General features: G+C 39.7%; 3 protein-coding genes across 3 annotated transcripts; all 3 read right to left on the bottom strand.

The window, feature by feature from the left end:
- Nucleotides 1–1,675: 1,675 nt before the first annotated feature.
- CYYR1 (cysteine and tyrosine rich 1) lies at nt 1,676–36,377 on the bottom strand. The gene is made up of 4 exons (XM_053457311.1): nt 36,037–36,377; nt 20,835–20,937; nt 3,244–3,401; nt 1,676–2,244 (listed from the first exon to the last, which is right to left on the bottom strand). Exons 1-4 carry the CDS (start codon nt 36,101–36,103, stop codon nt 2,114–2,116), a joined length of 459 nt encoding a protein of 152 aa, XP_053313286.1. The 5' UTR covers nt 36,104–36,377; the 3' UTR covers nt 1,676–2,113.
- An 18,051-nt stretch (nt 36,378–54,428) lies between these two features.
- On the bottom strand, nt 54,429–56,679 carry LOC128472669 (proprotein convertase subtilisin/kexin type 4-like). The gene has a single exon (XM_053454581.1). The coding sequence runs from the start codon at nt 56,677–56,679 to the stop codon at nt 54,493–54,495; it is 2,187 nt and encodes a 728-aa protein (XP_053310556.1). The 3' UTR covers nt 54,429–54,492.
- A 1,856-nt stretch (nt 56,680–58,535) lies between these two features.
- On the bottom strand, nt 58,536–60,427 carry LOC128474114 (small integral membrane protein 19-like). Its single transcript, XM_053456379.1, has 4 exons — nt 60,311–60,427; nt 59,625–59,761; nt 59,309–59,433; nt 58,536–58,634 (listed from the first exon to the last, which is right to left on the bottom strand). The coding sequence occupies exons 2-4, from the start codon at nt 59,756–59,758 to the stop codon at nt 58,579–58,581; spliced, it is 315 nt and encodes a 104-aa protein (XP_053312354.1). The 5' UTR covers nt 59,759–59,761; nt 60,311–60,427; the 3' UTR covers nt 58,536–58,578.
- Between the last annotated feature and the right edge of the window lie 521 nt (nt 60,428–60,948).

Below are 60,948 nucleotides of genomic sequence, written 5' to 3'. Positions count from 1 at the left end.
CTTCTAGGAGCGGAGATATATATATATATATATATATATATGGCAAAGCTGAGCTGGTAAGGGGTCCCGCCATGTCGTTCTCTCAAGCAAGTGTATGCAGCAAGGGGCAGCAGGGGGCAATGGACACAAGTTCTAGGTCTGATCCTGTCCATCTTTTCTTAAACCACCTCTGGTGGATCTTCTTATTGACTTCTTCCCATACTATTAAACGGCACAAGCAAACATCGTTGCTTCAATGAAACGTCTTCAAGGATATTACTCATGACATTAAAGCCTGTTTGATATTCTTCAGCAATATGAAGTTCCCAGGGAGAATTATCCGCAAATAGGCTATTAGCTACCTATTAGCGTGCATATAAATAAAACCCCATGGTAATAACGGGATCACTTTCCGATTCATACTTCATATATTTCAAAAAGAAGCCAACAGCATTTTATCATTTTCTGATTAATTAACCCCAGACATGAGTTCTAAGGCCATTATAATAAAAAACAACAACTTGAGGGTTATTGAGTCCCAAATGTGGAAGGGGGATTGACGAAGAGACCCTAGCTAAACATCACATATGTCTTTTCAGGTAAACTGATGTCACGTGAGACAGAGGAACATCATTCAGGATACAATATGTTCCCGTCTAGCACCTTCCGCTCTGTGAAGCATCGCAGCACAGCCTGTAAAACTGAAATCTTCACAAACTGCGTGACACTGAGAGATTCTGTTAACAGGCAGAATTCCCAAAACACTGACATCCTGATAAAACATAGCAAACATCAATCAAATAGAAATATATTCACTTTATAGCTTAGTTAACATTTGGGCATGAGTTTTGTAATCAGTGTGTCCCGTCTATACCTATAGATAGTGATGAAAGTATTGTGATTAAAGTTAAGATAGCTTTTAGATATTTTTGCACTTACATTTCGGTGCAGCAAGCATTTTAATACAGACTGAGACTCATTAAGATAAGGAATTGTTGGCTTAACCCACCGAGGTTATATGGAATATATATATTCTTCTCTGCCAGGTTATCAAAGCTAGAGATCTCTTGCTTATAGTGTAAGGAACATTCTGCTCCTCAGAACGTATAACTTGGAAACAACAGGTCATGGATTTTCTATAGAAAGAAATATATATATGTATGTGTGTGTCTGTTAGACTTGTGCATTCGTTAACTTGTACGAAAGTCTGAACGAGAGGGGACCTCAAACGAAACAAACGAAAGCAGAGAATTTTAATTTGCATTTTGTTGCTTTTTCACTCTCTCACTCTTACTCTTGCTCTCTCACATTCTCGCTCACTCCCTCACTCTTACTCATGCTCTCTCACATTCTCGCTCACTCTCTCACATTCTTACTCATGCTCTCTCACATTCTCTCTCACATTCTTACTCATGCTCTCTCACATTCTCTCTCACATTCTTACTCATGCTCTCACATTCTCCCTCATTCTCTCACTCTTACTCATGCTCTCACACTCTCTCCCAATGTCTCTGCCGACCACTTCCGTGCAAAGCACTTAGATCATTTTCATATGCTGCTCTTTTATTACAGAACATCAGCTGTTCTCGAAAATTACTAATTTGTTATATTTTTTTTCCCTTACAAAATGTAAACGAATTGCTAATTTTCAGCAGGCTCATGTGGGCGATAAACTTAAACAGATACAAAACAAAAATGTGATCAAAGTTGTTTATGGCATTATTTCTTTTTATTAAAAATGTAAATATTTGTTTAAAAAAAGCCATCTGTGACAATTTAATTTTAGAATTACAATTAAACTAATTTATCAGGTAACAAAGGCTTTCCCTATCTTTATTTTTACAGTATTCTTCTCACAAATACATTGTACAGCAAAATAAATAAGTTCCTTACAGGGTGGTGCATGTTTGGGTTATAGTTCAGTCTAAGTGGACACATAAAGAATCAGAGCTGAATGCTGTCCAGAAGACCTCGATTCAAGCATTTCAGGACATAAGGCTGGAATGTTTGCTTAGATTTGGGATGTTATGTTTTCCTGCACAAAATACCCCTGTATTTGTATTTATTCTATCTTGGTAAAAAACTAAAACATGTTGCCGTCTCTGCATTAGTCGAGCATCCCGTTCATAGAATCTTATTTCCTTGGTCCCGGATAAGGAGGTGGTGATGGATACTGCATAGACATGTGTGGAGTTGGCGTGTATGGTGGTGGTAGGTCCAGTGGATATTCCATCTCATATTCAAAGCTGTAGGGTGGTGGAGAAACTATATGGGCAAAAAAATAAGTGTTTTAAGCTTTTCCAGTGGTATGGTTAGGTTTAATGCAACACAATTTTAAAGTTCTACTGATATTTACTCAGGAATGTCAGGTGAACACAATCACGGTAACTTGATAAAGACCAGCCAAGATGTTCAATACTTTGATATACGATGTGGTGACAACTGCATTTGCAGGACAATCTCCAAACCAAATTCATACTATAACCCTCTGATTTTAAAACCCTCTGTTTTACTTTTTAGTTACTCTTTGGCCAAGCTTAGAAGACACTTCTATATATATATATATATATATATATATATTCCTTTCTTTTCCTTACCTCAAACCTTATTTTGACCTTGTGATTTTCAAAAAGGATCATTCCCTATTTGACTTCTTGGTTCTTGGTTCATTGTAAGCCGAGTTGTTACATTATATGTGTTTTATGTTACAGGTGAATTTATCTGCATTTTATGTTGCCTCTAGAAACATTTCTAGACTTGTCTTTCTCAGAAATGTCAGAACAGTTATAATGTCACAGGATAATTAATAGTAATTAATCTTACTATTAATCTTTGAGTACTAGGAGAGCAACACCTTCGGTGATACACAGGAACATATTTTCAGTAAAAGGCAGAGTTGGCCTGAGGGGACCTTGGGGTGACCAGGTAAAATTCAGAGATTTATCAGAGGCCATATTCACAACAGTGTATCCACATCGAAATGTTCAACAAGGTGATTCCCAGCAGAGCCAATTTGTAGGACATATGGAGAAGAATCGGGAGTATGAGAAGCCTTCCAGTTCCGATTATAGAGTCAAGAAGAGAATATTTCCCCATTTTGCTAAGTAGGGTGTCAATGGGTATTGCCCTCAATGAACATTTATATTGACATGGAAAAAAATGTAGTGGATAATGACACTTTCGGAGTACAAGGTGTAAGTAAAAGGTGGTTGAGAGACAATAACAAGCCTTACATACTTTGTACAGTTAAGGTGTCCGTCTTACCTGGGTAAGAACTAATGGTGTTGATGTGTGTGGTCCTTATAACTCCCACGCGAGTGCCCCTGGCATTCTTCATACACATACAGATGCAGATAGCTATTCCTGCGATCACCCCCATGATAAATACAATGCCAAACACAATCCCTGCTATCGCCGTGCCTCTGAAATACAGGAAGACAGAACATGGTTAGAAAGGTAACCAGTGGAATTATTATTGGTTATTTGGTGACATACCGCTGAGTTAGATTATTACTGTTGTTATAGACTGACTTGTGGAGTTAGGAAATCTATTTGACAATTCAGCCAGGGATCTCAGTAACTCTTGAACATTTTAGAACCAACTGTATCTGAATCCATGTAGTCGCAACGGAGATTGACACGTTTCTGGGTCACCGGGTCTTTCTGGTGGACACAAGTGGCTAAGATATTATTTTCACAATGGTATTGATAAGACATGCAATATTGAATGGCTTTGTATTGATTTCTTGTTTTGTTGCACTGGTTTCCATCGGTGTCTCACCTATTTGATATGTTTGTTAGGTAACTTATGATCCCTGCTCCCAATGGTGTATATATACAAGACTAGAACTGACAAAGACAAACCAATACATGAGGTGTAGAAGGCCCTTCTCAAAAGCTTACAATCTAGTGATCGAAATATTTTATGGAATCCCCTTGTTCTGTGAGACCACAATTTTAATCTTATCGGTAATTTTGTATCCCCCTCCGTTTTGTAGTAACACTAAAGAAAATGCCGGAGCTTTAGAATTAAACCGGAATGGACTGGAATGGAAATTAAGGATTTTGAAGAGTTGCAGATCCTCTGCTTCAATTTATACTGAACATTATCTGTATTGTAACATCACAAAGAGTGTGAAGCCAGAATATTCACAAAGCTCACCATGTACTGAGAAGGACCTTCTACGCCTCATGTATTGGTTTGTCTTCGTCAGTTCTAGTTTTGTCAGACGCTTTGAATGGATGGACTGTTAAGAAGCGCTGCAGAAATTGTTGGCGCTCTATCAATAAAAGATAATAATAATAATTTATAGCATGGGTGAAATCCTGGAGACCTGAGTGGGAACAAAGGATTACGTTGAGAGGAGGGAAGCTGTCTATTAGCAGAATGAAGAGGGTGGTGAGGAGAGCATTTGGAGGTAAGAGCTGAGATGGGGTGAGGGTTCAGGGTTGTTACGACCCGGTAAGTAAGTTTAGGCGCCATAATGAGGGAGGATGCTATGCCTGTTGCCCCCTGTTTTATTTTACAGTGCATTATACTTAATAAACCTATGCAATGGTGTTTCCAGATTATGTAATATTTCATTCCTTTAATAAGCGAAACAGACGCTACATAGTAATGAATCCGACGGTTCTATTGAATGTTTTAAATAACGTTTAATCTCTTTCCTGTCAAAATCTCCCCTTAAGAGATATGTCGCTGACCCCTAACCAGAAGGTTAATAGGTGAAATTACAGGATAGAGGATAGCGCCCTATTTCCCCAAATTAATCACAGATGCTTAACCTTCTCAGATGCCAGAGGGTGCTGCCTCACGCTATATCGTGCCTTTTAAAAAGCAGCTTATTTAAGAAGCACTTAATTGTTTCAAGGGAAGGAACCCAAACCCTAACAAACGGACTATTTATATGTTGGTGAGAATGTCTACGTAATTTCACGAGCAGGAGCAAAAACCTGACCACATTATCTGAATGCTGCCTGTAGGCTACATTTTAATCCAGTGATAATTGCCTCTCGCTAGTACATGGCTGGGTTCTGCCAGTGCCAGCACAAAATGCATAGAAGAACAGCTGGCCTCCTGATGGGGGTATAAAACCTTTTACCGCGAGAAAAGTCCTTGTTACGCTATTTATGCTATTACTATGGAGTATGAAATACAGTCAGCTAAGAGTCGCTCACTATATATATTTAACATGAAGATCAAAAACTCACAGTGTAAGATTACTGATTTTAAATTAAGTTGGCTAATAATCTAAATTAATAAGTAATTTTTCCATTAAATGTTATTCTTTATATTGTGTGTATATATATATATATATATAAATATATATATATCATAAAACCCGAACTCAGTATTTCAGTATATCAAGGTGTTTTTACCCCAGTTTTATTTCATGAAAAGTAGGACAGTCCTGAACTTTGACCCCAGTTACACCAATCTCAGATTTTTACTGAAGTGATCTGTCTCTTTGGGGCATTGAGTACACTGTTGGTGGCGCTTCACACAAGGAACAGCCCCATAATTGTTGGCCTGCATGTGCACAGGTGCCGTAGCAGCCACCATATGCCGATGAAGGTGCCATACCTGGTGCTTGGCTCTCTGTATAAGCGCTCTCTTTGGGGACAGAGCCTCCAACGAGACCACATCCTATATTTGAAATCCCTGATCTTGGTAGCTGTGTTATAGGAAGCATCCTTAGTGAGGAGTTAAAATGCCCTATACACAAGAAATATCTGGCGTGTCATAATGGGTTGCTTATCATTAAAAACTATTTATCTGTATAAAGGGGGCAGAGTGTCTGTGAATTGATTTGCTGTGAGTCTAGTGGGGAGCTTTGCTCTCCTGCTCCCAAGCATCATGCGCAGATGTCCCAACTGGGACCTCTCTGACTTGAGACCCATGACCCATGAATTTAAGCCACTGGAAGGCATCATTATTGTTCGGATCAAAATCCATTACACACTTTAATAAAATGTTGAAAACTATTTAAAATAATTGTATAAACAATTCTTTATTTCTACTTTTATTCCGTCTTTTCTACTTGGCAGACACCCGCTCTGCCGAAGTTACACCCCGACATAGCCTACAGGGGGCGCCAATACAATATCCACTACCCTCAAAAGGACATTCCGTACTCGCATTCGTACTCCAGTTCTGAAATCTATTTTCTAAATCTTTAAAGTGTAAATTATGCATTTGAAGCATTTTGGGCCATCATTTTCATTAAAATACACTGTGTTAAATGCATGGAAACGCCAATTAATGAAGTTATTATGGTATAATGTTTATAGGAAAAGAATTCTGGTAATTACAATTTTCAGAGGTACTTTAATATTAAAATGAAAACGCCAAACGTAACAGATGAGTTTGTACAGTTGAATTTCGCACGAGGAGACATGAAAGCCCTTTTTTCACTTGGCAGATAATAACCCGGTAATTAATAATGAGGGTGATTAGCATAGAAGCCACGCGATCTCTGAATCGGTGAAGTAAAAATGTCCTCTGTGGAACGAAAGTAGGCAAACGGAAAAAGAAATGAAATAAATTGATTGAGAGTCTGTTGTAGTATTTATATTTACATATTTATGGAGATCATTCGATTGCCTCCTTATCCAGACTCACCATCTACTTGATTACTGACTTTCAAATGTTTCCTCCCGTTTTGTCCTATAAATGTTCAATAAATGGGAAATTTATGGGGAAAGCTTGCAGCCTAGTCAACGGGACTGTTTTGGGGTATTCGAGACTGTTGGTACCTATGCCTTTAGTGTTCCCATGCCTCCTTTTGCTAATAATGCTTCCAAACCTGCTTTAAAGAAATAATCTTTCAGTTGAAGCCAATTTTCTAACAATGGCGTTCAGAGACCACGATGGGAGCTCCTAGGTCAATTATTATTATTTATTGTTTCATATAGCGCCATCATATTCCGTAGCGCTGTACAATGGATAGACAGGACATAACAAGTACTGTATCACATACCAATTCGACTTACAGAAAGAACCGGTGAGGAGGGCCCTGTGCACAGGAGCTTACAATCTAACTCAATCGGCTTTTAGCTTTCCGTTCTAATGTCACTAAAGCCGTTTTATCCTTTACTGTTTTGTTTACTATGTTGAGCGTCTTCACCGCTCTTGCTGCAAAGACGACATTATTTTAGCTGAGAAGGACAATCTGACTTGGGTTTACCTTCGGCAATCTCCTCAATAATTAAATAAATCTAGTCGTGGACAAAAATGGCTAATGCGGCAACCGTGGCAACAATATGAAAATCCAAATAGATGGGGTAGTTATCTATCTGAGCAAATGCCCATTAAACGACGGCCGTCTTAATGACGGGGTACGGTCACCCTGATAGCAACAGCGTCACAACCTATTGACAGTAAAACGGTTGCCTGGATACCACCTGAGAATGATCATGTGACCAGCCACGTGGGACCCATGTACCCTACCACGTAAGTGCAGCATCTGGCAGCTGCGGATGATAAATCCTATCAGCCGCCAAAGGATGCCATAAACAATCCCCGTGATCACTACATCTGCTGCAAACACGTAAAAATAGTTTATTGCACGGAGGACAACTGGCGGCAAACACAGGCAGTGATATACCGCAGCTCAGAAGCACAATGTCAGGACGTTTTACAAAGAGCGAGGTACCTAAGTGGAGCAGCCTCCCAGCAGAATTGGTAGCGATTAATACAGTGAGAGAATGAAACATGCATAGGGCAGGCATACGGCTATCCTGACTCTAAAATAAGACCAAGTCTCATGGAACTTTCATTCAAATTTGTAGCGAGAATGGTGGGCCTACGAGGGTCCTGCTTGCTCATGAGTTTCAATTATGAAGAAGGGCCAATCATTTTGTGTATCCTTACCGGAAAACAAGTAGTTAAATAAACATTTAACGTAACCATCTGTGCTCAAGCAGGGATATCAAATAACTGCGGCCTGTCTGTGTTCTAAAGGAATGATGCAAGTTACTGAAACATGGAGGGGGGGAAATGAGGCAGAGAATAAACGCTGGGAACTATGGCAATATCAAGAGGAAAAAAAATATCACTTTGGTGGCAAAGAAAGGGTTACAGGGCTATTTTTTTGTAGAGAATCGCAGCCTCGCTAACCCACAGCCCAGACGCTGCGAAGTAAGCCCCCAGGGCTAGTACATGTAGGATTTCATATGAAAGGACAGGCACGCAAAGGCACACGCGTGCTCCCAGGAGGGTCCAGGTGGGGGAGGGGAGGCGATGGGTACATTTTAGGACACAGGATGTAGGTGGGAAAGGGTGTAAGCCTAGCCGATGTAACTCGAGACCTGTCTGTATATAGATTCCTATTTTTTAGTTTATGTCAGAATACGTTATTATTACTAGATTTTCCTTCAGCTCTCCTTGGATTAAGCTGAGGTCGATCCTTGGATGGGCAAATTTGACAGAAACCTCAATGTCTGATGCCCCTGTTCAGGTTGACAGAGGATACAGCGCTACGGAATTTGATGGCGCTATATAAAACAATAAATAATAATAATAATATGGTACCCTGTGACGTCCTGGGACCATACCTCCCAAGTATCCCTCTTAAGAGGGACTGTCCCTCTAGGGCTCAGTTCAAGGAACTCAATCTGTTTGGCTGGTATAAGTGTGTAATAATTGTGTAAATTATTTTTTTCTTTCCGAAAATGTCTTACCCGGTTACATAATTGGTCACAAAGTCACGCCCCCTATAACAAGGGATAATGAGAATTGTAGTCTGACTTAAAAACATTCACAGGCCAGGACTGGCCACCTGACATCCTTCCCAGATCTGCCGGGTGCTGTAGCGCGCGGCAACCGACCGCAGGCACGATACGCAGGCATTGAAAAAGGCAGCATGAGGCCTGCCATATCCAGACGTCGGCCGCACTTAAGTCACCAGGCGGCTGCCAGCCGTAAAGTGCCAGGGCTTCTTCATTGCCAGTCCGGCCCTGAACTTACACGTTCAGAACTACACTCTGAACGAACAGTATATTAGGTAGCTAACACTATCTCAATTGTTTTCACTTTTTAGCTAATATTATCTAGAAATTTTGGGGAAAATACTTTCCGTTTGTTTGATTGCTGCTGAAGACTTCGTAGATACCAGATATTTCCCACAGCGACCCGATTCTAATTAAAGTCTTTACCGCTGGAAAACTTTATTCCCTGCGTAGGAACCGTACATTCAAAAGGTCTCATACTTTTTTATCAAGTTTATATTAAAAAGCCAAACGATTCAGAGACCCTTAATGACCCAGCACTGAAACGTAGAAACTGATGAAATTGTATTTAATAAAGGATTTGATCACTTTGATCATTTAAACTATTGTTTTAAATATGTTGCACTTGTGACATTTGGAACTGGGATAGTTAAAGCATTTTGGGTTATTTTAATCTTTTTTATTCAAGTGTGAAATTGCTTTTTTAACCCCTCGTCTCATGGGCATGAACCGATGACAACTCATTACCAAAAGCATTATCTCAAAATTTTCATGTGGGGGAGGAGTCCACACGAGAGGGAAAGATGACGGTCATGTACTGGGCAAAAGGGCTTAGTTTTGGGTAGTATTATATATATTCCACCCCAACCAAAAGCCTCCTATTATAATGTATACACTGTAGCTGTGTTGTCCCTTTAAATTTCCAGGATGTCCGCTTTGCCAGGAGATTGCCGGGTGAAGCACCACTTCTCCGGTTCTCAGGGTCAAGACCCAAATCCTCCGGGTTGCGGGGTCTTGACCCGCCCCGCTCCCGACCCATTTTCCCTTTAAATTGGGATGTTTCCCGCCGCCATCAGCGGGAACGCCCCCCAACGTCAGCGGGAACTCCCACTGATGTCTTCGGGAGCGCCCCTGAAGTCAGGGGGAACTCCCACTGATGTCAGTGGACAGTCCTGGCCGCGACCCGCAAGGGAAGGCTCCGGGTAGCCGGAGCCCAGAAGTTCCCAGGTATGCCGATCACATGTCCTTACACGTGATGTAGTTACGGCCAGTAAGCTTTAGCTCTGGCTCAAAAAACACTGTGGGCAGGGGTCTGTTGAGACCTCTGTACATGGAAAGTGCTCCTATTGATTTAAATGAAATCTCTTTCCTTACACAGTGGCAAGCATCGCTTCTACCTCAAGCAAGCGCTTGCTTTTTTAATTTTAAAATATATTATTCTTTAATATGCGTTCTGCAATAGTGGGGATAGAAAAATATTTATATATTTTTTTTTAAACTCGCTGCCTGAAGCCATTTTAGAAGTTTCCATTTTTCACTCCTGTATTTTTTGGGGCACATAATGTTCTTATTCTGCCTCTGAAAATAATCCTGCTTTACGTGCAAATAAAAATGGAGAGAATAAATATCCCAAAACCACTGAAAAAAAATGTACTGAATAACTGACCAGCCTATTGAATAATAAACATATTTTTTGCTTTTTCTGTGTAATATAATTTTTTGTGTGTGTGTTCAGTGCCTGGACAATAGAGATAGTCATGTTTTTCCATGAGGTTTATTGTTCTAATCAAACAGATCTGGGTGCTCCGCAGGACATGTTATGCTGGTGTTTACCTTCCAATGATCTAAAGCTTTGTTCTGCACAATTATTGAGTTTTTGAAGTTGCTGACACCCTCCCCAGTAAATCATTTTATCAGAAAAGCATGCTTTTTTCCATAGCTTTTTTTAATATCTTTTTTTTTGTTTGTTTTATAAAAACATTTTTTTTTTTGGCAAAATTAATGATAAACAGATGACATGCGCTGACTTTCCAAGTGGAGAAACGTTTGCAGGCTAAACGAGAATTGTCATTCGCAAGGCTGTGAGTCACCAGAGTTTAATGAAGTGGACGGAGTGGAGTTGATTCCGATTCAACGCTTCCATAAGCTGTGTTTTTGTGCATGAATCCGCTCTGTTTCACAGATGAGCTACTGATTCATATCAGAGTTGAAGAGCATTTGCCCGTAAGCAGGAAAATGCGTTTTGGCTATTAAATCTAGGTAGCCCACATTTATACAAGAGTCAGGGTCTCATCTGTGTGAGCCTTTGCATCCAAGCATTTAGTCCAAAGCCTGTTCCAATCATGTTTTTTTTTTCTGCGTTTTATTATTGTTTCGAATCATTGCTGCCCCTACAGCAAAAATTGAGATTAGTGAATATTTGCTATCACGATATTAACAATCACGATAATACTCATTGATAGTTATATATCGCAAGACAGGACTGGCAAACCGGGCAAGTGAGTGGTGGGCTGGTGGCAGATTGGGTGGGCCACTCACCTGTGCTGCTGCTTACGGTTTAATGTGCAGCTGCGGGCTGGATACATGCGCATAATGTGTAGGCCCTGCCCTGATACATGGCGTGGTAATCAATAGCCATTTATTAAGGGAAGGTATTGTTTTCCGCAACATCACCCTACTTTTTAATACATGGTAATATGTCAGTAAAGTTACACTGAGTATTCTTTTCAGGAGCGTGGAGCATACTCTTGAGTACACGTTGATAACAAATGTACTGAGACCCGCTATCAAACGAGAATTAAAGTTTCAGTGAGAGGGACTTTGTAGTTTAGAGACTATTTTGCTTGAGATAGGCATCAAATGGGTTGATCAAAGGGTGGTTATAGGTAGATCAGGTCCTATCTTTCTACCATACGTGGTACTGCATACAAATAAAAAATTACATTTCCTATTACCGAGATGTTCAGAATTCACAATATTGTGGACGTGCATGCATGCCCTTCCCCCACGTATGGCCACCTAATTTCATTTCAACAGTGAACACCAAAATTATTAAGAAGTATTATCAACATCCATATGGTGTTACATAAAACGTCACAAATCAGGGACAGAGCCCAAAATAAAGGAAATATTTTCCTCTTATATTTTCCTTCCATTCTGCACAAGATAAAGAATTTCTTATTGTCAGCAGACTCATTAAAACACCATTAAAGAGCAATTTTATAAAGCATTCTTCATCATATATTAAACAAATGCATAACATTACACTTATTAATTAATGCTCAGAGAAAAAAACCCTGCACTTTCCCTTTAAGAACAAGTCTTTAGCTAATATTTCAGTATAATATGCTTTCCACAATGCTTTCCAAAGGGAAATAAATGAATGTGTTTTGGGCTTACTGTGATACGGTGATGGAGTTTACAGAGCTATAGATGATAAATGTTCACTAACCAACACATAATCTATCAAACAAGAGCGGCATTCATTTACTAAAAGACGTTACGGTCTAGCATTTCATTTCGTCTATTCATTTCAATGAGAACTACTGATCTCTAATCATAATCATATTTTGATAAATAAAAGGACCTGTTTATCACACAAAGCTTCGATTTCACAACTAACCCGTCTCCCTTGAACGTTTTTAGCTACACCGGAAAGTTTTTTCTTCTTTTTATCAACTTTTTCCCATTACTATTATTTTTTATATTTTTTTTTATATAGCACCATCATATTCCGCAGCGCCTACAATGAGTAAACAGGACATAAAAAGTAATATTTCAAATGTATTTCACATTTTACAATAAAAAATCAGAAAAGAAATGCCCACTTGGCAACAATCCAATATTCCATGTTGAGATAATGGGACACATTTGGTCTCTGCCCAAAACATGTCTTCTCCCCGCTTTCCAGCATGGAAAGTGTCGGATCCGTCAGCTCAAACCTAGCTGCCGGCAGACCTATTAAACAGGACATCTTCTGGGACAAAAGTCCACTTGTCAGGACTAACTTGGTAAATGGTACACTGTTGGCAGCTATGAAAAAAGGTTTATTTAACAGAAAATCTTAGTGCGGTTATACTGTTGGCCTTCTGTTCTAGATATTAGACTGTAGTTATTATTTGTATGTGTTATTTATCGATACAGGATAATATTACTTCCCTGGGCAATTTTCTATTTAGCACCATGCAACATTTTTCATTGCGTAGCCTATAACTCCAGACATTTTTCAGATAAAGCCCTGTAGCATGACTGTGCTGAGTTTCATCTTTGCAGTCCTTTTACCATATTTATTGTAGTTGTAAGTGAAATAATAATTACTTTTCTACATTAATTCATCGGGGACATAAAACAGCCTTTATTTATACAGTTAAATTACATTAATTTGGTTTATTAAACACAATTTATCTTGTTTAAGTTTACAGAGTTCTGGAATAGCTAATATACCAAGGGGGATGCTAAATAAAGCTGAAGGCAACATTACCCAGATTCCAAAGAGAACAATTAAGAAGGGATCATTAGAGGCTGTTTCGATGAGAATCTGTCTTCTAGGGCGTGGCTTTATCAAGGGGCAGGGCCATCCACATGTAGGGGCGGGGCTAGTCCCTAACACAGGCTTTCACAAATGTGTGGATGACATGAGCCATTTGAAACATTTAAGGGTTTAGAACAAACTTTCACCCATACATATATCTGGGAAGTTTCCAGGGTAGGCTGCCGGGAGGGCACCGTCTTCTGGGGGAGTGGATTCATGAAGGGGCAGAGCTTGCCACAAGTAGGGGCGGGGCTAGATCCAGACAGCTTTTAGTAGGCAAGGAGTGGGCATGGCCAAACACTGCTTCCCTGCCCAGAGAAAGAAGAAACTGACCTGGGGACTCTGGGTCAAAGTTGGGGAGTCCCATGGTACATTTTTGATGGCCACACTGTGCATTTACCTGGTGTGCCAGATGGCCAGTAGGGACTTGATGGCTTTATAGATATATATTGGTTTTTTTTTCTAAATGAGGAGATCATGCCCTAGGTCAACAACCCTAAACAATACAAAACAGGACTCAATTGTTCAAATAGTTGAATCAAAAAAGTCACAGATGTGAGAGCACAGTTCACACATCTGTATACAGACTGCCCTATGCACACATCTTGAATATATATCCTCCTTGCATGGTAACTGAGATTTATTCAAACATATTTATAGTGAAATCTCTTACTGGGACAATAAAGGCATTCTTCACATTTCAAGGAAGAGTTTTTGTTCTACATACAAAACTGCCTTTGCCTCTCCAAGTCTCTCTTTGTATTTATATATAAATAGAAATGCCACACACAAACACATCTGTTACAGCTTGATGCAAAATGCATGCCGCCTCAATAGATGAAAAGCTAAAATACAGCGGGTTCTGGAATGTAAGAAGAGGCAACAGTCACAGCTGAGAGGTCTTCTAAATATGACCAACCTCAACAGAAAGGATGGGGTTTGGAGTTCGCTTCCGCAATTTAAAGGGGCATTCGACGATAACACTTTACAGCACTTATTTATAATGATACGTTTTCAAGTAAAACTCCCATCTTCTCAGAATTTCTTAAATTAGGCAAAGGCCTTTCCAGTAAGCGGACATCCTGTTTTGTTCTGTAGGCTACAATCTGTGGCCACAGACATAATACGCTCTAATTACTGCTTTCTCACGCCTGACCTCTGTCTCCAGAAACTGCAATTGAATTCCTGTGTTAGATATAACCAGAAACATGTAATTGAGGTGTAATCTATGTTGTTGCATAGAAACAAAAAACTTGATGGCAAATAAGAACCATTTGGCCCAGTAGGTCTGCCCATATTTCCTACTGTAAAAACCCCCGAACCTATTTTGGTCTTTGGTCTTGGATTCAGGAGCCCCATCCCTGACCCGCGCATGTTTTAGTATTAACCAATTACACTAAGATTCAGATTACTCAAGGTACACGACAAGGTACAGATTTGCAATTTCCAATTGTAACCATCCACGGGTCCTTTCTTGACTCTCCAGACTCTCCAGCGTCAGTCAAGAAGTTGCCCTATGGATGGTTCCAATCGGAAATTGCAATTCTGAAAACCAAGTAGAAATCTAGGAACAGGAGTTTTACATACGTCTGTTTTAGTAAATGTTTTCTGTACAAACTTCCCTAAAACTCCCTGAACAATAGGGGGCGCTGTCAGAGAATGAAGCTTCAGATTGACCTACATAAAAAAAGGGAATGGAGAAGTTAAAATGGTGCTGATACCAAAAGATACTTTTCACCAAACAATAGAGGGTAAAGAAATCACTTATATTCTCTAGACTGTAAGCTCGTTTCAGCAGGGCTCTCCTCACCTGTTGTTTCTGTAAGTAAAATACGGTAGTTATGTTATATACTACTTGTTATGCCCATTGAACAGGGCTATGAAATTTGATGGTGCTATATAATAATATAAATAATAATAATATTATTAGTGCTATTACCAGTTCTAACAGATGACAGTTTTATATATTTATTAAAAGTTTCTTCATATGAATCAGTTAATTATGTTTGATGGATTTATGACCTTTTTCAGCGTCGCTATGTGATCTATATCTTTTGGGCACAATGGGCACTCCTCTAAAGCACCTCCTGTTTCTTTTTGCGCCTTCTTGTTTGCAGCTGAAGAAGTTTTTCATAAACGAAACGCGTCCTGTTTTTTTTGGCGCCAGCCTGGCCAGGCATAACTTGCCCTACAGTGAGTTTTATTTTATATTACATTTTATTTTTTTATTTTATTTTTTTCTCGAATTGATCGTTTTTATTTCAGTTATTTATTCTTTGGTCTTATTTATACATACGATCCTTTTTTTGTATGTTTTCTTTTTGCTCTGTATGGACTTCTAATATATGTCTGTTTCTTTTATTTATAATATACCAATAAATTATATATATTTTTTATATTTACGCTTTCTTTGAGCGCTGTCTTTCTTTAGTTAATTCTAAATCTGCATTGAAAAAGTTGTGAGCTGCATGCTGGTATACATCGCTGCCGGAGAGAAAGGAAATGAAATACTTTTCTGTTTTTATTGCAAATATTCTTAAAGATACTGACTGTATTCATATTAATTTGACTAATGTCAAGTTTACATTTGTGACGGTCACTTTAATAATGTTACCACCTGTACACCTGTCTCGTATCACTTAGCTTTTAACCCCATGTGTCTTTAGTACACAAGCACCCTAATATACCCATTTAGAAGTATCTAGAAGTATCAAATTAATTAATTATCTTAATTGTTTTCAGCTAAATTCTATAACTTATGAAAAGCTGTTAAAACAATGGCAGTTCATCTCCTTGGGGTGGTTTTCAAGCCTCATTGTAATGTGCATGTTATCAAGCAGAAAACAGCAACATCCCTAGTTATTGAAATATGAATATAATATCCCGTTTGCAGCCAAATATCAGACAAATATGCAATTGATGTTGTGTTTACTGGTATATGTGGTTTAATGGCAAATGTATCTCCAAAGGCAGAGCTGGGTGAAATACTGAACAATGTGTTCTAGGGGAGATCCTGGTTTTTCCAGTGGAAGCAGTGAGAAGCGTGAACATGGGGAAGAAGATACTTTTTCCACTGATTTACAACATATAGTACATCATTTGTTGTGATGTCATAGCTTCGTGATATATAAGTTAGCAGAAACTCAGACATAGGAGATGTGCAAATTTCACTGAGCTCAACTTAATTCTTTAGAGTGCCAACCACATATGTAATACATGGTTAGCCAAGTAGTCTCAAGAGGCTAACCACATATTCCATACTCTTGGCCACAGTTGTGTATTCTGGCCTAGAAAGACTAGGCCTAGGGCAGATGTAGCCCCCTACCACACAGCATAGAGCCAATAACCTTATTGATCGATCAGGGCCCCTGTGGCATCAGTGCTCAATGGGCTAGTTTAAAGAGAGATCAATGATCTCCCCAACTAACTAACCTCAAGAGGCAAAACGCTGAGATATATTGCCATATCCTAGCACTCAGAAGAAGCATTGAGACACAGAGGGTGTGGTTGGTGGCACTTATCTGGCATAAGCCCAGGGCAGTGCTGAAGATGAATAGAGCACGGGTTAGCCCTATATACCTAACGTCAGTGTAGTGGGGGTGCTTGGGTTTGACTCAGAGTCTCCAGGTAAAATGTAGCTTCCCCGGGTCAGTTTCTTCTTTCTGTGGGTAAGGGAAATGGCATTTGGTCACACCCACTTCCCTTCCTACTCCCTGCCCACTTAAGGCTGTAATTTCTAGCTACACCGCCACGCACAGGTGACCCTGCACCATTGTGAAGACACTCCGCATAAGATGGAGAGCTCCAGGTAGCCTACACTGGAAAGTTCCTAGGTATGATTAGAGGCATGGCTAGGCGCTGGCCCTTACCAACCCATCTTATGTCACTTTCCGATCTATTGATGGCTATTTATGTAAGTTAATAACACATTTATCTTAGTTTCATTCATCCACCCATTTGTTTTTGTTGAATTATACTTGTTGTAGAGTATACAACTATTATACACTCATACGCAGCAAACATTCTGAGCGCCTACAAAACATATCAGGGTACTTCAGAGGATGAAAGCGAGACAAAGGGACTTAGGTCCCTAGACTGCCCCTCTTAAGTTTACAATAATGTAAAGGAGGGTCAGCAACAAGTTATGCTTTTACAAGTATTTTTAAAGCAACTACAATGAATGAAGAACACAAACCCAAACTAGAGGCATTTTGAAGAAATTGTTACTAAAGCACAAACCTTTGAGAGGGCATATAAATGGAACCTCATTCCTAACATAATACAATTTCCTCTGGAATTCTAATCACATATATGGTAAAATTCTCTTGGAGGAATAAAACCACATGAACATTACCAGAAAAAAAATTAAATATTAAAACAACAATTGTCACTTTGCACCTATCTTCTGAATATTAATGCTGGGAGTTGGAAGTCAACACGATCTCATTTTCTTTATTGATATAAAAACAAGAATGCATGTTAGGCATGATGAAAGCCACCAGTGCTTTATACAACCTTTGAAATAAATTATTACAATTATTTGCATATATACGCATTCATGAGGTTTTCTAAAGGACACATAAATAACAAATATGGGGGAATTATCAGTATCCTTGGCAGACTTTTAATAAAGCACACAGGCATCGTCTAAAGCAATACATACAGAAGAATAGACCTGACAGGTTAAAAGGGGTTTTCATTTTATTCTCTCCTTCAGTGCCATACTCTTCTCATTATTGTGTTTACAGTCATTATTTAACACTTCGTGTGCCAGGGGTCTTCGCAACATGATGCACCGAGTACCCCCTGACACAGAATTATACTTTGCTACATTATTGGCTAATGTTGGTGCTGTGGCACCTTTTCCAGGATCCTATATTGTATAGTTTAATACATTACATTACAGTTACATGTACAAAATACAGTACTGTTGAAATGTTTGGGGTCACTTAGCTGTCGTCATGGTAAACAAGGACATTTCTAGCTGTAACAATCGTTTTCTAACGATCAATTAAGCTTTTTTAAAACGTAAACTTAGATTAGCGAACACAACAAGCCATTGGAACACAGGAGTTATGGGAGTGATAAAGGACCTCTGCATATCTATGAATATATTCCATTAAAATCGTCCGTTTCCAGCTGCAATAGTCATTTACAACATTAACACCGTCTGCGCTGGATTTCTGATCCGTTTCATGTTATTTTAATGGGCATACAAAGGACATTTCTGAGTGACCCCAAACTTTTGAACTGTAGTGTGTATTTATGAAAAAACCCTCCTTTACGTGTATGACATGGGAGCAGCCACTTTAACTTCCCGTTCTTAGGATCTGCATGATTATTCTTTCTCATTATCTCTCCCCTATTGTTAAGTTGCTGATTGCTGTTCATTAGTTTAAGGAGCCCGTCTAAGGGTAGGGGGAGCAGAAGTGAGATAACTTCAAGACAGGAACTTGATTAGCAATACTGGTTGCGCCCGTGTAAGCTATGAGCAGTATTAATAAATGGATTCAGCTATGTTAGAAGATGCGACATACTGTATGTGATAGGCAGCCCCCCATTCGGTGTACTCCAAAGAGATGTATCATCTTATCCCTTCACCCATATTACTGTCTACTCTCTCCACTAAAGCTTTTCTTATATTCTCTACAACCAACATATTTAGCCTTCCCTTCCTTACCAACTTTTTAATACATTACTTTTCAAGCCACATAAATGGGCAGTTTCATTAGGATGTAACATTTCAAATGTCTACAAAAAGACATTTTAATTTGGGGCGTATCGGTATATATATATATATACGGTATATATATATATATACACACATATATATGTATCTATGTATTAATTTATTTATTTTATGAATAAAATGAGCTGTCTGCATATTGCGAGTATGGTGATTCAGGCATCGAGTGGTGAGAGGTCGGCTGGAAATCATTACTAAAACAATTCACAAGTTAGATGATTATTTAAAAGAAGCAATGAAGGATGTATGAAGTTTTAAACATACAAACTAAGGTGAAAGGTTGTTGTGGCGTGTAGATTCAAACACTGCGAGACCGGTGGCAGGCTTATTTCATGGCCTGTGATCTTCACAATATAATGATGTCCTCTGGGACTTTCTTTGGAAGCTGCTTTGAGACGGCTGCATGGTTTGTTAGACCAGATGAGTACATTTCACTGTCTGCAGCGAGGACCGGCTTTTTCTAATGGAGGATTTTTTTTTTCTTTTTTTGAGGTTAAGTTCATTGAATACTGAGAACATCACTAGTATTGTATCTGATTTTCTGCTCAATATTCTACATGTGTAAGCTAAAGATTTCAAGGTAGACTGACTATAGGACATTCGAATACAAGAAAGGGCCGGAATGAATTCCGTGTATTTATTTGTATGAAAATCTTAAAATTTAGTATTCTGTTTGTGTTATGTTTTATTTATTTACTGCTATTTCCGCCTGTTTTATTTCAATATTGGTTTTATTCTGATAATTCTCCTTATTCATGTATTAATGACTGAAAACAGCTGCACGGCACTAAACATGATGGTGGAACACCCTTGAGGAGTATGCCTTTCAAGGTAAATTGGGCTAGCCCTATGTAATATATAGTTAGCCATGTGAATCTGCGCTCCAAAGGGGAAAGGTGCTAAAATGAGACATCGGGGAGGTACATAGGCCATTTACTAATGATCAAGCACGCAGGAGAATTGCCATTTCAACCTACAGACTTCACTGTGCATTATGAAGGTCCATGTCTGGTACATTTCTCCTGCAAGAAGAGCTTGCTTGGCCCTGTATAATGGATAGGTTAAGCAAAAAACCTCATCTCACCAGTGGAACTATGCATTTTCCAGGGCCAGCTCAGCCTGTCTTGGAGAAGAGAAATGTAAAGATAAGGTGATGGAAGGAAAGATCATGGAAAGTAGAGCCCGGGTGGTCTGGGAGATGAAACATAGAGGGCAGTAGATCAATGACTATGGAGCACAGTTTACAGAAAGGGCAAAGAAAATTGGTAGCTCACAATAACATGCCAAGTTATGGGTATATATAATATAATTTGCCTCTTTTACAGTTTTTAGGGAAAACATAACATTTTACTTAAAGAGGTGAAAAACATATGTGGCAAAGACAATATGTATCCCCATGAGGCCCAAACGTACTCATGTTTTCTTTCATAAATTTGTTGTATTTTACACTACTTTGGAAGATCACTTTCCCTGCCCCAGGTTCCCATGCTGTTTAGAAAGTAGATATTTTCTTTAATGAAATCACACCAAACACATATATAAAATAACAAAACATAGTGATTTTAAATAGGTATTCAGTTGATAATCTCCTGCACTCGTTACTGTAAAAGAAGTAACGTTCTGACCTTTAACATAGACACATATCCCTATAGTGCAGTGTGGGATAAAGTAATTAGTTTATTAATGAACCAACACTCCCACACATAGGTTTTTGCTTTCTTCAGGGACCGTTAATGGCCGAAAAAAATAATCAGCACCTTTAAGGATGAACCATAAAATTGCCCCAAATGGCAAAGTGCCTTTGATTCTAGCAATAACAAGTGTAATAAACAGTATAATGATACTTACGAAAGAACGTTTCCGATGTAGGCATAATAGGAACAGCAGTATGGCGGGGTCCCATCACAGCAATAAGCTTTGCAGTCGATTCCACAATAGCCAATGCAAATATCTGAAGGAACAGAAACAGAATGAGTTCAACATGGTGTCTGCGTAGCCAGATGGTGACCTCATGGTATTGATGATGTTATACTAAAACTTAATTTCATGAGGATTCTAGGTTAACGGCTTCATAAATGGGAATGGAACCTCATTCACTAACCTTCAGGACCAGGTTAGGGGTTAATTAAAACCACGGGGCCCTCTTAGTTCAGAGATATGTTTATTGAAGCAGTGGAAGTAGTGACTGTAAGGACACCAAGATAATTTATGGTTGATCTTTCTGTTGGTTTTCAGAAACACTATATCAACGAAAGTGACAAGGAAAGGATTTTTTTTTTCTTATTTTGGTGGTTTTCATATGCAAACATGCAGCATGCAAAAAAAAATACATTTTGACCTAAAGGTGCACCTTTCCCCCAGTTTTTTTAGATATTTCAGGGAGAAGCTGGGCCAGTCCTGGAATTGGACTAACACAGAAGACATGACCACCTGCCACCCCACCTGAAGAGCCACCACTACTCATCTTCAGAGCACTGCAAGGTGGCCATGTGGAAGCTGCATTGGAGAATTGTACTGCGTCAGAAGATCTCCCCAACTGGCCCATAAACCCCAATACACCCACAAAAGTGGAACAGCTACTCATAATTATGGAAGACTCACAGAAACTAAGGACTGTTCAGCGTAAAAAACAACCACATATCCAAATCTCATCTGATCAGGCAGTATTGCCAAACAACCAAATTTATAAGCTAATGCAGCCACCTGAATACATTTAAGTCTGGCAGGTTCTACAAACCGGTGGCATCGCAGGCAGCAATCCCAAAAAAACAAAATGTTTAGCAATTGAGTTTCATTCCATTGGCTTCCTCGGAGTCTATTCCAGATTTGGCTGTTATGTGTTAAACAAAGTGTTTCTAGTGTCTTATCACCTTAGCAACCAATGGACTGTTCCTGCTAATTATATCATCCGATCGGTTGCTATGCGGATAAGACCCCCTTGCAGGAGAATAACTTTTTATAGATAACCCTCTTTGATGATAATTCCGCATGTGAAAGTGATATAGTCTGTGTTCTAACTTCTCTCCTACACATGTATATGATTAGATTTATTCTCAAAGATGTATTTCTCTAAGATGACTTTTCATTAGATTAATTTAATTATTATTATGTAGTTATTAATGTAACTATTAAAAATAAACCTTAAAAATACTTTTTTTGTACTAACACTCATTGTAAATTGGTGTTTAGAAAAAAAGAAACTTAAGTGACATCTATTACCTCAAAGACTCCAAATGACCAACACCATAAAAAATATCTGATGAATTCTGCTAAAAAAGGTGAGTGGAAACTTAATCTTAATAATTTCCTGAAACGTTGAAAATGGATCTTCTTCAATCAGAAAAGGGAGGACTACATTTTTTGAATTGACCAGCACTTTTTCAGTTATGATTCAAGTCAAAGTGTCTATTCCAAGCAAGAGCCGTCAAGACAGTCAACTCATTCTCCTCACCAGACTTTATGAAGGGAGCACCTGCTGCAGGAAAAGCTTTGGCCCCTTACAATGTATAGTTAAATTGACGAGACTTGTTTTCCTCCGTACACGTTAAACAATGCAATATATACAACCATATCAGTTTTCTTGCTGGAGAAACTGTTCAGAGTTGGCCATTCATAATGACTAGTATTTTTTTTTTTTTAACAAGTTGGCCTTGGTGGACTTGCATCAAGGTTTCTAGCTATGTAACTTTGTTGCTATGTAATCGTGCTTGAGTTTATATTTCTATAGAATCTGACGTGTTCAAGGTTCTCTGAGGTCTTAGAGCAAGTGCTAACTCAGAATTAAAAGTGTAGAGAGTTGCTGATGTAGCTAATGGCCAAGCCTGTCATTCCGAAGCAAGGACGTTCCTGGTAACACGGCAGGTCAACAACTACCAGAACGCTATTGACTCATAGAGTCATAGCTTTTGGCGTATCCAGTAATGGTATCAAACACTTATTTCACATTTGAAATTCTCAGAAGAGCAGCGCTGAGTGATTTACTGTAATCTCTCCAAACACTAAGCTGAAATGCTAAAGTAAACCATATTAAAAACGGAATAATTATATATATATACACACACATACTGTATATATATATATATACACTGTAAGGCCATAACTTTTGCCGTCAGTAAGGTATTCCCAAATAGATGATGGCAGATTTCTTTCATATTTTGTACTGTATGAAGAGTGAGCACATCTAAAGGCTTTGTAGACCTCATAAAGCTTTAAGGTAAATTGGTCAGATATAGTTTAAGCTTAGTTCCTTTAACTCTGCTTAATCCAAACTGCGTCAACAGATGGAGACCTATGATGGTTAACGAACCCTAAAAGAAAATCTTAACGGTACTAAAGAATTTAGTGTGCAAATATCATGCAGTCTATGGGGAAAGTGAGGGTGAGAAGGAAACGGCCATTCAAATACATCTCCTGGAAACTGGAACCATTTAAATGGACAGCAAAGGGAATTATGGTAATCAATAAGAGTCAAAAAAAAATAATTATAGATCAGCTTGATAGATCTATGAGAAGGTAATTGTTTTGAAGGATCATGGTTTATTCTAATTCATGAGTTCAGCCCAAGTTAGAGCATCCCACTGACTTGTGCTTCTTATTCTACCTAACCCCCCTGCGACTCGCTCGGTAAGATCCAACCACATGTAATTTGTGAACTATTCCACACAAAGGTGCTATATATCCGCAGGGATCGACTACAGACAAAATATATTTCACAGATGGACAAAGCATTCACAGCCTCCCTACTGAGGGGGTTTTAGCAGATTGTCGGGGTCACACGTTCTAAAGCTAACTTCTTCATATTCTGATTTAATTATATCTGAAGGGCTTTTGACGGATGTATCACACGCCTCAATACAGGTTATCTGGAAACATTCTGGCTCCTGCTACCTGGAGCCCCTTGCAGGGTGAGGGTAGGAGGTCTCACCGACGTTGTAGGACATACGCTATTTGAAATGGGGAAGCGTGCGGGAAGTGGGGTGTCCCCTTAGTGACCACTTTGTAAATGGCCAATATTTCAGGAGACTCACTGATTTAATCTAATTTTATCTAGAACATTTTCATGTATGGAGATAATTTAATCACAAAAAAAAGTAACTTCCACATCACTATTTTGCTCACCCTTTGCCCAAAACTAGACAAAAAAACTCACAGAATAAAAAATGCTTCATCTTCTATGATGTAAAAGTACTGCTCCCCCCACCACCCGTTTCCACAATCTGTTTTAGGATCATGGATGTTTTTGTTGACCAACCCTTGATAACTCCTTTATTATTAAGTGAATAGAGAAAACCCCAGACTCCATAGAGAAGTGCCTGGATACGAGATAGGTGCTCCTTAGTCACTAAGTTCCATTAACACATAGAATAATAATTAAATCTAATTTTTTATATCTAATTGTCTTCAGCAATTAATACAAAAGGGTTACCACGGGCTCTCACCGCTGTAAAACACTGTCCATTAACCAATTACAAGGTAAAAGAGATCCATTAAATCAGCTTAATAATCAAATCGTCCAAAATCACACCCATAAACTTGGTTAATGTCCCGGAACCGCACATAACGGTGTAAGGTAATGATTTAATTCAGCCGCTATAGCCTCCTCCGAGATATGAAACGGTTGCAGTGAATTGCTACTTTATTACTGTTGCATTAAAAAAGAAAAAGACCTTTTAATTATATAATTCAGCTATATGATCCAAGGAAGGTTAATTGAAAATGACTGTATTAAAAAAGACAGGAAGCAGCTTCTGAATCAGTTTCTTAAAGCAACTCATTTTCAAAAACTTGAATATAACTTTTAATTAATAGATTCGTTTTCTATAAATTAGAGTCTCCCAAGGATTGCCTGTTCTAGGAACATTTGTTTCCACCTAATTGCCATAACATTGACTTCCAACCATAGACATAAAGGTTAATCTTAATTTGGCAAGCAACCAAACTATGATTCCCTTTATGATGTCCACATATTTTAAATATCATCCTCCTCCTAAAGCTTTAACTCGATCAGAATCATCAGATATTGTCTCAATTGGAAAAAATACATTATTCCGCTAATGAATAACTAACCAATTTACTTTAAACATCATGGTGTCCCTTTCTGAAATCCTGCCTTATTCAGGGCTTTCTTTCTTTCAAAATGAAAAATAAACCTGGCACAGAATTTGCAGTCTTCCTCCTCTTGTCATTAATTGGCCACTTTTGTTGCTGTCAATCAGTGGCAGGAAAGTAATTCCATCCAAATCAATGGGGCCACTTTATTGTCACTGATTGACAACTTAAGCAGCCAATCAGTGGCATGAAAGTGCTTCCGTTGAAATATACCCATGAGAACTGGGGTCTATACACCCAGGGCTGGGAGATCAAATGCATCTCCTGCAGGGCATTTAGCCTGGGGGTGGGGGGGGCAAATGCACTTGGGGGTATTCTAAAGAATCTCCCCATGCATTTGCATAACGGACCACATGAAAATGTAAGCGGGCCACGTAGCTATCATATGCATTATCGTGTACATGGTGGCTGGAGTGTCCTTTAAAGAATGTGACCATACAACCACCCCAGCCAATTCCTAAATTAAAACAAATATATATAATCTTTTAAAATAAGTACTGTTACAATTAAACACAGCCTTAAAGTGACAGTTTCCGTCATATGATGGATATTAAAGTACTTTCTGAGTACATTAGTATGCATTGTAGAAAACGTTTAAGGTAAATAGCTAGGGAGTGGGGGAAGGGCAAATGCCTATAGGGGAAACCTGCAGAATCCCCTCAAGCATTTGCAATGAGGACATCACGAACATTTAAAGAGACCACTCAGCTATCATATGTATTAAAGTGCATATGATGGCTGAAGTAACCCTTAACGCAGTATATTTCACGGACGCATTGTGCTATGTTATCTCCATAATATAGCCTTTTTTATGCTTTTGTTCATTATTAAAAAAAATAATACAAGGTGATGACTGCTTATTTTACATCATCAATAGGGGACAAAACAATGATTAGCCTCAGACTCCATGTTAGCCACAATAACACATAAAGTTCATTCAATCTTCTGAAAACAAATACATTCTAAAATATTCATGATCCACAATTCCATTACTTTGACACTTTTATTCTTACCTAATTTGACTCAGTACTAAAATAATGATCAGCCTAGATTGTTATGCAGTTAGTTAAAATGATCGTTTTAGCCTTACCATATGCTCTTATACGTTAATGGCTGGGTCTGCAAATGGCTCACAAAACTGTTGTAAAGGAAGAAAAATGATTCCGGCAGTGTCTCATGTGAAGATGATTAATGGAATTTGTTGTCTAATTAGACTGTTAAACGATTTCCTAAAGTTATTTCTGCCCGGCAATGTGAAATTACACGCTCAAGGTGTTGAATTGCAGTTCTGAGTGATTTCTTTAAAAATAAATCCTGTAAACCGGAGCTCATGGGATTTTAACAAGTGTAGATGGAGTGGCATTAAAATAAAAAATAAAAAATTAGGCCAGCTATGGATTCTTCAACCACTGGAAATTCATGTTTTTTGATCAAAGTGTCTGTACTTGGTGCCATAATTTAGCAGATAAATTATTTTCTGTGCGCTATTTCCTGTATCATCAAGCAGGGCCGGCTTTAGGTGGTCAGGTGCCCTGAGCGGGCCATCCTGTGGTGCCCCTCCCCCGTTCTCACCCCCTAGTTCATTTGTCCCCTCCTTCACTGTGCCATACCTCTATTTTCCCCTCCCATGTAGCTTAGGTATAGATCAAATAAACAACTCACGGAAACACAGCTTTGCAGGTATAGATCAATTAATCAAGACATACAAACCCTGTATTGGCAGGTATTAATAAATAAGACATGGAAACATGACATTGCAGGTCTAGAACAACTAAATAACATACAAGCCAATCCTTGCAGGTATAGATCAACTGAAAAATGACATGCACACTCAGCATTGAAGGTATAGATCAAATAAATAATACATGGAAAACCTAAATTGCTTCCACAGCACTTGCCAAGTACCCAGATTTTACCCACATGACTTGCCCCAGCACCCAGATTATACAGAGACACATGATTTGTCAAGATTGTAAATTTGTGAAATTCTTTTAGAAAAAAGTTTTAGTTTTTAATTAATTAGCAATGTAAATGAACAATTTTAGTTTCTTATGAATCTGAAATTCGCTTCTTCATTATACATAGCAGGTTCTCCCTTGATACTTGTTGGGAATCTAGCAAATCGAAATGGGTTTTGTATCTTTTAATTTTTTAAATCCTTCAATTTTTTATTTGTATATAAATGCTGTCTATCTATTATCTACAACCAACTAACACGATGTACGGCACATATAAAATAGAGAACGGCCACATTAACCGGTTTCCAAATCTCATATGTACAGTTGAGTAACAAGAAATAGCCCTAAGCTTTCTCTCATTGTGCAAAAACATCAGTGTAGCCCTTAAACTCTCACTTCCAAATCCCACCCTAGAGACCCTTCGCCTTTAAACGTAGACCAGGCAGTACATCTTAAATAATCTAAACACATGTAACGTTCCTCCTGCGCCTTCATTCTCATCACAGTCACTGGGAAATGCACTGTCCCCAATCTCTCTGTACCTTGTGACTTTACATTGATCAGTGCCCCAAAGACTGGCCATGTCAATCATGTCAAAGATGTACTAGAATAAATGACTGAACCCGTGGAAATACAGAAATGAGACTTACAGAACCAAGTTTCTTTAGCACAAGAAACAACCCAATCCAAGCAATCACTTTAGCTTCTCACCTGGATGATCTATATGTAGCCGGCTTACATATGACTTGGAACAAACGAAAAAAAGAATCACTGAAATGTAATAAACAAGTATACGGTAGGCTGTGACAGTAGGTTTTAGCAGAAGAAAACATCCTGACCTACATAAGCTAGTTATGGCTCCTACATATCCTTCATTGATGGTTTTACCCATTTTAACAAAAACACTTTATGACTGTGAAACTAGAACCCATCAAAATGTTCTAGAACTAAAATTAGAATCAGATTACCAAAGTTATAATAGACTTTCCCAGTATATTTTGGTTTTCCTGACAGGTAAATATATGATTATTGATATCTTGCTTTTAGCATCACAAATATGCCGTTTTAGGGCTAGTCGGTGCTGAAAAAGAGGTAATTTCAAGCATCATTAGTTTTAGAGAATTGTATCACCACCGTTGGGATTGCATTTCCTTTAAGTTCAATGCATCACAACTTTCCTGCAAAAAAGTATTTTATAATAGCAACGGACACTCTAGGTTAGAAATATGTTATCAAATAGTGAAAACTAGTTTGAGGATTGAATGACCATTAGTCTATCTTTCTTATTAGTCCAACACACACAATGTACATATAAAATGGTCAGAATGCTGTTACAAGATGGCCAGCAGTTATGTATTTGGCTTATATACAATATTGGACAGAGTTTAATAATGATGTATGTTGGACAGTTAGCACTGTCACTGGTGCCCATAGAATACTGCTCCTTAATGATAACAGAAGATGGATCAAGCACTGCCACATCTCCACACATGAAGCCCCACTGCTAGACTCCATGGTCAGTCACCTTGGACTTTGGGGATCTGCTACATCATTTCAAGGCTCTATGTCTGCATAGCTTGCATTTCTAGGCTTTTTGCGAGGGAGAGAAACATCAGAAATTTTTCTGTAAGAAAAAAGCTTACAACACTGGGCCTTTAGTGGTGTTTTTAGTGATTTAAGATTAAACATTTCTGGGCAGCACAGACATTCTTGCATTTCCAGACCTCATACACCCTTACCACCCTGGCTCTAAGGCATTTCCATTGATCTACCATCTCTCAGACCTGAAGTCTTAACACCTGAACCTTCTCTTTTCACAATGTATTATCAAGTAGGTTGGTCTACCGGTATTTCTAAGTAAGTATGAAGAATGTGGTCGTATTGTACCCAAAAAAATGAATATCTATTTTAAAAGATTTTAGCACAAACAGTTCAAATGTTTCTTTTTGGAAAACAGCAACGCTGCATCGCAGAAGAACCTTCTCAAGCGTGATGCAGTAACAAACATTGATTTTGGTTTTACTGCAATACCATCTATTTTTTCTTTTACAGTCTGAAGTTGACTAATTATAGCCCTAAGTTTCTAGATGTGTCCACCAAAAACTTGGCTTTCACCATTCCTCCCAATATTCAAGAAAAACCTCAAAGCCCACTTCTTCACAGAAGATTTTAAGCTAGAACTTATCTAGCCACTAATACAACCCCCAACACCAGTCTAGGGCACTATCTCTCCCCTTCTCCATATCTTATGCTTCTCTATACCCAATTCCCTCTTTAATGTATCGGGTTGTCTTTATCTGTCAATTCTAGTTCTGTCCAAAAATTGCTGATGCCATATAAATAAAAGATAATAATAATAATAGTATTAATAATAATAATCGGTGTTAATTGTCCATCGCATTGCCACACATGGTACCTTTTACTAAGGTTAAAAGCTCTTATATGGGTGGATAGTTTTTTAACACCGTACGTCAGGCTTATATTAAAATATTGAGCCACCTTAATATTCTTAATGCGGTCCCTACCCTGCCTAAAAAGCAGAAACTGTTATTACATCTTTTACCAGCTAGCATCTGGTCCCCAAAATAATCTTGGGAATAGTAAGCAGTCTTCCACATTAAACGCTTGACAAGACCGTTTTACAAGTATTTTCACAACGTTTTTATTTTTCCTCTGAAGGCAATTTCTCTGATTAGGACCGACTTATATTAATGCAACCCTTCTGTTTGCTGTCGACCATTCCAAGGGTTATTAAGAAAACTGTTACTTTCTATCTGTTTTTGTCTACAAGTTGATGGCTAAATTCAAACTCAGTGTCACGGGGAATCAGTTTCAGACGCATGTGACACAGCAAGTGTCAGGAGCTATCGGCCATAAAGCCGTCGGTACTTAGCTGCAGGCATCCCGCCGGTGCGGCTCATCCAGGGAACCGCTTTAAATCAGGAGACCCTATTTACAGCAGTCAGGGTTATGAACTTGTTCCGCCGTGAATTTATCGGCAAATCTCTGCATCCTGTTTAAAATGCCATTACGTGAAGTCTTTTTTTTTATAGTTCATTTATAAGATATATTCTAGCAGTTACATGGAATGTGTTTATTAGGAAATCTAAAGGCTTCGTTCGGGTTTAAAAGAGTTGATGTGATAAAGTGGCGGCGACTCTAAAATATAAGATGATGCTGGAATTTGTTGCAATCCAAGTACATGTTTAAATTTTTTAAATGCTTCTAAATTTGGCTTAACTATCAAAAATAGTTTCTTTTAAGAAGCAGTCTGATACTGTGTGGGAATTCTTGGCTAAGGCAGGAAAATGTTCATATTTAAAAATTTTAAGGTGGCCTAAAGAGAGTTTGGGTAACTTTTTAGAACTTTTTCGGTTGGTGTGATATATATACTCCCTGGACACACAGAGGATCTCAACCATCTGCTAGTTAAAGATACGGCTAAGATGTCAATGAAAGGTGAGGTTATCATTATGGGGACTTTAATCTCCCCGATGTAGACAGGAAAAAAACAAACAGCTGGGTCAACCAGGACTAGAGACATCCTAAATTATCTACAGGGATTGTGTTTGAGCCAGTTGGTAGAAGGGCCAACAACGAAGGAGGCCGTGCTGGATTTAGTATTTATAAATGGAGACTTCATTTCAGATGTCACTGTAGGAGAGTGTATGGCCTTGTTTAATATAAGGTCAGTGGTAATGTTGGACTACACTCAATCTAAGGTTTTAGAAAGGCAGATTTTTCTAAAATGGAAAGATATATCCTATCTCGATTTCAATAAGGCATTCAACGCTGTCCCTCATATAAATATAATGAAGTCTTTAGGTTTGGATGTCAACATAGTTACGGGAGACAGAAGGTTGTAGTTAATGGGGTATATTGAAAGCAAGGACTTGTTACCAGTGGGGTACCACAGAGGTCAGTATTGGGACCTGTACTTTTTAATATTTTTATTAGTGATATTACTTAAGGTCTTAGTGGTAAGGTATGTAGACATTTTGAGTGGAACAACTCAGATAGCAAAGTAAATTAGAAGAATGGTCGAGAGTGTAGCAGCTGCAGTATAATGTTGATAAATATAAAATGATGCACTTGAGACATAAAAATCCCAAAGCAGAATATTGCATTGGGGACACTGTTCTGTCAGTGACAACGGAAGCAAGGGACTTAGGTGTAATTATTTATGAGCACTTAATGTTAGGCAGACAATACAATAAAGCATTGGAAAAAGCAAGCAGAATGCTGGGTTGTACAGTGAGCGGGATTAGTAGCAGGAAGAAGGAGAAGGTTCTGCCGCTTTACAGATCTCTGGTCAGACCTCACCCAGAGTATTACATACAGTTCTGGAGACCCCATCTACAGAAGAGAGAGTTCAGAGGAGGGCTATAAAATAGTAAGTGGTTTGCAGAATACAAATTATCAGGAAAGGCTAAGGGATCTTAATATGTACGGCTTGGAGGGAAGAAAAGAGAGAAGGAATCTAATAGAAACATTTAAATACTTAAATGTATTTATCAAAGTACAGGGGAGAAGCTTATTTCAAAGGAGGAGACATGTTAGAACAAAAGGTCATAGTCTAAAACTAGATGGCCAGAGGCTTAGATGTCCTGTAAGGACGTACTGCTTTAATGAGAGAGTAGTAGATAAAAGGAACAGTCTCCCAGCAGAAGTGGTGGAGGCCAAAACAGTAAGGGATTTTAAACACAAAGCTATCCTCACTATGGGAACAAACCATGGATTGATAGGGTAGGACTCACATGAGGACCCCATGTTTGAAGGGTGCTTAAGCCATTTCTCAAGTGGCTCCTGGCCATCCTCTTACCTTTTCTGAAGCTGTTTCAAGGTCAGCAATGTAATGGGGAAATAGTAGTTTCAGTCTGAAGAAACCACAAGATTTACCTTGTGTGAGTTAAAGATGTTCATCTGGCAACACCAATCAGATCTATGGCATATTATTTTTCTGTATGGAAAATCACCCAAGTCTCTTGTTCAATTACTGCTCATCACTGCTTGCTTAATGCAAAATCAAGTTCCCGGTCTTAACTACCTGTATTTATGTGACATTTTGTGACACTCAGCAGCATTGTGGAATTCACTGAATATTTCTTCCTGACATCACAGACGATGTATGTTCTTTTTTAATGGAATAGTAAATTGCAGAATTAATTATGTAGAAGCCGAAACCAAAGTGTGGGAGTAACTGTGTGTCAAGAAATACTAGGGCTGAAATCCAAGTGATAGTAAAAATGAACAAATTAAAAGTATATATGATATATATTCGGCCAACTTTCAGATAAACTAACAAAACCAGAGCACAATTCTCTGGAAAAAGTATGTTATTATTATTATTAATTATTTAATGTAATGATGAGTTTTTATCCGGATTAATATTTTTCATAGAATAATATCTTCCATCTATGACATATGTCTCGATCAAAGCCATAGACATGCCTTAACTATTGTCCTTAATATAATAATTAAGAAAAGACTGCATTGAAACTCTACTATAAACCCAAGAAAGTAGCATTCTGGGTAACTCTCCGGGTTTGGCCTGGTCTCTTGGTGACTTTTTCCTCCAGACAGCTTCTAGCTTATTGGCTGTGGTCCACCAGTAGGCATTGGCCCCCCTAAATTAAAATGTAGTGTGCGGCCTAGCCACCGGTCGCACCTAAGTCAACTGGAGGCTGCTGGCCTTAAAGTGCCAGGACCACCTCATGATCTCCAGTTCAGCCCTGGCTATAGTGCATGCTGGTGATATCAACGCAAACTTCCCCCCAGAAGGCCTGAAAAAACATATCTTAATTTCTGTTTTTAAAGTCTAATTAGCATATACGATAAAAAAAAATGTAAACAGGATAACTAAGAAAATTATGAGAAAATACTATCATAGTTTAATCTATGTCTTGTCTCGCAAAGGCGAAACATGTTGTAAAAACTTTTCATTCATATTTAAACCTTTTAATACGGTGTATTCCAGAAAATCTTTCAAAAAACCCACACCCAGCCTTATTTTTTTTCTGTCTTAATGTAAATGTCATATTTTATTGTCCGTGGGGTATCTCTTTCATTTATAAGGGTAGACTTTTTTAACCATTGTACAAGTTTGGCAGCATCCGCCCTTTTGTACAATCCATCATCATCTATAAAGTGATTCCAGGCGGAGCAAACCAACACACAGGAAGCTGATTAATGACATCAACTATTTTAGCCTATTTATGTGACTCGAACAGGAAATGCACCCTTAACCTCTCAAAAAGAATACCATGAAGTTTCACGCACTTCCTGTATCACTCAACAGAGCTCCGGAAAATAACTCTCACATGCTATTACCTAGACTGTGACCGTCCAACTATTGTCTGCTTTTAAAAATAGTTTTTTATGTTTTAGATTTATCAAACATGGGCCTAAATATTTAGCGTCTATTAAAAAAACCTATAAAATGATTTGTACACGGTGGTATCTTATTATTGGTAAATCTGTTGTTATGTTACATACTACTTGTTATGTCCTGTCTACCCATTGTACAGGGCTACGGAATTTGATGGCGCTATATAAAACAATAAATAATAATAATAATACAAATAATACTTTTCCTGGATATTATAACCAAGTCCTTTTCATATTAAGAAGTATCGCTTAAAAAATGGCCTTTTAAAGAACAAGCCCCATGGAAATGTAAATATTTGAGAGTTAAATGCTCTGTACACAGTAACATAGTATAAAATTAACGTAAAGGGGTAGGGTTTTGTTTCATATTTTCCCAATTAACTTTTTTTAAAGGAGAAACGATATTTTTTTCCCCTTGGCCATACCCCCCAGCACTTTATAGGGTAATGTAGGTCGGCACTGACAAAAAAAAATGGTTTTAGCTCATTTTGTTCCAATGAACTTGGAGGCGGCCATTGCAAACCCACCGTCCATTCTGACCATACTGACCACTTTCAGCCACACCAATGTACACTCAAACACACATAACACTCTCAGGGACACTAATGCACCCTGTATTCTAAACTAAATAACACACACATCACACATCTTAACCACAACGATCACACTCAGCCACACACAACGGTCAGCCTCACAGATCACACTCTCAATTTATTGTTGACACTCTTATTTACTGTTTTATATAGCGGCATCATGTTCCGTAGCTAAAGACAAACTCAATTTGTATTAATTATTAGTATTTATTGTGTTATTATTTATTTATTGCTTAATTTCTTTAATTGTATTTAAGTTTAACATACAGATCATGTTATTTTGTACATGCGTATAACACAAACCCTCCAAGTGTCCTAAAATATATATAAAAGTCTTAACATTTTATGTAGTTTTTTCAGTAATCTCTTATGGAGCTGTATTTGAGCATTTCATCTTTTCCCCCTATTGCATTTAATTACAGCAAATGAGTGTTTGAAAGGCAAAGATCTGCTTATCTATCATCTTCCATCTGTCTCGAGTTTCCTCCTTCAGTCCCTAGTCTTGGCTTCTTGTCCCAGAACCCAACTCTCTGGGAATCTAGCTTTTATAATGTGTTGATGACATTTATATCTAGCTTTTTATAATGTGTTGATGACATGTACCATGTAGTATGTTCTAAGTACTGGCAAGCCTGATCACTCACCCCAGATATATTCCTGATTTACCTGCCTTTGCAAATTATTGCATGCATGGCACCCGGCTTCCCTTAGTGTATGCTACAATACCAATTTACACATTAGTGTCAAATGCAAATAGCTCACACCATGTTATCAGGACGGCACTCCATCAAATTGCCCTTTGTTGTCAGTCTTTACACTAAGTATTAAGTAATTGTACTAAATATTAAGTAATTGTTCTCTAATCTCTGAATTGGCACATTTTCCAATAATTGATCCCTAATTTCACCGTGCAATTTCCCTTTAATCTCACTATTTTAATCCCCATATTCTTTCACTGCTTCAGTAATTCACATTCCGTGACACTCTCTACATGTCAGTATGTAGCTTTAATAATTTCAGTATTCGCACTCTGTTGCGTATTTACATTTTAAAATATGGTAACTGTTTTTCGGGCTATTTTCCTATCATCCGGCTCTGTGCTGGAATTCCTTTTTTTGTACTTTCTGAAATCACAATCACCTTTTCTATAATTGCTCTCCACTTTCAGGCATTACCATCAGCTTCTCTATCTCATGTCACATTTCAGTAAGTGCTCGAAAGTTCATCTTTTTGCACGTAATTTGCTTGCAATTACTCTTTATTCCTTACAAGCCCCAACTCTCACTATTTTCAGTACTTCCACCTCTGTATTTATGCTTTCTCCCCTTCCACTCTGTTTTTGGCAGGAAACTCTTACTCTGTACGTGCACTCTTTTTTTCTGTGCACTCTATATTTGGGATAGATCTGTAATATATACATAACATGTGTGTGTAAACCCTGTTACGTATTTACACTCATATAACATGTGCACTCTCCAATGTTGCTTTACTCTCTACACTCTCTTTTTTGTGCACTGCTCTGTAAAAGTACTCTACTCTTATACATTATACTTTTACTGTTACAGTGCTCTCTACACTCTTATTATGTGTGCACTCTCTAATGCTGCTCTACTTTCTAGCTGCACTCTCTTTTCTGTAAAAGTACTCTACTCTTATATATTCTTTTACTGTTACAGTGCTCTACACTCTTGTTATGTGTGCACTCTCTAATGCTGCTCTACTTTCTAGCTGCACTCTCTATGTCATTGTGCTCTACTATTTGTCTGCGCATTCATTGTAATAGTGCTCTACACCATGCTTTGTGTGTGCTGTAATTTTTCTCTACACTTTACATGCACTCTCTTTCCTATCTGCACTCTGTAAAAATGCTCTCCCCCCATACCTTTCTCTTTTTTACTCTTGTGCACTCTCTTTCTGTAACATTGCTCTACTCTCTGAACTCATTGTGTTCCTAGCCCCTGTACTGTGTGTGTGTTTGCACACTCTGGTGGTGTCACTACTGACCTGTGAGTGTGGAGAGCAGGATCACAGCTTGAAGATCTAGATGCCAGAAGACCCTTGTAATGTCCATCCAAACTTTGGCTCCAAGCTGGGCAGTTTGCACGAGTCCTGCACGTTCCTGGCAGCTGGATCCAGACAGACTTTAACCTGATCCAGTTGTGGATAACACATAGAATATCATCTGATCTCTGTCCTTCCCTTGTCATCAGCAGCCACTCTCACAGTGTTGTGTCTGAACATCCCCCCTCCTTCAGATCACTAAATGTGTTTCCTTCTTTGTGTGTGAGAATTCCCTGCTTCTTCCTCCTGTTTTCCAACAGCTTTTCCTGATGCCTCCATTCTCAGATTTCAGCTTGGTGGGTGGCACTGAGATTTCCCTTTAACACACACAGATCAGTATGTATGTGTATGTGTGTGTGTGTGTGTGTGATAGCCTCCAGGCGCCTGGATCTTTTGTTAGTATGATTAAGTATCTAGTGTTCCATCCTGAAGAAGTCTCTACTTCTGGAACAAAAGTTCTAGCTCATGATTATTATAACTATAATTATTTAAAATAATAGTTTTTAGCTTTTATCCCTACAGCTTGATGTTTCTCATAACAAACAATCTAACTTTGGTTTAATGCTTAAATTCAGATTTGGAACATCCAAGAAATATAAATAATTGAAAAATTGGTTACACTAGATTAGTGACACAAAACAGCAGCTAAAATATGTAATTAGCTCCTTAATGGGATTTTTGGAGTTACCAGTGTTGTGTGTGGTTGTGTACAATGGACATGTGTTTCTATGTGTACTCATAGGCAGGTGTGGAACTGAACTGTAGTAGCATAATATTGCAGGAGTCATAAATCTTGTTAGAAACTGCCATTTGGAATTCTGATACAAACACAGCTGCTGCTTATTGTAAACTCATTAAGGCATAAAAAGTGCTGTGTTTAACACTGTGCAAGGTTACTTTATGGTCTTTCATGATTTGTACAACATAGACATTTTAGTTGGTCTACATGGTAACTTTTCTTTTCATTGTAACTTTTTCTATGGTTGTAGACAGAATATTTAGATAGGAAAATATTTTACTTTCCTTAGGGTTTTTGGCTGTATGTATTTTCATATAATAAGATTGTACATGGACTAGATTGTTCTTGCCATCAAATTGCCTATGTCCTATGCGTGAGTTAGCTGTCTATATAGCTATAGCTCCTATATAGCACCCCTATTTAAAAAAAAAAGTTTGCCATATTAAAAAAACAAAAAACAAAGAAGATGCACACAGTGAACAATGCTGAACCTAAAAACAGAAACATTTAATATTTGAATGGAATGGTGGTCAAAACACATTGCATTGGTGGCCTTTTGGGCATTTGCCTAATTTCCTGTGTTTTGAAGTCAGAAGGTCATTGGAAAGACTTTCCATGCCTCCTCATGGTTTCTCCAATGGTCAGGTCTTCTCAGAGATGAAGTGGGCAGCTTTTCATTGCCAGATGGGTCAAATGCCCACCTGGCTAGTGATTTTCTGCCTGCATGGGTATTGTAAGGCACCAGGTATTAAGTTAAAGGATATCTGTGTTTGGCCCCATAAAGTCTGTTCATGGGTTGACACATTTGATCACTGTGGGAGGACTGTGTAATTTCAGAGTCCTAGAATACTGTTTCCTGATGACAGAATTTGGAGAGTCATCTGTACCATGGAGCGTCTGTTCTGTGTTGGTTACGTGTTGAAAAGTTAGATGAAGTTGTATTTTACAAGATTTCCTTTGTGGCCAGGTAATTCCCCCAGATGACACATATCATCCAACAACCAGGGAATAGGGTTGTGCTCTCTATCTAAAAGAATCAGATGAATAGGAGAAACAATTTATGTGCAAACTGTTAAGAGACAACTACAGCTGCCTCTGGACTCCAATGGGGGACAGCATGTGACGGCAGAGGAGAATACTATAAAACCCAGAGGACGGGGGTGCTGCACAAGCTTGTTAAAAACCTAGAACAGATAATTGCTTCGAGATCACCACAATCCCCTTTCTTTTCACACCAATCTCCAATATATTACTCTTAGTGGTTGCATAGATCGTACTATTCATTCACTGCATGCATGCAGGTCCAGCATGGCTTCCTACACACTATTACCACTTACTGACCAATATTAGAATTAAGGGTTGTACTAGAACCGCTACTAAATAATCCGGCATCACATGGCCATGAGTGTTCAGGGTAAACAATTACCCCTGGCTATGTGGGTTCTTCACGGAGCCAGAAGATCCTGTACCCCATCTATCTCCATTGAGTATCCCATTGTACCAGCAGCACAGGTCCATCCTCTCCACTACTAATGCGCGCAACCAACCACACACACAGGACGGTATAAACAGTAAGAGCATTAGTGCCCGACTCACTTCTTTACCACACTCACTCTATGCAGCCCCAAAACTTGGGACCTCCATTGCTCCTCAGGGTCTGCAGCGACCTAGATTACGCCCCTGCTGCCGGCAGCCATTGAGCAGGTGCCTGATTATTTTTAATCATTATTGCCCAACCGTTACTTTATCAGCCGCTGTTTAATAAGCCCAGAGCGTAGCAGTGAAAGAACCATAGCAAAAATAAACCCAAACTCTTATTCTTCCTGCAGATTCAATTTTTATCTGCAAAAGACAGTTTGCATACAGAAGCGTATCTCTAAACGTATTAATCATTAAGGAATTCTACCTCTTCCTATGAACCACAGCTCAAACAACTACAAATATACTGTAGTCTAGACCTCTCGTATATGTGGGATATTCCTGAGTCAGGATACAGAATAAAAATGATTTTAGATTTCCCAGAGGAGTTTTTCTATTAAAATTAATAGGATATTTAAACCAAGGCACAGATAGGTATTTCTGTTCCCGTGATCATATTTCATAGTGATTGCTTGCAGTATTAGTTCTGTAACAAAATATCCAAAACAATATTTTAAGATTCAGATCACAGAAACAATTGTGCGGCAAAACTGAGTAGTATTTATGAAAATCATTGTCCATTAACATTGCACATTGGAGTGAGTGCTCAAATTGATTTTGTTTTGTTCTGGGAACTTTTTGTATTGACTTAGGAGCTAGAAATATGTAAAGATTTATAGCTTTCTGAATATTGCATGCTGGCAAATAGTTATTTTCATAAAAATATTTTTAACTAGCCAAATAATAAAAACAACACTCATTATTATTATTATTATTACCGTATTAGCTAGGATATAGGCCGCCCCCGTATATAGGCCGCACCCTAAAAGTTTGGTGCTTTTTTAAAGAAAAAGTTTTTTTCTTTAAAAAAGCACCAAAAAAACATGATGCCACTGTCCTCCCTCCCCGAGATACGCTGCCACTGTCCTCCCTCCCCGAGATATGCTACCACTGTCCTCCCTCCCCGAGATATGCTACCACTGTCCCCCCCCCGAGATATGCTACCACTGTCCTCCTCTGCCCCCCACCCCGACTTACCGGAGCAGACTCCCGGGTTTCTTGCGGGGCCGGCGGGGGACATCTACGCAATACGCGTATACAACTTCCGGTGCCGGCACATCCAGTGCCGGCACCGGAAGTTGTATTGCGTAGATGTCCCCCGCCGGCCCCGCAAGACACCCGGGAGTCTGCTCCAGTAAGTCCGTGGGGAGGGTAGGGGCTTAGACAACCTCCCGTGCCGGCACCCCCCCGTGGGAAGTGCTGGCAGGGGAGGCTGTCCAAGGGTATCGGGGAGCAGGATACAGGTCCCCTGCACCGCTGCGGGGGATCTGTATCCTAACCCCGCTGCCTGCATGTCCCGGGCGTCGGGCGCTAGACCCCGAATATAGGCCGCACCCCCACTTTAAAGACTTAAAGTGGGGGGAAAAAGTGCGGCCTATATTCGAGCCAATACGGTATATGACTACAATCGGGGGTTAGTATGCCAAATGGTGGGTGCAAAGTGAGTATTTCTGCATTGGGGGAGTGTGGAGAGAGTATGTCCCCGTTACTAGTCTAGAATGCATACGGTTGGTACGATGAAGTCATGTATAATGTATCAGGGATCCAGTGTGGTTTTTGGTCTCACCACAGACTAGTTGTAAGCAGCAGGGGACAGAATAGACCTGGGCTGTGAAGCTGCAACATTTCCCATCTGTATTCTAAAGTAAAACCCATATTTAGCATTTTGTGGTAGTATTTTGCAGGTTGGAGCAGACTAGCTGTCCAACCAAATCCAAACAGATTCCTTACTTTGGAACACAATAATTTATGTATACCAATTAAATAGAAATCTGTGCAGCGAAAATCAGGTATGAAACGAGTATAAAAAGTGGACAAATAAAGGAATTCTTTTTCTGCCGGGATACATTCTTTAGATATAAAAACTGAATGAAGATTGGAAAATGGTTAGGGCTGAAATGTCAGGAGGTAAGAGAAGACAGCCATTCCAACTGGGTGGGCTTCTTATCTGCTGTCGAAGTTTATTTTCTCACTCCAAAAATTCTAAATATTTAGATAAACTGATTCCACCTTAGAATGCATATTCCCTCATATCCTTGAAAATGTGAAAGAAAGAAAATCTAGCTTAGCATTTTTTCTAGTCCAGGCCATCTTAAAAAACATTCTAAAACCCTTTAAAGGAACTGTTATGTACATTGTTTTTCAGAGATCAGTCTGAAACATGAGCTGAGCAGAATTTTGGTGTCAAAAGTTGCTTGGATTCACAGATTTAGGCAATAACCCTGCTCAGATGGGAGTGCCAGATATCTACACTTACAATACACATATTCCCAGTATACACTATATAGACAAAAGTATTGGGACACCTGACCATTACACCAACAGGGACTTTTATGACATTGCATTCTAAATACATAGACATTAATATGGAGTTGGTCCCCCCTAACTACTTTAACAGCTTCTACTCTTCTGGGAAGGCTTTCCACAAGATGTTGTAGTGTTTCTGTGGGAAACTTTTACCCATTCATCCAGTAGATCGTTTGTGAGGTCAGGCACTGATGTTGGACGAGAAGGCCCGGCTCGCAATCTCCATTCCAGTTCATCCCATAGCTGTTCGATGGGGTCAATGTCTACTTATTAATGTCTATGTATTTAGAATGCAATATCGTAAAAACTTTTGTCCAAATAGTGTATTTCCCCTTTTGGTACTATTTTGTAAGCATGTGCACTGGTATATGGATTATGGAATACCAATTTACAATTTTTCTTTGTGCTGGACCTTCATTTTTTTTTCTGTTCTTGACCGTAAGTGGTGGGATATTAGTTAACAAGAACAGCTGCCAAGAGTATCCACCATAGGTACTACCTGTTTTACTTTACTTGCATTGGGTTCAGAAAAAAACAAGTATGATTTAGGAGTGCCAGCCCTTTTAACCGCACAGTCATGCTCTTTTGACAAAAAAAAGTCAAATTTACAGATCGGCCCTTTTGTCAATTAGCACCTTGAGATAGAGTATGCTATATAAATAAGGACATTGAGTGATTGAGAAAACACCACTATAAATAGGAATTTGCTCATTTCATTAGCAGCCACTGATCAGGATAAAAGCGTCGCAGTAACATGACAGCAACAACTTCATTTGGGTGTATAAGCCAAAATGGAGAGACATACTGCGGTGAAATCACGGAACATCCTTCATGCTATATTTAATGAAATAGACCTCAACCCATCCATGACATAATTTGACGAGTCCACTCAAGACCAACGGTAGGATTATTACAAGCTATTTTTCAAAGGTTGTCCAAAAATATATTGCTATTAATGACCAGGGGAAAATCCTGCTTTGGATAGTAAATTTATGTCACCTTGTCTAATATATTCTGATCACAGAGAAGAACCGTGTTTGTAAAAGCAGCATGTTACCCTTGGGTTGTGCTTTACAACACCAGTAAGGTGGGATACCAGGGTGGGCAGCAGAATAAAGAGTTGATTAACTAATATGCAGAGTCCTTCATTGAATGATCATGTAAGTCACCTAGCCTAAAATCACAAAGGAGAACCATATTTGTAAAGGAACTTGAGATTCTCCCTGTACATTTATTATGTTCTAGTGTCATGATGTTCTAGATCGTTCTATAGCCTTATTGGCCTAGTTGGCGTGGACCAGCCACTATGGCCTGGTGGTGAGATTTAAAGGGGAACTCCTACCATTTGTAGTTACTAATTTTAAAATAAAATTACATTTTCAAAAATATTTTCTGTTTTAAAAAAAAACAAAAAAAAACAGCTCTAGTGTTTGCACAATATATACAGGCAGCTGCATACCAGCCATTTTCTGTCTCTATTATCTTTACCTGCTCTTTTTGACAAACACCCTGACTCTTTATAATACTGCCTGTTGCACAAATGGAATGGCTCATTTTATTCACCCAGCTGGGACACTCATAATTAAAGTATATGGGGGAACAGACTTCATTAGCGCTGCCATAAAGAACCAGCTCAGTGTGGTAATTGAGCAGCGAGAGTCAAAATATCACATGACTGATAACAATGGCCGCCTCCAGGTCTGACGATAAAAGGAGTTTATTAGTACAACAGCAGATAAAACCAGGTTTCTGTCACTGCCGACCGACGTTACTGTATAAGGCGCTGGATTTAATGCTCAAAGTGGAGAATATTTTTTTTTCCATTAGGGTTATTCCTTATGGAAGAGCTGAGAGTTTCTTAAGGTCCCATTGATCTATAAAGCCACAATCAGATTTTGAGGGTAAATCTGTTGATTCCGTTCCATTACTATTATGCATTATGTTATTTAACTAGCTGGTTTCTGCATAATGAATTCAGTTGCTCGTGTAGGTGATGTATACTCTCCAAATCTTTTCACCAAAAACTTGGAAATGCTCGGGGGCCACCAACCGAGATTTGCCCAGGTTAGTAAGCGAGATTAGCATTGCAAATGGTCTCGGGTATTTAGGAATGCTGGATACATGCTATGCTAATTAACCAAACTTCAGTGTTTAAGCCACGAAAAGAGATTGCTAATTTACGTATGCAATCATTAACACACTGAAAAGAAAAGGCTTGCAATTAGAAACATTGGTCTTGGCAAATGCTTGAGTTTTACTCAAAATTCCTTTTTTTTGCATAATTTCAAGGCTACAATATTTAAACCTGTAGGTAAATAAAGAACTGCTTCATTGGGATGTTAATTAACAAAATGTGTTAAAAATAGCCATTTTGCTTTTTTGTCATACCTGTACCTTTTACTAAAACACTCTTTATGCGAAATACCCTGCAGAGACACCTGGCCTTTCTCGTTATGTGATGTGGTTTCACGGCCTGGTACGTGTTACAGTGGCACAGACGGGAGGCAACTGGACAACCTGGAAGGCAACTGGACAACCTGAAAATTCTATTTAACGGAAGTCATAGCGAAAATAAACAAATTATGTTTCTAAGTGAAGAACCACTTGTTAGGAGACAACATACCTCCCAAGTGTCCTAATCTAGGAGTCTTGGCCTAATCTTTGGTGCCCAAATTCCCCATTCTCTCTTTTCTCCTAGAAGGTCCTTCTTTTTTTAATGTGACTTGTAAATGGCCAGTAATACCCAGTAGAGGACTGCATCGGGATGCGGGTCCTGTGGGACCCGTCAAAAAACTTGCGGGTGCGGGCGGTTTTTCAGGTGATGGGGGTGGCAGTGGGTGTTCAGACAATATACCTGCGGGTCCCAGTAATCCCACGCACTGCCGCAAGGCTGCCTTCGCGTTGCTCGCACACAGTGTCTCTTCTCTTGTTCCGCCCAGGAACCCAGCGGAGTCACGTGAATTTACGTCACATGACTCTGATAAGAGAAGAGACGCTGTGTGCGGGAAATCTGCAGTTCAGGTGAGGGGGTGGGGGAGTGAGTATATGAATGAGTGAATTAATGTTTATGAATGATGTTTGCAGGAGAGGGCGGGATTAGACACAGATGTTGCTGGCGGGAGTGGAACACACACGTTGTGTGAGCGGGCGGTAATGGTCAGAAATTCAGCAGGAGCGGGCAGGAGCGGGATTAAGAAAACAGTCCCGCGCAGGGCTCTAATACCCAGCTTCTGGGTCTAGGTCCAGAGGAAGACCCAGGATGGGATGAGTTAACCTGACCACTGAATATTCCAAGACATTTCAATATAACAGTTAAGTGGTTGTGAATATGCCTTCCATGAATTTTTAATTTCCTTTGTGTTTTAGAGTCAATCTAAGTCTTTCACAAACCATGCGTATAGCAAATGCAGCATAATTCATCTCACACGGCAAATACCCTGCTGCAGCAGATGAGATCGGAGCACTGGCCGGTCGGCTGACACCCTATCTTGGAAAAGGCTACTTGGTCTTCTAAAATAGAACTTATGCACTTCTTTGTAGAATTGACTTTCTACTGTAAAGTTTGCACTTTTCCTGTTTGCTTGGATTAAGTCTTTACTCAAAGTTTTTTTTTTAATTTATAGAATTGCTGCTTTCTTAAAATCGCTGCTTTCTTAAAAATGTGTACAAGAACAAACCTTATATAGTTATCATACCCAAAAAGCCTTAACAGTTGCTTTTCTTTCCATTTCTATTAACTGAAATCCCACAATCCACAGCCAAAGACTACCGCAAAGTCACATCAGAGTCTCTCTAAAGTCTGAAAAGTGGCAACAAAGTGAAATGGTCCTATCAACCAGCTGTGCCCCCCAATGTGCCCCTCTAGTCATTGAAACCACTAGTATTGTTTCTGTGCAACCTGATGCGGAAAGGTTGGATATGATGTCATATTTATGAAATACCCCAACACATGGTGGATCTGGGGCCCTGCTAGGGGAGCTACCCCTGGGTCAAACATACAGCAGCCATGTCTATAAATACATCAGTTGTATCGGCATAAATAGTTCATTGGTTGCTTTAACAATAGAGTCGCTTTTCAGAAAGGTACAAATAATCCCCATTAGGACTCAACCCATTAGGCCTGGGGGGGTCTTCTGGCACACAGGGCAAATGCCTTGAGGGCCCTTGGCTGACAGAGCCACACACTCACAGATCTGCTGCTCCAATGGCAGGTCGGATGCTGCAACATTTGGCCAATATCTGGAAATGCCCAGCTGCACATAACCAGCCATCTGTCGCTGGCCTTAAAGTGTCATGGCCGCCCCGTCATCGCCAGTCTGGGTCCCGCAAACCTTTATACAGTAACAGGAGTTTGCTGCTTGTGAATCACTGGACTGAGGTGAAAGCGGAGGGGCTGACAAGATGCCAGGCCATCACCGAAGCATGCGCAGGAAATAAAATAGAGATAAAAGCCAAAAAAAAGGATCATTTAGAGTGAAATGCGGCATGTAAAGAGAGAAGGTAAGGAATTTAGGGCTTTTCCATAACTTTTCAGATTTATTGCCTGAAGATTTCTTCTGATTACGAAAATACAAAGACACAGCCAACCACATCTAAAGAGGCTGCTTATGCCCCAGGCTTTCCATCACCGAATGCTTTACTCCCACCGGGATGCTGTCTTTTGCACTTCTATCTATGGGCCTCATAAATACATTTAGTAGAATGGCAGAACTTGCAGTGTCATACATGCCAAGTGTCCCAGATTTCCAGGAACAGTCACAGGTCCGTTCATTTGTTCCAGAACATATGCTATTGTCCTGATGTCATTATTACTGTATTGCCACATTTTGTATGGCTTCCCTTGTCCCCGTGGAGGACGAAAAGTCCCTCATTTGGAACCCAGATGCTTCTGTTCCTCTTTTCTAGGAGTGCAGAATGTTTGCTGGGTCTGCGTGTATCACAATACTGTGTACAGACACAGCAGAACATACAAATTAAACTGTGTAATTGATTATCCTATTGTATCATTGGATGTGAGGGAATGATCGATCATAAAATGTATCATTTGAGAAAAGTGACATAATACATAAAGCAATGATGTAATCGGATACATCATATGGCAGGTGTTTTAGCCCAAAGCTGCACATGTCTGCATGGACAGGCAGAGATTAAAGGGTTATATTATATACTTTCACACAGTAGATTAATTAATGTGTATAATTTATTAAGAAACTTGAAATACATGTAGAAAAATTTATAACAAAAGTCAAAGACTAAACAGCACCCCGGGCAAGAATTGCCTCCCCCATTTTTCATCCATTTTCATTAGCATTCAATTTATGCACAAATATTTTATATTTCATTATTAAACATATTTTCTGCTTTATCTTGCCGTTTGAATGAAACAATATTGTTATTTCAGCAAACATTTACACTCTTAGGAAGGACAGTCAACAGGGGGCCCCAAATGGACAATCTGCCCCTAAGTAAATGCTGCTTTCACTGTCTACATACCACTGCCTGGCACCCTCTGAATCAGGGGCCACAGACGGCTGCACAGGATGCCTGGTGCTGATGACAGAAGGAACGCGTCTGCTTCACGGTGCGAGACAGGCTGCAGGCTGAGAGACGGGGGCCATATGCCGATCAGCGGCAGAGTCTCTCCCATTACTGAAAGGGGCTAACTTTTATACCTCCCATGTGAAAATAGTTAATGTGTGCATTCACTATTCTAGAACCCCCCCCATCATGCTGGGGTATTTTATTTCAACATTTTGATATGAAGCTTGCTGAAAAACTAAGCCACATGAGCCTTTATATAATTAACCTCGTATAATTAGCCCTTGGATCACCATGCCTTCATCATACCATTAACCCCATTTATATCACAATACTCTTCAAGGACTACAGCATTGTTGAGGGTGACACACAGGGGTGTTTCTCTAATATTGGGACTGTTAGGATACATGCCAAAAGGTTACACAGACAGCCAAGAGACAGTTGTTTGAACAGTGGATTAACTACGGGGGCACAGACTAACTGTTTGGGGCAAAATGGCACAGATCAGCTGTTTGGGGCACTGACAAACTGGGGGATAGATGGCACAAACTGGCTGTTTGGGGGTTAAGATGGCGCTGTTAAGCTGCTTGGGGCCAAGGCACTCACAAGCTGTTTAGGGCAAACGTGGAGCTCAAAAGCTGTTTAGGGCAATGATGGCACTGTGGGACATGTTGCTTGGTTAAGTTGGGGGAGGGCCCTGTAGTTTCTAATTACGCCCCTGTGTTTGCATAACGCAGAACTGCTAAGCAGCATCTTGATCAAATAGGCATATATATCAGAGTTGTATTTCCGCAATACCTTCGAAAACCGATGCTTAGCCCACATGAGTTCTCTAGAACTACCGGTAACTAGAAATACCTCTCATGGACATCAACCAACAGTTTCAAGCTTTTCATCCAAAATAAGTTAGATAGCCGCATATGTAGATTATTAATATTCAATTGCCCTTGTATTTTAGGTTTTAAGGATATCTTCACGTCAGCATCTATAATCTACTCTAATGTCTTTCTGAAGGATCCACCAGTGCATTTGTGAGGACATCCTGAAGCTGATGATACAATCAGACACATTATAATCCAACAGAACTTCCCAGCACAATTGGTTTCCTTGCACATACGGAATTATTACTATAGAAGCAGAACCTATTTGCATTCTATAAATATTAATATTTCAGTTTTCCATGTTTGCCGAATTCAGGCTTCACTGCTCTTGTTTCACAGTTTAATTAATGATGCTTTTGTTGCCTTTTCTTTTTACATTCAAGAAAATTGTAATTAACATACTGTTTAAATACTTGGGGGAATAAAAGTATTAACATCTTACTTTGTTCTTGCTTATTCAATAGGTTATTCAAAATGTGATTTCTCTTCTTCTCCCCCTTACCCCCAGTCCGGTATTTTTTTTTTCTTAGGTGATTAAGTATAACTTACGTTCAATTATGTAATTGTCGTTATTTCATTTAGTTGCTTTGAAGGATGACCTTGTTTAATCCTGGTCAACTTATTCCACCGAAGTTCCTGACCTCAGATAAAGACTTAATATCATCATGTCTTATTGTTCAAAGATTGATTAGCCACTCTTGGATTTTTTTTCTAATCAGGCAGAGAATAATGATTAAAACAGAGAGAGGGTAATTAAAAAAAACAAGTAATATACACCTTCTTTATGGAAATATCATTATTGGCTTCCAAGAAATGCCAATACTCTTTTTTATAACCAAACAGTGATTAACTCAGAATGTTAAAAAAAAATCAATGCAATTATCCATGGGGTGTGCATTTTGTGTAAGAAGTCACACTGCTATTGTAAATAAATATATGGGAAATCCAAAGGAAATTGAACGTAATACGTAATATAAAAAATTTACGGGAAGAACGAGAGTGAAAATTAAAGATGTCGAGTTGGCTGTGCATTCAGCAGGTTCATATTATAAATAACCTCGCTGATCTGCAGAAATGATCTTTAACACCATGCAGGCAAACGCAAACACCTTCCCCCTCTTCTAACTCATCACCATATGTTGCCTTTAACCTTTTGAATGCTGTGAAAGGTAAGCAGTACACGGCGTGTTTGCCTGGCAAGCAGTGGTTTCCCTTCCCCCCTCTAGTGTATAAGCAAATGCACCTTCTAGCACAAATTGCAGAGTTTAATAAAGTGATAGGATTTAAATATTTGCGGGACAGGAATAAAACTATCCGGGACATAAGACAGGACCAAGGACTACATAAGGCTTGGGGTTCTTACAGCGGGAAAAAAAGGGGCAGTCTATATGTGCCAGATGGCTCCTATTTGCGGTCATATTCTACAATTCATGGTAGGGATGGCAACATCTGGCCCAAAGAGATAAGCCTAGCTTAATGGCCCAGTAATAAGGCATTGCATAAGCAATGAAGGCTATCCATTCCTGCCAAAAAACACACATTTATCAATAAGCAACTAGCATAGAAAAAAACCCTCTTTGCCTGGCGGCCACCTTGGGGGAACTGAAACTACATTTTACATTAAAGCCACCACACACCTGCCAACAGTCCCGAATTTTGGGTCTTGTCAGGTCAAATTGCGGGTCTGCCTATACACAGTGCATTATGTTTTAATGTCTGAGACACACAGCTTAACCCCTTGTAAATGAGCTCCAAACTATCCAGTATCTGTACTCAGAGTGCGTGACCCCGCCCCCATTAGGCCCCGCCCCCCACTTGTCTGAGATCCATGAAGCTAATGGCCCAGATAATCAAATAAGAGCAGCCCAGGGGCAACCAGCATCCCTCCCCCGAGTTTCCTAACACGATTCCTTTTTACAGTGGCACTCTGCCTGAAATTGTTTTGGGACAATGACTTGTTCTTTGGGTGTCATGTATTTGTTATAATAATTCCCATTGGAGGATATTATCTCTTTTATTCATATGTTAAATTAAAGGACTCTGGTCTATGTCTTTAGCAGTCTAGGTTTTTAGAGTGTGAGGACGTAAGGTGAAGAAATATAAAATGCATCATGATTTCCATAAGATACTCAGCTCCAGGGAGTGTTAGTAGAATAAATCAGAGCGCGTCAACGAGGCCAACCGGCTTTTTATATCACTAACTGAACCGTAGTTATACTCCTTCAGCTAATGCCGTCTGGCAGATGTTATAATTCTATTCGGGTGAAGGTGGGTCAGTATTTGTAGCTTATCATTAATGGGATACTCATCTGGGTATGTCTACACTCCTCTAGCATAGGCAGTCCCTGCTTCCCAACCACCGAAACGCCTATGAGGTTAATTATTGAAATGATGAGCGATGGTAGGAACAAGTTTTGGCTCACCCATAAGTATCATCAGCCAATTTTCTTATTCGGTTGCCCCTAATGTGACTTTTACGTCTCATCAACTACACAACTTGATTTTTCATAACTATTGAGGTTGCTGTTGGAGTTGTGTCACGTTATGCTTAGCAGCAGACTCTGGTTTATTTTATTTCCCAAAAATGTAAAAGCCAGGTGTCAAGAATTGTGGACCTTATTTATTACCAAGCAGATGATAATGTACTGGGAAGATTATAGTGTAGGTAGGTTTACTTAAACAAGAGGCAGAGGTTATTCACAATTGCTTTGCTGCCCGTCCATTCCCTTAGTTATAATGTATCTGTTATATGGTATCTGCCCTGCCTTCTCTCTATAATTGTAGACATTGTGTCTGTAGGTGAGAGGCCAGCTAAGCAGGCTTCTGTTGGTGAGACCAGGCTGTCAGAATAAAGCAAATGTCTATAAAGATGGTCACAGCATTCCAACAAACAACTGGCTAGAGCTCTAAAAATATGTTGGGGGCTTCACTGGTTTATAACTTAGGCTTTGATTATTTCACCTGATAACTGACCTTCTGGAGCAGACCTACGATCTCCAGGTGGTGGATCACTTGCGGCTTTGGCTTTATGTAGCCGTCTCTCGATTAGCTCCTCCCCTGTTCATAGATATTCCCGCCTCCCTGGCCCAGTTCCCATATAAAGAGGGAAGATGGAAGCTCCGCTTCAGCAGGCAGGAGAAGTTCCTAGGTATATAATTAACTGTTTACTTAATGAAGAGCTGAAATGTACGCCCTACCAGTACCATGGGAGTGCCCGATTTACGCATATTGCCAATTTTCTTGTACATTAAATATTTCCGCATGGTTATTTTGCACAAGTTGCAATTTAGTATCTCCAGTCCCCGATGATATGTTGAGCCTGTTCCTGGAGCATATAAGAGATGATTGGACTGTACACATGACATTTCCAAATGGAACAAAATATCTTCAAACGATGATTCCCTGTTGGTGATTCAACTAAAATGTACCAGAATGTCAGTGATTTTTCTTCTATATAATGTTTTCTTTAATAAATGCTCTGCTTGGTAGGAAACCAATTTTCTCCTTGAATTAATTGTGGCATCACGGCTAAATATTATTTCTAATTACATGAATGCCAACATACACTAACGCCCTCTTTTTTAATCCATGTAGAGTTTCAGTAAGTGCGAGATATATTTTTTCATGCCACTTTTGTCTGCTTGAAGCAGCAGATCTCTGGCAGGAAAGTTCTCCCGTTAAAATCAATGGAAGCACTTTATGTGCACGGAGGCCTCGTTAGATCCCCTGGAACTCTTGCACAAGCCAAGGAGCCGGGGAGTGGGGAGAAATCACTTAATGTGAGCAGAGGATTCTGCTGAGCCCGTCTATTAATTTGGATGCTAAAAAGTGTAGGATGTAAGTTGATACTATCATATCAGGGTCATTGTTTAGAGATACAACTCATGGAATCTGAGATATGTGGCAAAAGATGGCAGTACCAGTGTAATAATTTCCTGTACCGATCTATGAGGAGTTTTTCTAGAACCTGTCAAGGTGACTGTTCACTCTTTAACGTATCTTTATACTGTGGTTTATGCAGTAAAGGGCCGCTTGGCAGGAGAGTTGTGGTTTCAGCTCCTTGACCTTACTATACATTATGAAGGTCCAACCACTGTGATCTTCTACTGTAGGGAGGGCTTGGCTGGCCCTGTACATTGTATAAGTAAATCAGTGAGATTTCTTCAAAGTTTCTTCACCTATTAAATGATACATTATACGGGACCAGCTCTGCCTTTTTTGATTCTTTCATTTCTCATGTTTCCAGACTATTACAAACCTGTCACTGTTCTGTAAACAAAGACAAAAATGCTGTTGAAATATAAAAAAGTGCCAAAGGGTTCTTGAGTAGGGTGAGATCTCTTGATGTCAACGACTCAAACATTAGTCTTTGTTTTGTGCTCTATTAAAGGCCACTTTAAAAGCCATTGAGCTAAAATCTTCGCTTTTCACGCTCTTGGGAAATAAGCGATGGGTGTGGAATGTTTGGTGAGTGATAAGAAACAGAAAATAAATGGCTTCTGTCAACACTTGTGGGTCCAAACATGGGAAGCCGATTGTGGAATATTTTTGTGTGCTACATATTGTGTGTCATATATGAATGTTGGCACCTGCAGTGAATTAAACTATCCCAAGGAACATTAGTAGTTCCATTTAAGGCGCCGCATACATCTATATCAATGGGTGCATTATCAGATATACATAGTAGCTTCCGTCTGTTTGAACTGTGGATCCGATCACAGATGTAAATGGCTTAAACCATATGGCAACCATTACCTTGATGTAAAGGAAGAAGGAAGTCAATAGAAAGGTCACAGGTCATCATGTTAGGGTTCCTAAGGATGTAAACATGTTATAGCATTCCTAAACACAGACTCGTATATTATTTGTGTTCTGTAGTGATGGGAAGTTCGGATCATTAAAGTGAATCGGATCATTTCGATTTGTTCACTGAAATGATCCGATTCATGATCCGGATCTTCGGATCACTCAGTGTGACTCACAGATGTTACTGTTTTCCAGTAACTCCGTGCAGGCACACTAACGATTGGCCCCGCCCCTTTCATTATGAATCCTCCCCCCTGCCTCCAGTGATGTCAATGAAGGCAGAGAGTCGTTCAAAGATTCGGATCTTACAGGGATCCGAATCTTACAGTGATCCAGATCACTGTAAGATCCGGATCACTGTAAGATCCGGATCATTGTAAGATACGGATCATTGTAAGATCCGGATCTTTGAACGACTCTCTGCCTTCATTGGCATTCTAATCATTCAGAGAATATCACCATACTGTTATAAATAATACATTAATAATCACTGCCCCCAGGATTTACATTCCCCTTTACCTGCAACTGCACCTTAAGCTAACTTTATTAAATTAATTAAATTAACCCTCACCATTAAATTAACCCTAAACACCCCATCAACCATGACTGCCCCTAAAATTAACCCTTAACACCCCATCAACCATGACTGCCCCTAAAATTAACCCTTAACACCCCATTAACCATAACTGCCCCCAAATTAACCCTAAACACCCCATTAAGCATAACTGCCCCTAAATTAACCCTAAACACCCCGTTAAGCATAACTGCCCCCAAATTAACCCTAAACACCTCATTAAGCATAACTGCCCCTAAATTAACACTAAAGACCCCATTAAGCATAACTACCCCCATATTAACCCTAAACACCTCATTAAGCATAACTGCCCCTAAATTAACACTAAAGACCTCATTAAGCATAACTGCCCCTAAATTAACACTAAAGACCCCATTAAGCATAACTGCCCCTAAATTATCCCTAAACACCCCATTAAGCATAACTGCCCCTATATTAACACTAAAGACCCCATCAACCATACCAATTTATTAGGTAATTTATCTGGAGTATATGCAATTAATTTAGGGGCAGTTATGATTAATGGAGTATTTAGGGTTAATTTCAGGGGCCGTTATGGTTAATGGGGTCTTTAGGGTTAATTTCAGGGGCCGTTATGGTTAATGGGATCTTTACGGTTAATTTCAGGGGCAGTTATGGTTAATGGGGTATAAGGGTTAATTTTATGCTGATGACTGAGGGTTAATTTAATTAATTTAATAAAGTTAACTGTAGGTGCAGTTATAGGTAAATGGGGGCAAACTCAGGGGAATCTAAATCCTGGGGGCAGTGTGAACATTATTAATGTATTTATTTATAAAAGTATGGTATCAGTAATATTCTCTGAATGATTCGAATCTCTGTAAGATTCGGATCCTTGTAAGATCCGGATCTCTGTAAGATTCGGTTCATTCGACTCTTCGGATCATTCGACTCTTCGGTTCATTCGACTCTTCGGTTCATTCGACTCTTCGGTTCATTCGACTCTTCGGATCATTCGACTCTTTGAACGACTCTCTGACTCTATGAATTAATGAGCAGTAACCTGACCCCAGAGTCTGTGTCTGAGTGCTCTGCAGCTGACTCACAGCTCTAGGATCAGGTTACAGCTGCATGATTCACAGACTGAACCGCTACAAATGAATCGTTCAGTCTAGTGAACCGATTCATCCGGATCACTAAAAAGAACCGGATCAAATGAACGATTCGTTCATGATCCGGACATCACTATACAGAATTCGTGTGGATTCTCATAACACTGTCTATATGTTTATTATCTGAAGCAAAATAAATATTGTTTCCAATATATAATACTTTATCCATGCTCACTCACCCTTACACATAGACATTCATGCTCAAAATATATTTTCTGTAAGATATAACAAAATATTTTTCTGTATGATTACGTGTGATGTAAAGTGGAATAGCCTCTGGGCTATTACATAACTTTTAAGTCACTTAAATGCAAAAAAAAAAACATGTCAGTGGTGACATTAAGTCACATAAAAATGATGTATTTCCAATCTTTAATCAATGTGCATTGCTATAGAATGCTTGATTCTTGTTTTGGAATCCACACAAGATATGAAATCTGAGATCGGTCTAAGCTTTTCCTTCAAGCATGCGAGTACGGTTTAATTGTTTTATTATTCAACATAAAATTTCCAGGTACTTAAAATCTAAATTTGTAAAATATAGCAAGGAAAAGGTATTTTTGCCAAATAGTAAAAGGAATTTTATTGGTGTAACAGTGCTATCCGCGTCAGGTTGGGTCTCTACTCTCCCTTGTTGACTTTGTCCTCATTAGCGTTCAAAAGCAGAGGAAATCTCCTCCCTGCGCAGATTCCAGATCTGATTTAGAGCACGGTGGTTGCCCATCAGACGGGACTGGGGTCTACTCGTGATCTTTTTCGTAGATACCAGTGAATGAAAACCACCAGCGCTCCCATAACCATTACAATGGCCGCACTCATTATCACTGCCACTAATGTTGTTTGAGGGATCCGGATGAATGAGGCGTTCTGTAAGTCTACACTTGGGGAGTCAGATCTTACGCATGAGTTGTCTTTTCCATTATATTCGTATAAAGGGGAACAGGAAGTGCAATTATTGGCAGACGACCCTTTACACGTAAAGCAGGATGGGTGGCAAGCGGCACAAGAACGAACAAGGTGAAAGCTGCTGGGCTCTGACACCTCCGCTCTCTCCGTAGACTTAAAGTATTTGGCAGGGCAGTAAGATAGACAGAGCTTTCCAAAGGTATAATAAGGTGCCAAACATTCTATGCACGACCCATTTATATCAAGCCTCAGACACTTTCTCACGACAGACTTCTTGATTTTCCTGGACATCATGTGTTCATCGGTCCCGTACAAAATCAACGTGACGTGACGTAGAAATCCGTGGTTGGTGTAGTTTCCTCTGTTCCTAAGTTCTAAGGTCCAAAGGCCCAATGGATTTTCATCCCAAGATTGTATGGTCATGAAGGACCAATCTTTGTACCCATCAGTGCTGGTATCATGTGGTCTCTTGCCCATTAGCACAGAACGGGTGCCCATAGGACTGGTAAGATAGATTTCCAGGTCACCTCTGCGACTGTAGCTGAGGGACATTTGGGCTTGGACATGCTCAAGGGATGTTATGTGATTGGGGGACCCAGAACAGGCAGTGACATTGTAAGTCAAAATCAGATCTGAATACACTTCTTTGGGGGTGCTCACAATTGTTATGAGGCACTTTCTTTGAGGCTGCGTTGTCTCCCATGTTTCGGCCAGCTCCACTACTCGTCCAGCATGCAAGAGTCCGTAGCCGAAATAGTGGCTCACTTTTCTTCCCACTCCATTTATGACCCAATCGTCAGCCATTAGGTGGGCAGGACTGGACGCTCTTACCACGATATGTTGTATATCCCTCCATGTAAGAGCTGGGTTTGCCTCCAATGCCAAAGCAAGGATCCCGGCAGCAAGTGGAGCGGCGGCGGAAGTCCCAGTGTGTTGATCTGTACACGTGTGGCGTATATCAGTGGTGATAACAGTCCATTCATCACCACCACTGCTGCTGTAAGTGCTTGTAAGTTTGCATGCACACGCCTCACTGTACCAAGGGACTGTTCCACGTTTTGTGACACCCCCAACAGCAATAGTGTAGATACTGTTGGAGTAGCCGTCACTGTTGCAGTTGTCATTCCCGCCACCGTTTCCAGATGCCCAAACAAAGATAGATCCAAGGCCACCGCGACCATTTAGTATTCCTTTGTAAAAAGCCTCAGAAGACAACACTCCTGGTCCATCCAGTACCTTTCCATCATCAGAGGGACCCCAGCTGGCGCTATAAATGTCAATATGCTGTGGGTTCAAACTCAACGACTGAGCTTCAACAATGTCTGTGTCCATCCCATCCAGCATTCGCACACCTCCTATTCTAGCGTTGTATGCTACTCCAGCGCCGCAAATATCATTATTGGCAACCGCAGCCACCTCGCCTGCACAGCGGGTCCCGTGGTAGTTCTTATTAGATGGGGTATATCGGGGCTGAGGGTCAGGATCGTCGTCATTAAAATCGTAACTCGCCTCCGGATCATAGTTTAATGCGAGATCGGGGTGGTCCTTTTCAAGTCCGTCATCCAGAATGGTGACCACCACGCCTCGTCCGGTATATCCACGGTTCCAAGCAGTCTGGATGCCTAAGTCAAGATTTATATCCTTATGCAGGTACCACTGCAAGCTGAAGAGGGGGTCTGTGGGAACCACATCAGGCTGTCTTTTCTCCCTTCTCTTCAGCGTCTGCTGCTCAAACCAGCTAACCTTGGGTTCTTTTTTCAGTTGAATGTTTCTACCCCAGTGAGGGCTGAAGGATTTCCTTTGAATGCCACGATGAGATAAATGGTAGAAATCACTGCCAAGCACCACCTGCCCAAGGTTGATGAAACCGAATTTCTGTGCAATACGTTCTGCCTCTACAGAGCCATCGGGTATGTGCACAGCCCAGCTATTTGTGTAAATCTCCAAAGAGAAGATCGCATGGATCAGAACAGTAACAACGAAAACCAGAGCTATGCTCCTCATCTTGTACTGTCAGCTTACAAAAGCATCTGTTGGCCTAACGGCCAGTGCTTTTATAACCTACACTATGTCACAGTAGAAGGGCGTGGCACATATGTTACATCACAATAGCAGGGCGGGGCTCGGAACTCTCAGCGACAAGCTGGCTAGAAAATGCTTACAGTTATGATGTCAGTATATAATTGTGAACCAGTAGTGTGTGATTATATATATATATGTATATATATATATATTATATACACGGTATATATATATACACACACACACACACACACATTATATATATATACATATATATATATATATATATATATATATATATATATACACGGTATATATACACACACAGACTACCATTCTAAAATGTGGGGTCACTTGGAAAATAAATGTCTAGCTGTAACAATTGCAAAGGGGTTTTTCTAACGATTGATTAGCCTTTTAAAGTTAAACTTGGATTAGAAAACACAACGTGCCGTTGGAACGCAGGAATGATGGGAGTGATAAAGAACCTCTGAAGTTATTCCATTAAAAATCAGCCGTTTTCAGCTACAATCATTCAGTCATTTACAACATTAATGATGCCTGTGCTGTATTTCTGATGCATTTCATGTCATTTTAATGGACAACGTTTGTTTTCTTACAAAAACAGAGACAGTTCTATGTGACCTCATACATGTAGACTTATATATATATATTACCAAGAGAACACCAAGTATCTCATAAGTGGTAATATAAACAAAACTCTTGGGGACTTTTATCAAGAGAATCTAACAGAGTAATAAAGTGACATTTAAAGAAGCGACGTGATTAAGGGTTCAAAATTGTGTAGAAAGGGCACGAGAAGACAAGCAGTCGCAGGGTCGACCCCTGTACTTACGCCACTGACCAAGATGGCTCCGGATATAAAAACATCAAATCCATGGCATGTAGCTGTATGTCCTGACTGAGTGGTGGAGGTTAACACAGTAAGGGAATATAGATATGAATGGGATCGGCATATTGTTATCCCGACGACTGAGTGAAGATGTGACCAAGGACTGATCAAGGTCGGAGTCTGCAGTCAAACTCTATTCCTGTGTTTCCTGTACAAAATTAAATATGATTTAACGATCTCTTTTTTCCCCAGTGTGATACCCATAGTTTTAGCTAATGCATACACACACATATATAACCCCATAATTTTAATAAGAATATACACCAACATTTTGTGTCATGCCAATGGGCAATAAAACCACCGTACATAACTATCACACTATGCAATGAAGAGATGCATACAACATACATCATACACTGCGCATCAGGCAAGCCCCAACTCTTCAACCAGCGACATCATTAATTAAGAGACATAATCAGAAGCTTTGGGAAGCAAAAGGTACAACCAGGGTTCATGGAATTTTATTAAGGAGAAAAACTACACATTTTCATACATTTATAATACATCTATGCACAGACATGTAGTCCATTTAATCTGTAATAACTGCTCAGATGATCTTTAGTCATAATATAAACACAAGCCACATATTAATAGCCTGATTTATACTTTTTATGCCGACTATCAGTTTTAATGGGTTAACTACATTTCGCCCTCATAAACATGGCAGCTCCTTGAGATGAGGTACAGATGGCAGACCGCGGGAGGGCACTGGGTGTACAGAATGGCACTAGAAGCATGAAATAAATATGTAAAAAAAGTATTTGTTGTTCGGTTTTGTATATAATCCGGTCCCTCATCTGATCGCTGCACAGACACCAACATGTTTAGTGTGGCTGGTAACAGGCGGTGACCCGCCAACACGTCCTCTTCATGCGGAAGCTTTGTAATGTGTATATATATATATATATATATATATATATATATATATATATACACACACACACAAACACACGAGACCAGAGCTCTCCTCATTCCACGGTAAGCTGGACGCTGTCACTTTGACCGTGATGATCGTGTTTCCGTGCTGAAAAACATCAAGAATATTACCTTTTATTCATACAGCGCTAACAATTTGTGCATATAGCCCTTCATATAGTCCATACATTCAAAGAGTCTGACAAAACTAAAACCGACAGATTAAAAATGATCATTTACGTTAAGTAAATAGAGACCGGTCCGTAAACTTACAGTCTAGAGGATATTTCGATTCAATGGCCACCATCCTAGATCAAAATGCAAAAGTTAACACATCCACCACTTTTGCTCCGGTTGCCCACCGACTTGATGAAAGGTTACATATTATGTTTAAATAATTCCGTACATTAAAAAAAAAACGACTTTGAAATGTAATGTTCTCACACCCTTGCGTGTTTAAATTCCCTTACTATACTAGCCTTTACCATTTCTGATGGGGCGCTGTTCCGTTTATCTACCCACCCTTCAGTAAAGCGAAGCTTCTGACCCTTATAACTTCCATATGCGGAAAGGTGCAGGGGGAGCGATTTATATTAAAATCTCTTGTTGGACTTTAAACTTGCTTTAATTCTAGCTGTATTGCACAAAGGTTATTTTCTGCTCGTTTATATAGAATAATATCCAGATACAGCGACGGTAACGTGCATTAGATATTACTTCGATAGACAAAAAGAAATCCAGACTTAGTTTAACTCCCCCCATTAACTTTATGCTCAGTCTCACCGATACAATACATCTCCAGTTGTTGGCGTAGGCGAATCTTCTTCACGTCATCGTAGAAGTTTGTCTCGGATGACGTCTCCGCTGCATGAGGAACCGTGAATATCCTCATTATCTTTCTTTTATTTCTGCACAAAAACAGTTACAGGTCAAAGTATTCTAGAGTGACAGTAATTCCACCCCATAATGCCCCCCATTGGGAAAGTAATTGGCCACCTATTTATAAAATAAGGGATTAATACATATTATTAGATATCACATTTTCTTTATTACTCTAGAATGTCGTGAAGAATCTCCCACTAAGACAAACGTAACTCACTTCCTTGCATACATGAAGAGTCCAAAGCTGACGAGAATCACAATCAAATAGACGTTTGTGGCCTCGTTCCATGCCTCGTGGACGGAATAATCGATGGTTTCATCATCTGACATCACGCCGTATCCTCCCGCCATCTTCTGCAAAACAAGAAGAGAGCGAAAAGCATCAGTAAAAGTAAAATAGGCTATTGGTAGAGATCGGATTCTTTACGAAGTAAGGCGGTTTAAATCCCAGTCTGTCGATGTACGCTGCGCAGCCCGCCGGGTCCCGCAACACAAGGGTCTGCGAGAAACACCTGAATCCTGGAGGTTCCCAGCGGCGCCCAGAACCGGCCTTTATTCTCCTTCCTGGGTAAGCTGAGCTTTCTGTTACCCCCTAGGGCCGGGGGAATTGACTGGATGGCACCCCTTCACTGCCGGCACCCCTTCACTGCCAGCACCCCAACGCAGGTCCCCTACCAGTACCCTTCTCTCCAAAATTAACTCCCTGCAGGCCAGTTGCCCCAAATAAACTCGCTTATCCCGAACTGGATCCCTGCCGTGGGCACCGACCTACATAGCGGACTCGCTCGCCAACCCCTCCCGGAAATTAGTCTCCTCTCCTGCCCCCATCACACTGGATCTCCTGTGCCCCTATAATGCGGGTTACACAGGAGCCTCTCCGCCGGGGGTAACATCACTTACCACCGGGCTGAACTCATTCCTCGAAGGCAAAGGATCGCGGTGCTTTGTGACTTCAGCTCGATGCACTTCCGGGTTACGAAAGGGGGAAAACAAACCTGCTCATCAGCCACGCCCATCGCTTTGATTGGCCGAGGAATATGGGGCTTTTTGTTTTGTTTCATAGTGATGGGAAGTTCGGATCATTAAAGTGAATCGGATCATTTTGATTCGTTCACTGAAATGATCCGATTCATGATCCGAATCTTCGGATCACTCAGTGTGACTCACAGGAGTTACTGTTTTCCAGTAACTCCGTGCAGGCACACTAACGGCTGGCCCCGCCCCTTTCATTATGAATCCTCCCCCCTGCCTCCAGTGATGTCAATGAAGGCAGAGAGTCGTTCAAAGATTCGGCTCTTACAGTGATCCGGAGGGGCAGTTTGAGGATGCCGAACTATGAAAGAGAGTTTGAGAACCGCTTTGTATTGGAATTTACTAGTGATGGGAAGTTCGGATCATTAAAGTGAATCGGATCATTTCGATTCGTTCACTGAAATGATCCGATTCATGATCCGGATCTTCGGATCACTCAGTGTGCCTGCACGGAGTTACTGTTTTCCAGTAACTCCGTGCAGGCACACTAACGATTGGCCCCGCCCCTT

Source organism: Spea bombifrons, chromosome 2, assembly GCF_027358695.1.
Source record: "Spea bombifrons isolate aSpeBom1 chromosome 2, aSpeBom1.2.pri, whole genome shotgun sequence".
NCBI classification, from domain to species: Eukaryota; Metazoa; Chordata; class Amphibia; order Anura; family Pelobatidae; genus Spea; species Spea bombifrons.
This window is presented reverse-complemented; position numbering and strand designations above follow the sequence as displayed.

Bases quoted from the DNA above. Each gene is read 5' to 3' on its own strand.
- CYYR1 (XM_053457311.1), bottom strand. From the start codon at position 36,103: ATGGACATTACAAGGGTCTTCTGGCATCTAGATCTTCAAGCTGTGATC. The intron at 20,938-36,036 runs GTCAGTAGTGAC...CTGTTCCTTCAG, and splicing joins CCTGCTCTCCACACTCACAG to ATATTTGCATTGGCTATTGT. The intron at 2,245-3,243 runs GTAAGACGGACA...TTGCCCATATAG, and splicing joins CACCATTAGTTCTTACCCAG to TTTCTCCACCACCCTACAGC.
- LOC128472669 (XM_053454581.1), bottom strand. From the start codon at position 56,679: ATGAGGAGCATAGCTCTGGTTTTCGTTGTTACTGTTCTGATCCATGCG.
- LOC128474114 (XM_053456379.1), bottom strand. From the start codon at position 59,758: ATGGCGGGAGGATACGGCGTGATGTCAGATGATGAAACCATCGATTAT. The intron at 59,434-59,624 runs GTGAGTTACGTT...GTTTTTGTGCAG, and splicing joins CTCTTCATGTATGCAAGGAA to AAATAAAAGAAAGATAATGA. The intron at 58,635-59,308 runs GTGAGACTGAGC...GATGTTTTTCAG, and splicing joins ACTGGAGATGTATTGTATCG to CACGGAAACACGATCATCAC.